Consider the following 72,089-nt stretch of genomic DNA (forward strand, 5'->3'; position numbering starts at 1 on the left):
AATATAGCTCACCTAAATGTTCGTAGTTATTAATCGAGGAAATCGTTCATCGCGTTTACATAGGTACGATGCATAATGAATGGCATTAACCGTTTCCTTCACATAGGTTTCTGCGTAGTTGCAGAGTTAGTAATGTTCGTTAATGTCCGTGAACAGAGGTTCACTATGCAATGTCTTTTTGGAACTCGTTTTGTTCAAATTTTTACATGATACATCAGTTAAAAAAAATAAGTAATTATACATACACACGTCACATATTTTCTTAGTATAAACATAATACAGTTGCACATAAACATGTTTACATCATCATTACATCGCTATAGGTTATTACATTGTGTCACATTTTATTACATGAATTGCAGATATTTACATCCTCTTTAGCGGTTTTGCTGGGATATTATCGATGTTTTTTGTGATGTCATCTGAAATTAAGATAGGTTAGACACAACATTCATTACATCAGTAGGCAAGACCAGGCGTTTTCAATACTCAATAAATATTCAAAATAGTAAGAGAGAGAAAATGTTCGATTCCTCGCGTTTTGTGCGTGTGTGTAGAGTGTCTGTGTGGCCTTGACTACTGATAGATGCTTTTCGTGTTGAGAGATGTGCGTCTAATCTATTTCTCAAAGTAAAAGATCGCTTCACAGATGACGTCTGTCAGTTCGTCAGGTGTCATACCAAGTCAGTGGTACCTACAATAACAAATGTTCCGTGAAAAATTAATATATCATTCACTGCTACGTAATCATAAATTTTACTTTAATATTCAGTCTCCTCGGTGGAGCCGCGGCGTTGAAAGAAAAGTTCTTCTGTCTTCAACTACGACTCTGGAACGCTGAAATGAAAATTTCTATACTACTTATTATCTGTGTTGTAGCAACAGAGTTTTTCGAGTTGCTTAGCAATATTTTGATGGGTATGACTTTGACATTTTTCAGCATGAAATGCTCTAAGATCTCGGTGTGCGTATAGCCCAATAATTTTGTTAGTTCTAGGATGTTGTAACAGATACGCACCAGGGTGCGGTATGTTAACAATTATATAAGGTCCTTCATATAGCAGACGCCACTTAGCGTTGCGTCGTTTGAGTGCAACAGATTTATGACGAGTACGAAGTAGTACAAGCATTCCCACCTCGAATTTTTGTTTTCTTTTTATTATGTTTCTGTGATGTTTGTTTCGTATTTGTGCGTGATGTGTCAATGTAGTCAATACTTCTTTTATTTTCTGTTCAGGTGTGATTTCCTTGTCCGACAACTTAGTTAATGGTTCTATCCACTGATCGTTCTGTTTGCAATTGAACATGATCTCGTTAGGTGTGTAATTTGTATCGTTAATATTTAAGTTATTGTGTACGTCTTCGAAAAGACTTAGGTAGGACACCCAATTAGTATGTTTTGATGAAATATAGGTCCTCATGAAACGATTTAATTCTCGGAAAAGTCTCTCAGTCGCGTTACATTGTGGACTAAGCCTCGAAATAAATATACTTTTAATGTTATTGTCCTTCAAGAAATTTCTCCATTTGTACCCAGAGTAGTATGCTGCATTATCTGATAGAATTGCTTTAGGTTTTCCCACGTGCGTCAGGTAATCACTTGAGAATCTTCGTATTATAGCACTTGCAGTGGCGGATTTTAAAGCATAAAGTTTAACATGTTTAGAAAATATATCGTAAAAAGCTAAGATATATTTGACGCCTCCAGAGCTTGCTGGATGCGGTCCACTGATGTCAGTACACAGAATTTCCAGGGGTTTACTAGGTAAAATAGAATGTAAATCTGTTTTTGTGGATAAATTCTGAGGTTTTGATTTTTGACATATGACACATGTTTTCAGTTCCCTGTAAATTTTTCTTCTCATATTGCTAAAATAACAGTATGTACTGAGCTTCGCTAAACACTTTTTTGTCCCATAATGACCCCAAACTAAGTGTGTGTGCCAAATTAAATTACGTTCAGACTCTTTGGGAATGCATACACACCAGTTAGTAGCATTTGGATGTCGGCGGTAAAATAGCACATCATTGTGTAACTTGTAATACTTAGTCAAAGGATGATTGTGTTTTTCTACCAGTAATGTTATTATTTTATACCAGTGAGGATCAGATTTTTGTAATTCAGCCATGTTTCTGCACATATCAATATAATATTGGTGATACTGCCTGTCTTGCATTAAGAGAATCCTGTAGTCATTTATATTTTCTAAGTCACTGTTGGTATCATTCATACCTTGTGGAAGTCTAGACAAAGTGTCTGCAATGGTGTTGTCCTTACCTCTTATGTACTTAATTTCAAAAGAGTAGTTCTGAAGTGTAACTGCCCATCGTGATAGTCTAGGATGTACAAGTTTACAAGTTAACAAAAATGTCAGGGCCTGGTGATCGGTGTAAATTACTGTATGTTTTCCAAATAAATAGTAATTGAATTTCTTGAATGCCCATACTATGGAAAGTGTTTCTAACTCAGTAGTGGAGTATGTACGCTCACATTCAGTTAGAGTGCGACTCGCAAACCCAATAATTCTTATCTGTTCCTCCTCTTTATTCTTTACAACTTGAAATAAGCAACAGCCCAAGCCAGTACGTGAAGCGTCACAAGTCATACAAAAATCTAAATTGAAATCTGGATGGCTCAATATGTTAGCATTCACTAAAGCATGTTTAATTGTATTAAAGTCATTCTGGCACTGTTCCGACCAGATCCAAACTTGATTCTTTCTGAGTAGATTTAGCAGATGTTTACTGTTCAAAAGTGGTTGTGGCAAAAAACGTCTGAAAAATGAACATAGCCCAAGGAATGATTTTAACTGCTTTTTAGTTCGAGGGCTAGGAAAGTTTCTGATAGCATCTAATTTACTGGGATCCGGACGTATGCCCTGTGAATTAATGATATGTCCTAAATACTTTATCTCACTGCAACCAAACTTTGATTTTCTAAGATTGGCTGTGACTCCAGCTTGTGCAAATTTTTCTAAAATTCTTTGAAGTGTGTCAACGTGTTCATTCCAGGATTGTGTAGCTATCAGTATATCATCTACATAGTGTGTGACTGTCTCAACTAAATCGTCGCCAAGCACGGTATCCAGGGCTGTAATGAATACCCCAGAGCTGACATTCAGTCCGAAGGGTAGAACACAAAACTGATAGGTTCGCCCCCCGAACATAAATGCAGTATATTTCCGAGAATCAGGAGTGATACCCACCTGCCAAAACGAATTAGCGAGATCTATTGTGGAAAAATATTTTGCATCTAGAAATTTCTGTAATTGCTCTTCTAAATTTTCAGGTTTTGTGTGAACCGGTAAAATTATTTCATTAATAGCTCGTGCGTCTAACACTAACCTAATGCTTCCATTTGATTTTTTGACAACAAGTAGAGGACTACAGTAAGGTGAGGTGGATGGTTCAATGACCTTCCAGTCTAACATTTGTTTTAATTCTTGCCACACAGCAGGTCGTTGAGATAACGGTACGTTATATGTCTTATGGTAGAAGATCTTGTGAGGCTTAACTTCAATCTTGTACACATACGTCTTGATAACACCTAATCGTTTGGTAAAAACTTGTAAATATTTGGATAACACTTCCTGTAGTTTTATACGTTCATGTACACTGAGAGCTGTAGCTTCACTTATCTTATGATCAAGCAATGTTTTCAAGTCCATTAGCTCTGCGTCAGATGAGCGTGTTTGCATGTCTTGAATGTCTTTGTCAAGTACTAACTGAACCTTGTACCCTATACAGTGTTTGTCATGCTTTAGAGTTCTCCTGTCCAAATCAATAATAATTACCCTGCTTTTATCATTTAAAATACATTTACCTTTGGAGAAGTCTATAATGCAGTCCTTCTCGCTCATAATATCTATTCCTAATATGCAATTTGTCACAAGGTTTTGTACAACCAGGAATGGCCATTGTACGGTTCCATTACCTATTTTAACGTTTACAAAAACTTACTTCGTAACCCTACATGACTTATTACCTAGTGCAGTAGTTATTTTACAGTTTTGGGCAGGAAACTCAGGCACAGGTTCCAATTCACACATCTTTTTATAAAAATTAAAAGATAAAACGCCCACAGCTGCACCTGTATCTAGGATAATAGTAGTTGGAATCCCACCTACTACACCAGTAGTGGATGCTAAAACAATTTCATTTGTGTTTAAACGACATTGTGTACTGTCTTGTAAAAGTTCATCTGATATATTGTTATTGTGGTTGTATCTTATAAATAAAACAGGTAGTTTTTGTTTAGAATTATTCGGCATATCATTATTCTGTTGTTCAAGTGTGGTGTCAAATAACTGATTAACATTGAAGCCGCCCCCCAAGGATTCTTCAGCCACGACCTGGGGCAAAGTAGTGACTGTTTCTAGTTTGTTGGATTAGCATTTGTACTAGGTACTGACACAGATTGAGGTTGTGCATCAGGTGTCATTTCTATTATATTCACATTCGGATATTGCCTATTATGATCTCCAAACTTTTGCGGTTGTTGTTGCTGTTGCGCATTATAATTTACCTGTCGGTCGTAAGGTATGCTCCAATTCTGACCTGGTGGCTGTTGTGGTAAAGCAGAGTTTGAATGAAAGTACTGATCGTTACGAGTCCAACCTTGATGCTGTCTTGGCTCGTAGTTATTATTATTTCTATTTCTGTTTGTGTTTTTGTTATTACCTTTGTATCCGTTGTTACCGTTGTTGTTATTACCGCGGTGCCTTTTGTATGGATTGCCGCATGAAATGTTATTACTGTTGTAACTATTGTTTGTATTGGAATACGCGTGTTGATTTTGATTTCCGTACTGAGACGGCATGTGAGTTTGCTGTTTTTGTTGTACCGCGTATCCAACTGTGGGCGCGCCAGAATTGTGTTGGCAAGCCTGCATGTTTTGCATACCACTAGTGTAAACATTGTGGCTGCTGTTTTGCCGCGCGAAGCGCTGATCTTCAAGTAACATGTCAACCGAATCTAAAGCTGTTAAAAAATAATCTGAATCGTCATCCGGGATATGTAGGAGTTTTTCTTTAATGTTGAAAGGCAATTTGGCCTTCAACGCACGGAGTATATCTCGCGTTGCGACTGGTTCGTCTAAAAAGTGTCCCATGTTCAAGTATTTTTCAAAATATCTGCGTAAGTTACCATTTTTACTGTTAAAAGTTTCAGGTTCTAAAATTTGTCTTCTGAGTCGCTCCTGAACGGATTGCGACCAGAATTTGTTCAGAAAAGCACGCTCAAACTCACTGTACGTGGTACATACGTCAGCTTGACTGTATGCCCAGACAGCTGCATCGCCATGGATGTAACCGACAATATATGAAATCTTTTTCCGGTCACTCCAAGTGCGTGGAAATGCGTTACTAAAAGATTTGAGAAAAATCACCGGATGAATGGTTCGTTTTTCTGGGATAAAAATCTGAAATTGCCTGTGTTTCATTAAGCTTTCGTCTTCCTTTGCATTATGATATGGATTTGTCCCACTGTAATTACTGCTATGTCCAGCTGTGGAGTAATTACGATAATGTTGCTGTGGTTTACCATGATAATAGCTTGTGTTGGTGTTTCCACATCGTGGTATGTGTTGTAGTCGTGGTGTGTTTTGTTCTTGTGTATTTGTCGTGTGCGGTATGTGTGTGTCATACTCGAATGTATATTGGTTCCTGAACTGTGCATTTTGACTGATATTTTCGTTACATTCAGAATGTGGTCGATCGGTGAATTGTCCCATGGGTGCAGTGACGGATTGTATTGCGTCACTGATCAGCTGTTTGTTATTAGTAATGTATTGCGCTACGGAGTCGTGCACAATTGTTGGTAAATTTTCACGTAAGCATCTATCAAAATGTTTGTCTTTGTTCACTACCCAATCATGAAATTCTTTATTAATATTTTGAAAATGAGCTGTGGCATCGGATTGTAAGATGTCAGTCAGGTGTTGTTCAACATTGTCAAATTTATTCTGTACGTCAGTAATTCGTTTTTCAAGGTTGTCATGTACTGAAGGATATGTTTGAATTTGTTCAGTAAGAACTTCACACGTGACATTAAGGTTTTTTACTTGTGTCTGTAAAAGTGCTACGTCAGTTGTAGTCTTTTCTTGTCTCGTATTAAGCTGGGAAAATTTAGCACTGAGTTCAGTCATTTGTTTGGTCAGTGTGGCGTCTATAAGTTCCACACGCTTACATAAAGTGTCATTACCTGTCTTGAGTGCTATGAGATCAGATTTGATTCCGTCATTTTGTGTCTTTAACTGTTCATTTTGCGTCTGTAAGGTTGCCATGTTTTCGGCGTTTTGTTTCATTAGCATTTGTAACATGTCGGCAATGTTTACCGTTTGCAAGGTCTCTGCCCCCGCCGCGTCATTAGACGTGACGTCATGCATTAACATGGGCTCTGATTGAGACTTTGAAATTTTTGTGGTGGAAGGCCTATTGTCAAAATTTTCGTCAACACTCGCGTCAATGTTTGATGAATCGTTACTACCGGTTGCTGTCGTAAAGTCATTTTCTAACATTTGTCTCTCGTCCGAGTCGGATTGCGTCTGAATAGTACGTCTTTGCTGTTCCATTTTTGCGTATTGTTTTCTAGTTATTACCATGCCACACGTGATATATGTTTCAAGAAAATATTTGACACTGATTTTAAAATAAAATGCAGTTGAGCATGAATCGGTCGTAGCAACAATGGCTGTCTGTTAATTTAAAAATATAAACTGAATTTGAGATTATTGGTAATGGCTGCTGGCCATGTTACATGATATCGTACAGAAGTCGGCCATATTATACACTCGTGTATTGGTATTGTTGCATACGTTATTGTTTAAGGAAAAATACTGAGAATGGAATTTATCACTGAAACTGTTATGCGGAAAAGAAGCACTACAGAATTTTACTGAAAAGCTAATACACTGAATTATACGTCTGGTCAAGCCTGCTAATGCAAAGATGCTGCGTCTTACCTTATTTTGCTGGAAGCTTCTTTGCGTCTTCCCGCAAAATTTTATAATTGGCAAATATCTTCTGATTTTTGTTATTTCTCATATAGTCAAGTCCAGGTCCAGAAAGTTGATTTTTCACATGAAACAAAGAGAACAATGTAACAAATGACAAAATAACAAGTCCGACAAGCAGTCGCCAATATAAAATAAATAAAATAAAATAAATAAAATATTAATTATTTTATCTCTATGATTGTCTCTCCTATGAGTCGTCAGGTTTTAATTATTCGGTATCAGACGCTTGACAATGGCTTTTTCGTAAAGGCAATGTTACTCGTAGTTGACCGTGAAATAAAACTGAAATAATCGGACTTCGTAATTAAATCGTTTCCAAAGACTGCTGCGGTAGGTGCGGACTCATAATCTAAATCTCAATATTACAATAATTTGCCAGCCATGCCAAAACGTCGTACAAAGGTGATTGTCTACTAAACAAAAAATTACACAGTTAGTTAAATCAGTTATATTCAATGAATAAGCCTACAGTTCATAATCCTACTTACTTTTATAAATATAAATTCTTTACAGTATCGAGTGCCTAGTATGGTTGCAACTCGCAGTAATTTTTTATAACATGAAATATGGCGGTGTGCCAGACAATAAACTAAAATACGTGCTTCTCGCACCACTTCATCCAGAGCTCTCCTTTCTTAATCAAACATACGAGTAACGTAATTGTGCTTTTGTTTTATCAGCGACACAGCGCTGCAGTTGTGTGCCATAGGCTTTATTTATTTGTCACTGATTATTTATTTAATTAATATCTCGCTTTTCCGAGGAAACTCACGCTCGGCATGCAAATGTGCCTTTATAGAAAGTTAGAGTGTCAGTCCTCTTGTTCTTAAGTCGGCATTGTGCCTTTTCAATTTACTTCCGATTAAATTTCTGTGCTTCATCGTCAATAAGAAGGTCCAAGGTATACAGTAATCCTGAAGTGAAGCATCGGAATCTAAAATTGGACTCACAGGAGATGTTCAAATCATAGAAAGTTAGAGTGTCAGTCCTCTTGTACTTAAGTCGGCATTGTGCCTTTTGAATTTAATTGCGATGCAATTTCTGTGTTTCATCGTCAACACGAAGGTCCTAGGTATACAGTAAACCTGATGTGAAGCATCGGAATATAAAACTGGACTCACAGGAGAGGTTCAAATCATAGAAAGTTAGAGTGTCAGTCCTCTTGTACTTAAGTCGGCATTGTGCCTTTTGTATTAAATTCGGATGCAATTTCTGTTTTCATCGTCAATAAGAAGGTCCAAGGGATACAGTAGACCTGAAGTGAAGCATCGGAATCTAAAACTGGACTCACAGGAGAGGTTCAAATCATAGAAAGTTAGAGTGTCAGTCCTCTTGTTCTTAAGTCGGCATTGTGCCTTTTCAATTCACTTCCGATTAAATTGTGTGCTTCATCGTCAATAAGAAGGTCCAAGGGATACAGTTAACCTGAAGTGAAGCATCGGAATCTAAAACTGGTCTCACACTAAAGGTTTGTAACATAGAGAGTAAGAAGAGACAGTCTTCTTGGACTGAAGTCGGCATTGTGCCTTATGTATTTAATTACGATGCAATTTGTGTGTTTCATAGTCAATTAGAAGGTGCAAGGGATACAGTAAACCTGAAGTGAAGCATCGCAATGTAAAACTGGTCTCACAGGAAAGGTTCTAAACATAGACAGTAAGATGAGTCAGTCCTCTTGTACTTAAGTCGGTATTGTGTCTTTTTTTTTAAAATTACGATGCAATTTCTGTGTTTAATCGTCAATAAGAAGGTCCAAGGGATACAGTAAACCTGAAGTGAAGCATGGGAATCTAAAACCGGTCTCACAGGAGAGGTTCAAATCATAGAATGTAAGAAGTGTCAGTCGTTTTGCACTTAAGTCGGCATTGTGCCTTTTGTATTTAATTCCGATGCAATTTCTGTGTTTCATCGTCAACACGAAGGTCCTAGGTATACAGTAAACCTGATGTGAAGCATCGGAATATAAAACTGGACTCACAGGAGAGGTTCAAATCATAGAATGTTAGAGTGTCAGTCCTCTTGTACTCAAGTCGACATTGTGCCTTTTGTATTAAATACGGATGCAATTTCTGTTTTCATCGTCAAAATGAAGGTCCAAGGGATACAGTAAACCTGAAGTGAAGCATCGGAATCTAAAACTGGACCCACAGGAGAGGTTTAAATCATAGAAAGTTAGAGTGTCAGTCCTCTTGTACTTAAGTCGGCATTGTGCCTTTTCAATTAATTTCCGATAAAATTTTTTCGCTTCATCGTCAATAAGAAGGTCCAAGGTATACAGTATTCCTGAAGTGAAGCATCGGAATCTAAAATTGGACTCACAGGAGAGGTTCAAATCATAGAAAGTCAGAGTGTCAGTCCTCTTGTACTTATGTCAGCATTGTGCCTTTTGAATTTAGTTCCAATGCAATTTCTGTGTTTCATCGTCAATAAGAAGGTCCAAGGTATACAGTAGACCTGAAGTGATGTATCAGAATCTAAAACTGGACTCACAGGAGAGGTTCAAATCATAGAAAGTTAGAGTGTCAGTCCTCTTGTACTTAAGTCGGCATTGAGCCTTTTGTATTAAATTCGGATGCAATTTCTGTGTTTCATCGTCAATAAGAAGGTCCATGGGATACAGTAAACCTAAAGTGAAGCATCGGAATCTAAAACTGGACTCACAGGAGCGGTTCAAATCATAGAATGTTAGACTGTCAGTCCTCTTGTACTTATGTCAGCATTGTGCCTTTTGAATTTAGTTCCAATGCAATTTCTGTGTTTCATCGTCAATAAGAAGGTCCAAGGTATACAGTAGACCTGAAGTGATGTATCAGAATCTAAAACTGGACTCACAGGAGAGGTTCAAATCATAGAAAGTTAGAGTGTCAGTCCTCTTGTTCTTAAGTCGGCATTGTGCTTTTTCAATTTACTTCCGATTAAATTTCTGTGCTTCATCGTCAATAAGAAGGTCCAAGGTATACAGTAATCCTGAAGTGAAGCATCGGAATCTAAAATTGGACTCACAGGAGAGGTTCAAATCATAGAAAGTCAGAGTGTCAGTCCTCTTGTACTTAAGTCGGCATTGTGCCTTTTGAATTTAATTCCGATGCAATTTCTGTGCTTCATCGTCAATAAGAAGGTCCAAGGTATACAGTAAACCTGAAGTGATGTATCAGAATCTAAAACTGGACTCACAGGAGAGGTTCAAATCATAGAAATTTAGAGTGTCAGTCCTCTTGTACTTAAGTCAGCATTGTGCCTTTTGAATTTAATTCCGATGCAATTTCTGTGCTTCATCGTCAATAAGAAGGTCCAAGGTATACAGTAAAACTGAAGTGAAGTACCGGAATCTAAAACTGGACTCTCAGGAGAGGTTCAAATCGTAGGAAGTTAGAGTGTCAGTCCTCTTGTACTTAAGTCTGCATTGAGTCTTTTGTATTAAATTCGAATGCAATTTCTATGTTTCATCGTCAATAAGAAGGTCCATGGGATACAGTAAACCTGAAGTGAAGCATCGGAATCTAAAACTGGACTCACAGGAGAGTTTCAAATCATAGAATGTTAGACTGTCAGTCCTCTTGTACTTAAGTCGGCATTGTGCCTTTTGTGTTTAATTCCGATGCAATTTCTGTGTTTCATCGCCAATAAGTAGGACCAAGGGATACAGTAAACCTGAAGTGGAGCATCGCAGTCTAAAACTGGACTAACAGGAGTGGTTCAAATCATAGGAAGTTATAGTGTCAGTCCTCTTGTTCTTAAGTCGGCATTGTGCCTTTTCAATTTACTTCCGATTAAATATCTTTGCTCCATCGTCAATAAGAAGGTCCAAGGGATACAGTTAACCTGAAGTGAAGCATCGGAATCTAAAACTGGTCTCACACTAAAAGTTCGTAACATAGATAGTAAGAAGAGACAGTCTTCTTGGACTGAATTCGGCATTGTGCCTTATGTATTTAATTACGATGCAATTTGTGTGTTTCATAGTGAATTAGAAGGTGCAAGGGATACAGTAAACCTGAAGTGAAGCATCGGAATCTAAAACTGGTCTCACAGGAAAGGTACAAAACATAGACAGTAAGACGAGTCAGTCCTCTTGTACTTAAGTCGGTATTGTGTCTTTTTTTTTTTTAAATTACGATGCAATTTCTGTGTTTAATCGTCAATAAGAAGGTCCAAGGGATACAGTAAACCCGAAGTGAAGCATCGGAATCAAAAACCGGTCTCACAGGAGAGGTTCAAATCGTAGAATGTAAGAAGTGTCAGTCCTTTTGTACTTAAGTCGGCATTGTGCCTTTTGTATTTAATTCAGATGCAATTTCTGTGTTTCATCGTCAATAAGAAGGTCCAAGAGATACAGTAAACCTGTAGTAAAGCATCGGAATCTAAATCTGGACTCACAGGAGAGGTTCAAATCATAGGAACTTAGAGTGTCAGTCCTCTTGTACTTAAGTCGGCATTGTGCCTTTTGAATTTAATTCCGATGTAATTTCTTTGTTTCATCGTCAATAAGAAGATCCAAGGTATACAGTAAAGCTGAAGTGAAGCATCGGAATTTAAAACGGGACTCACAAGAGGGGTTCAAATCATAGAAAGTTAGGGTGTTAGTCCTCTTGTACTTAAGTCGGAATTGTGCCTTTTGAATGTAATTCCGATGCAATTTCTGTGCTTTATTGTCATTAAGAGGGTCCAAGGTATATGGTAAACCTGAAGTGAAGCATCGGAATCTAAAACTGGACTCACAGGAGAGGTTCAAATCATATTAAGTTAGAGTGTCAGTCCTCTTGTACTTAAGTCGGCATTGTGCCTTTTGTATTTAATTCCGATGCAATTTCTGTGTTTCATCGACAATAAGAAGGTCCAAGGAATACAGTAAACCTGAAGTGAAGCGTGGGAACCTAAAACCGGTCTCACAGGAGAGGTTCAATTCATAGAATGTAAGAAGTGTCAGTCCTCTTGTACTTAAGTCGGCATTGTGCATTTTGTATTTAATCCCGATGCAATTTCTGTGTTTAATCGTCAATAAGAAGGTCCAAGGGATACAGTAAACCTGAAGTGAAGCATCGGAATGTAAAGCCGGTCTCACAGGAGAGGTTCAAATCGTAGAATGTAAGAAGTGTCAGTCCTTTTGTACTTATGTTGGCATTGTGCCTTTTGAATTTAATTCCGATGCAATTTCTGTGCTTCATCGTCAATAAGAAGGTCCGAGGGATACAGTAAACCTGAAGTGAAGCATCGGAATCTGAAACTGGTCTCACAGGAAAGGTTCAAAGCAAGGACAGTAAGAAGAGTCAGTCATCTTGTATTTAAGTCGGCATGGTGCCTTTAGTGTTTATTTCCGATGCAATTTCTATGTTTCATCGTCTATAAGAAGGTCCAAGGGATACAGTAAACCTGAAGTGAAGCATCGGAATCAAAAACGGGTCTCACACTAAAGGTTCATATCATAGACAGTAAGAAGAGTCAATCTTCTTGTACTAATGTCGTCATTTTGCCTTTAGTATTGAATTCCGATGCATTTTCTGTGTTTAATGAGCAATAAGAAGGATTAAGGGATACAGTAAACCTGTAGTGTAGCATCGGAATCTAAAACTGGTCTCACAGGAAAGGTTCAAATCATAAACAGTGAAAAGAGTTAGTCTTCTTGTACTTAAGTCGGCATTGTGCCTTTTGAATTTAATTCCGATGCAATTTCTGTGTTTCATCGTTAAGAAGAAGGTCCAAGGGATACAGTAAAACGGAAGTGAAACATTGGAATCTGAAACAGGTCTCACACTGAAGGTTCAAAACATAGACAGTAAGAAGAGTCAGTCTTCTTGTACTTAAGTCGGCATTGTGCCTTTTTTAATTAATTCCGATGCAATTACTGTGTTTCATCGTCAATAAGAATGTCCATGGGATACAGTTAACCTGAAGTGAAGCATGGGAATCTAAAATAGGTCTCACAGGAACGGTTCAAAACATGGCCAGTGAGAAGTGTCAGTCCTCTTGTACTTAAGTCGGCACTGTGCCTTTTGTATTAAATTCGGATGCAATTTCTGTGTTTCATCGTCAATAAGAAGGTCCATGGGATACAGTAAACCTAAAGTGAAGCATCGGAATCTAAAACTGGACTCACAGGAGCGGTTCAAATCATAGAATGTTAGACTGTCAGTCCTCTTGTACTTATGTCAGCATTGTGCCTTTTGAATTTAGTTCCAATGCAATTTCTGTGTTTCATCGTCAATAAGAAGGTACAAGGTATACAGTAGACCTGAAGTGAAGCATCGGAATCTAAAACGGGACTCACAGGAGAGGTTCAAATAATAGAAATTTAGAGTGTCAGTCCTCTTGTACTTAAGTCAGCTTTGTGCCTTTTGAATTTAATTCCGATGCAATTTCTGTGCTTCATCGTCAATAAGAAGGTCCAAGGTATACAGTTAACCTGAAGTGAAGCATGGGAATCTAAAACCGGTCTCACAGGAGAGGTTCAAATCATAGAATGTAAGAAGTGTCAGTCCTCTTGTACTTAAGTCGGCATTGTGCCATTTGCATTTAATTCCGATGCAATTTCTGTGTTTCACCGTCAATAAGAAGGTCCAAGGCATACGGTAAACCTGAAGTGAAGCATCTGAATCTATAACTGGTCTCACAGGAAAGGTTTAAAGCAAGGACAGTAAGAAGAGTCAGTCTTCTTGTATTTATGTCGGCATTGTGCCTTTAGTGTTTATTTCCGATGCAATTTCTGTGTTTCATCGTCTATAAGAAGGTCCAAGGGATACAGTAAACCTGAAGTGAAGCATCGGAATCAATTACTGGACTCACAGGAGAGGTTCAAATCTTAGAAAGTTAGAGTGTCAGTCCTCTTGTACTTAAGTCGGCATTGTGCCTTTCCAATTAATTTCCGATAAAATTTCTGCGCTTCATCGTCAATAAGAAGGTCCAAGGTATACAGTATTCCTGAAGTGAAGCATCGGAATCTAAAATTGGACTCACAGGAGAGGTTCAAATCATAGAAAGTCAGAGTGTCAGTCCTCTTGTACTTAAGTCGGCATTGTGCCTTTTGAATTTAATTCCGATGCAATTTCTGTGCTTCATCGTCAATAAGAAGGTCCAAGGAATACAGTAAACCTGAAGTGATGCATCAGAATCTAAAACTGGACTCACAGGAGAGGTTCAAATCATAGAAATTTAGAGTGTCAGTCCTCTTGTACTTAAGTCAGCATTGTGCCTTTTGAATTTAATTCCGATGCAATTTCTGTGCTTCATCGTCAACAAGAAGGTCCAAGGTATACAGTAAAACTGAAATGAAGTACCGGAATCTAAAACTTGACTCTCAGGAGAGATTTAAATCGTAGAAAGTTAGAGTGTCAGTCCTCTTGTACTTAAGTCGGCATTGAGCCTTTTGTATTAAATTCGGATGCAATTTCTGTGTTTCATCGTCAATAAGAAGGTCCATGGGATACAGTAAACCTGAAGTGAAGCGTTGGAATCTAGAACTGGACTCACAGGAGTGGTTCAAATCATAGAATGTTAGACTGTCAGTCCTCTTGTACTTATGTCGGCATTGTGCCTTTTGAATTTAGATCCGATGCAATTTCGGTGTTTCATCGTCAATAAGAAGGTCCAAAGTATACAGTAGACCTGAAGTGATGTATCAGAATCTAAAACTGGACTCACAGGAGAGGTTCAAATCATAGAAAGTTAGAGTGTCAGTCCTCTTGTTCTTAAGTCGGCATTGTGCTTTTTCAATTTACTTCCGATTAAATTTCTGTGCTTCATCGTCAATAAGAAGGTCCAAGGTATACAGTAATCCTGAAGTGAAGCATCGGAATCTAAAATTGGACTCACAGGAGAGGTTCAAATCATAGAAAGTCAGAGTGTCAGTCCTCTTGTACTTAAGTCGGCATTGTGCCTTTTGAATTTAATTCCGATGCAATTTCTGTGCTTCATCGTCAATAAGAAGGTCCAAGGTATACAGTAAACCTGAAGTGATGTATCAGAATCTAAAACTGGACTCACAGGAGAGGTTCAAATCATAGAAATTTAGAGTGTCAGTCCTCTTGTACTTAAGTCAGCATTGTGCCTTTTGAATTTAATTCCGATGCAATTTCTGTGCTTCATCGTCAATAAGAAGGTCCAAGGTATACAGTAAAACTGAAGTGAAGTACCGGAATCTAAAACTGGACTCTCAGGAGAGGTTCAAATCGTAGGAAGTTAGAGTGTCAGTCCTCTTGTACTTAAGTCTGCATTGAGTCTTTTGTATTAAATTCGAATGCAATTTCTATGTTTCATCGTCAATAAGAAGGTCCATGGGATACAGTAAACCTGAAGTGAAGCATCGGAATCTAAAACTGGACTCACAGGAGAGTTTCAAATCATAGAATGTTAGACTGTCAGTCCTCTTGTACTTAAGTCGGCATTGTGCCTTTTGTGTTTAATTCCGATGCAATTTCTGTGTTTCATCGCCAATAAGAAGGTCCAAGGGATACAGTAAACCTGAAGTGGAGCATCGCAGTCTAAAACTGGACTGACAGGAGTGGTTCAAATCATAGGAAGTTATAGTGTCAGTCCTCTTGTTCTTAAGTCGGCATTGTGCCTTTTCAATTTACTTCCGATTAAATATCTTTGCTCCATCGTCAATAAGAAGGTCCAAGGGATACAGTTAACCTGAAGTGAAGCATCGGAATCTAAAACTGGTCTCACACTAAATGTTCGTAACATAGATAGTAAGAAGAGACAGTCTTCTTGGACTGAATTCGGCATTGTGCCTTATGTATTTAATTACGATGCAATTTGTGTGTTTCATAGTGAATTAGAAGGTGCAAGGGATACAGTAAACCTGAAGTGAAGCATCGGAACGTAAAACTGGTCTCACAGGAAAGGTACAAAACATAGACAGTAAGACGAGTCAGTCCTCTTGTACTTAAGTCGGTATTGTGTCTTTTTTTTTTTTAAATTACGATGCAATTTCTGTGTTTAACCGTCAATAAGAAGGTCCAAGGGATACAGTAAACCCGAAGTGAAGCATCGGAATCAAAAACCGGTCTCACAGGAGAGGTTCAAATCGTAGAATGTAAGAAGTGTCAGTCCTTTTGTACTTAAGTCGGCATTGTGCCTTTTGTATTTAATTCAGATGCAATTTCTGTGTTTCATCGTCAATAAGAAGGTCCAAGAGATACAGTAAACCTGTAGTAAAGCATCGGAATCTAAATCTGGACTCACAGGAGAGGTTCAAATCATAGAAACTTAGAGTGTCAGTCCTCTAGTACTTAAGTCGGCATTGTGCCTTTTGAATTTAATTCCGATGCAATTTCTGTGTTTCATCGTCAATAAGAAGGTCCAAGGTATACAGTAAAGCTGAAGTGAAGCATCGGAATTTAAAACGGGACTCACAAGAGGAGTTCAAATCATAGAAAGTTAGGGTGTTAGTCCTCTTGTACTTAAGTCGGAATTGTGCCTTTTGAATGTAATTCCGATGCAATTTCTGTGCTTTATTGTCATTAAGAGGGTCCAAGGTATATGGTAAACCTGAAGTGAAGCATCGGAATCTAAAACTGGACTCACAGGAGAGGTTCAAATCATATTAAGTTAGAGTGTCAGTCCTCTTGTACTTAAGTCGGCATTGTCCCTTTTGTATTTAATTCCGATGCAATTTCTGTGTTTCATCGACAATAAGAAGGTCCAAGGAATACAGTAAACCTGAAGTGAAGCGTGGGAACCTAAAACCGGTCTCACAGGAGAGGTTCAATTCATAGAATGTAAGAAGTGTCAGTCCTCTTGTACTTAAGTCGGCATTGTGCATTTTGTATTTAATCCCGATGCAATTTCTGTGTTTAATCGTCAATAAGAAGGTCCAAGGGATACAGTAAACCTGAAGTGAAGCATCGGAATGTAAAGCCGGTCTCACAGGAGAGGTTCAAATCGTAGAATGTAAGAAGTGTCAGTCCTTTTGTACTTATGTTGGCATTGTGCCTTTTGAATTTAATTCCGATGCAATTTCTGTGCTTCATCGTCAATAAGAAGGTCCGAGGGATACAGTAAACCTGAAGTGAAGCATCGGAATCTAAAACTGGTCTCACAGGAAAGGTTCAAAGCAAGGACAGTAAGAAGAGTCAGTCATCTTGTATTTAAGTCGGCATGGTGCCTTTAGTGTTTATTTCCGATGCAATTTCTATGTTTCATCGTCTATAAGAAGGTCCAAGGGATACAGTAAACCTGAAGTGAAGCATCGGAATCTAAAACTGGTCTCACACTAAAGGTTCATATCATAGACAGTAAGAAGAGTCAATCTTCTTGTACTAATGTCGTCATTTTGCCTTTAGTATTGAATTCCGATGCAATTTCTGTGTTTAATGAGCAATAAGAAGGATTAAGGGATACAGTAAACCTGTAGTGTAGCATCGGAATCTAAAACTGGTCTCACAGGAAAGGTTCAAATCAAAAACAGTGAAAAGAGTTAGTCTTCTTGTACTTAAGTCGGCATTGTGCCTTTTGAATTTAATTCCGATGCAATTTCTGTGTTTCATCGTTAAGAAGAAGGTCCAAGGGATACAGTAAAACGGAAGTGAAACATTGGAATCTGAAACAGGTCTCACACTGAAGGTTCAAAACATAGACAGTAAGAAGAGTCAGTCTTCTTGTACTTAAGTCGGCATTGTGCCTTTTTTAATTAATTCCGATGCAATTACTGTGTTTCATCGTCAATAAGAATGTCCATGGGATACAGTTAACCTGAAGTGAAGCATGGGAATCTAAAATAGGTCTCACAGGAACGGTTCAAAACATGGCCAGTGAGAAGTGTCAGTCCTCTTGTACTTAAGTCGGCACTGTGCCTTTTGTATTAAATTCGGATGCAATTTCTGTGTTTCATCGTCAATAAGAAGGTCCAAGGGATACTATAAACTTGAAGTGAAGCATCGGAATGTAAAACCGGTTTCACAGGAGAGGTTCAAATCATAGAATGTAAGAAGTGACAGTCCTCTTGTACTTAAGTCGGCATTGTGCCTATTGTATTTAATTCCGATGCAATTTCTGTGTTTCATAGTCAATAAGAAGGTCCAAGGGATACAGTAAACCTGAAGTGAAGCATCTGAATCTATAACTGGTCTCACAGGAAAGTTTCAAAACATGGACAGTAAGAACAGTCAGTCTTCTTGTACTTAAGTCGGCATTGTGCCTTTAGTGTTTATTTCCGATGCAATTTCTGTGTTTCATCGTCTATAAGAAGGTCCAAGAGATACAGTAAACCTGAAGTGAAGCATCGGAATCTAAAACTGGTCTCACACTAAAGGTTCAAATCATAGACAGTAAGAAGAATCAGTCTTCTTGTACTTAAGTCGGCATTGTGCCTTTTGTATTGAATTCAGATGCAATTTGTGTGTTTAATCGGCAATAAGAAGGATTAAGGGATACAGTAATTCCGCAGTGAAGCATCGGAATCTAAAACTAGTCTCACAAGAAAGGTTCAAATCATAGACAGTAAAAAGAGTCAGTCTTCATGTACTTAAGTTGGCGTGGTGACTTTTGAATTTAATTCCGATGCAATTTCTGTGATTCGTCGTCAAGAAGAAGGTCCAAGGGATAGAGTAAACCTGAAGTGAAACATCGGAATCTGAAACAGGTCTCACACTGAAGGTTCAAAACATAGACAGTAAGAAAAGTCAGTCTTCTTGTACTTATGTCGGCATTGTGCCTTTTGTAATTAATTCCGATGCAATTTCTGTGTTTCATCGTAAATAGGAAGGTCCTTCGGATACAGTTAACCTGAAGTGCAGCATGGGAATCTAAACCTGGTCTCACAGGAAAGGTTCAAAACATAGAAAGTAAGAAGTGTCAGTCCTCTAGTACTGAAGTCAGCATTGTTCCTTTTGTATTAAATTCGAATGCAATTTCTGTCTTTCATCGTCAATAAGAAGGTCCAAGGGATACAGTAAACCTGAAGTGAAACATCGGAATCTGAAACAGGTCTCACACTGAAGGTTCAAAACATAGACAGTAAGAAAAGTCAGTCTTCTTGTACTTATGTCGGCATTGTGCCTTTTGTAATTAATTCCGATGCAATTTCTGTGTTTCATCGTCAATAGGAAGGTCCTTCGGATACAGTTAACCTGAAGTGCAGCATGGGAATCTAAACCTGGTCTCACAGGAAAGGTTCAAAACATAGACAGTAAGAAGAATCAGTCTTCTTGTACTTAAGTCGGCATTGTGCCTTTTGTATTGAATTCAGATGCAATTTGTGTGTTTAATCGGCAATAAGAAGGATTAAGGGATACAGTAATTCTGCAGTGAAGCATCGGAATCTAAAACTGGTCTCACAGGAAAGGTTCAAAACATAGACAATAAGAAGAGTCAGTCCTCCTGTACTTAAGTCGGCATTGTGCCTTTTGTATTAAATTCGGATGCAAGCTCTGTGCTTCATCGTCAATAACAAGGTCCAAGGTATACAGGAAACATGAAGTGAAGCATCGGAATCTAAAAGTGGTCTCACAGGAGAGGATCAAATCATAGAAAATTAGAGTGTCAGTCCTCTTTTAATTAAGTCGGCATTGTGCAATTTGAATTTAATTCCGATGCAATTTCTGTGCTTCATCGTCGATAAGAATGTCCAAGGGATACAGTAAACTTGAAGTGAAGCATCGGAATCTAAAGCTGGTCTCACACTAGAGGTTCATAACATAGTTAGTAAGAAGAGTCAGTCTTCTTGTACTGAAGTCGGAATTGTGGATTTTGTATTTAATTACGATGCAATTTCTGTGTTTCATCGTCTATAAGATGGTCCAATTGATACAGTAAACCTGAAGTGAAGCATCGATATCGAAAACTGCACTTAAGGAGAGGTTCAAATCATAGAAATTCAGAGTGTCAGTCCTCTTGTACTTAAGTCGGTATTGTGCCATTTAAATTTAATTGCGATGCAATTTCTGTGCTTCATCGTCAATAAGAAGGTCCAAGGTATACAGTAAACCTGAATTGAAGCATCGGAATCTAATACTGGACTCACAGGAGAGGTTCAAATCATAGAAAGTTAGAGTGTCCGTCCTCTTGTACTTAAGTCGGCATTGTGCCTTTTGTATAAAATTTGGATGCAATTTCCGTGTTTCATCGTCAATAAGAAGGTCCATGGGATACAGTAAACCTAAAGTGAAGCATCGGAATCTAAAAGTGGACTCACAGGAGAGGATCAAATCATAGAAAATTAGAGTGTCTGTCCTCTTGTACTTATGTCGGCATTGTGCCTTTTGAATTTAATTCCGATGCAATTTCTGTGCTTCATCGTCAATACGAAAGTCCAAGGGATACAGTAAACCTGAAGTGAAGCATCGGAATCTAAAACTGGACTCACAGGAGATGTTCTAAACATAGACAGTAAGAAGAGTCTATCCTCTTGTACTTAAGTCGGTATTGTGCCTTTTGTATTTCATTCCGATGCAATTTCTGTGTTTCATCGTTAATAAGAAGGTCCAAGGGATACAGTGAACCTGAAGTGAAGCATCGGAATCTAAAACTGGACTCACAGGAGAGGTTCAAATCATAGATAGTTAGAGTGTCAGTCCTCTTGTACTTAAGTCGGCATTGTGCTTTTTCAATTTAATTCCGGCAAAATTTCTGTGCTTCATCGTCAATAAGAAGGTCCAAGGTAAACAGAAATCCTGAAGTGAAGCATCGGAATCAAAAATTGGACTCACAGGAGAGGTTCAAATCATAGAAAGTTAGAGTGTCAGTCCTCTTGTACTTAAGTCGGCATTGTGCCTTTCGAATTTAATTCCGATGCAATATCTGTGTATCAACGTCAACAAGAATGTCCAAGGTATACAGTAAATCTGAAGTGAAACATCGGAATCTAAAAGCAGACTCACAGGAGAGGTTCAAATCATAGAAAGATAGAGTGTCAGTCTTCTAGTACCTGAGTCGGCATTGTGCCTTTTGTATTAAATTCGGAAGCAATCTCTGTGTTTCATCGTCAATAAGAAGGTCCAAGGGATACAGTAAACATGAAGTGGAGCTTCGGAATCTAAAACTCGACTCACAGGACAGGATCAAATCATAGACAGTTAGAGTGTCAGTCCTCTTGTACTTATTTTGGAATTGTGCCTTTGGAATTTAGCTCCGATGCAATTTCTGTATTTCATCGTCAATAAGAAGGTCCAAGGTATACAGTAAACCTGAAGTGAAGCATCGGAACCTTAAACTGGACTCACAGGAGAGGTCCAAATCATAGAAAATTAGAGTGTCAGTCCTCTTTTACTAAAGCCGGCATTGTGCCTTTTGAATTTAATTCCGATGCAATTTCTGTGCTTCATCGACGATAAGAAGTTCCAAGGTATACAGCAAACCTAATGTGAAGCATCGGAATCTAAAACTCGACTCACAGGAGAGGTTCAAATCATAGAAAATTAGAGTGTCAGTGCTCTTTTACTTAAGTCGGCATTGTGCCTTTTGAATTTAATTCCTATGCAATTTCTCTGCTTCATCGTCGATAAGAATGTCCAAGCTATACAGTAAACCTGAAGTGAAGCATCGGAATCTAAAACTCGACTCACAGGAGATGTTCAAATCGTAGAAAGTTAGAGTGTCCGTCCTCTTGTACTTAAGTCGGAATTGTGTCTTTTGTATTAAATTCGTATGCAATTCCTGTGTTTCATCGTCCATAACAAGGTCCAAGGGATACAGTAAACCTGAAGTGAAGCATCGGAATCTAAAACTGGACCCACAGGAGAGGTTCAAATCATAGAAAATTAGAATGTCAGTCCTCTTGTACTTAAGTCGGCACTGTGTCTTTTGTATTAAATTCGGATGCAATTTCTGTGTTTCACCGTCAATAAGAAGGTCCAAGGGAAACAGTAAACCGGAAGTGAAGCATCGGAATGTAAGACTGGGCTCACAGGTGAGTTTCAAATCACAGAATGTTAGAGTGTCAGTCCTCTTGCACTTAAGTCGGCATTGTGCCTTTTGAATTTAATTCGGATGCAATTTCTGTGTTTCATCGTCAATAAGAAGGTCCAAGGTACACAGTAAACCTGAAGTGAAGCATCGGAATCTAAAACTGGACTCACAGGAGGGGTTCAAATCATAGAAAGTTAGAGTGTCAGTCCTCTTGTACTTAAGTCGGCATTGCGCTAATTGAATATAATTCCGACGCAATTTTTGCGCTACATCGACAATAAGAAGGTCCAAGGTATACAGTAAACCTGAAGTGAAGCATCGGAATCTAAAACTGGACTAACAGGAGAGGTTCACATCACAGAAAGTTAGAGTGTCTGTCCTCTTGTATTTAAGTCGGCACTGTGCCTTTTGTAATTAATTCGGATGCAATTTCTGTGTTTCAACGCCAATAAGAAGGTCCAAGGGATACAGTAAACCTGAATTGAAGCAACATAGTGTAAAACTGGACCAGAGGAGAGGTCCAAATCATAGAATGTTAGAGTGTCAGTCCTCTTTTACTAAAGTCGGCCATGTGTCTTTTGAATTTAATTCCGATGCAATTTCTGTGCTTCATCGTCGAAAAGAAGTTCCAAGGTATACAGTAAACCTGAAGTGAAGCATCGGAATCTAAAACTCGACTCACAGGAGAGGTTCAAATCGTAGAAAGTTAGTGTTTCCGTCCTCTTGTACTTCAGTCGGCATTTTGTCTTTTGTATTAAATTCGGATGCAATTTCTGTGTTTCATCGTCAATAAGAAGGTCCAAGGGATACAGTAAACCTGAAGTGAAGCATCGGAATCTAAAACTGGACTCACAGGAGAGGTTCAAATCATAGAAAATTATAATGTCAGTCCTCTTGTACTTAAGTCGGCACTGTGCCTTTTGTATTAAATTCGGATGCAATTTCTGTGTTTCACCGTCAATAAGAAGGTCCAAGGGAAACAGTAAACCGGAAGTGAAGCATCGGAATGTAAGACTGGGCTCTCACGTGAGTTTCAAATCAAAGAATGTTAGAGTGTCAGTCCTCTTGTACTTAAGTCGGCGTTGTGCCTGTTGTATTTAATTCCGATGCAATTTCTGTGTTTCACCGTCAATAAGAAGGTCCAAGGTGTACAGTAAACCTGAAGTGAGGCATCGGAATCTAAAACTGGACTCACAGGAGAGGTCCATAACATAGATAGTTAAAAGAGTCAGTCTTCTTGTACTTAAGTCGGCATTGTGCCTTTTATATTTAATTCCGATGCAATTTCTGTGTTTCATCGTCAATAAGGAGGTCCAAGGGATACAGTAAACCTGTAGTGATGCATCGGAAACTAAAACTGGACTCACAGGAGTGGTCCAAATCATAGAAAGTTAGAGTGTCAGTCCTCTTTGACTTAAGTAGTTATTGTGCCTTTTGAATTTAATTCCGATGCAATATCTGTGCTTCATTGTCGATAAGAATTTCCAAGGTATACTGTAAACCTGAATTGAAGCATCAGAATGTAAAACTGGACCGCAGGAGATGTTCAAATCATAGAAAGTTAGAGTGTCAGCCCACTTGTACTGAAGTCGTCATTGTGCCTTTTGAATTTAATTCTGATTCAATATCTGTGGTTCATCGTCAATAAGAAGGTCCACGGTATACAGTAAACCTGAAGTGAAGAATCGGAATCCAAAACTGGACTCACAGCACAGGTTCAAATCATAAAAAGTTAGAGTGTCAGTCCTCTTGTACTTAAGTCGGCATTGTGCCTTTAGTATTAAATACGGATGCTATTTCTCTGTTTCATCGTCAATAAGAAGGTCCAAGGGATATAGTAAACCTGAAGTGAAGCATCGGAATCTAAAACTGGACTCACAGAAGAGGTTAAAATCATAGAATGTCACAGTGTCAGTCCTTTTGTACCTAAGTCGGCATTGTGCCTTTTGTATTAAATTCGGATGCAATTTCTCTGTTTCATCGTCAATAAGAAGGTCCAAGGGATGCAGTAAACTTGAAGTGAAGCAAAGGAATCTAAAACTGGACACACTGGAGAGGTTCAAATAATAGAAAGTTAGAGTGTCAGTCCTCTTGTACTTAAGTCGGCATTGTGCTTTTTGAATTTAATTCCCATGCAATTTCTGTGCTTCATCGTCAATAAGAAGGTCCAAGGTATACAGTAATCCTGAAGTGAAGCATCGGAATCTAACACTGAACTCACAGAAGAGGTTCAAATCATAGAAAGTTAGAGTATCAGTCCTCTTGTACTTAAAACGGCATTGTGACTCTTGAATTTAATTACGATGCAATTTCTGTTTTTCATCGGCAATAAGAAGGTCAAGGGATACAGTAAACATGAAGTGAAGCTTCGGAATATAAAACTGGACTCACAGGAGAGGTTCAAAACATAGAAAGTTAGAGTGTCAGTCCCCTTGTACTTAAGCCGGCATTGTGCCTTTTGAATTAAATTCGGATGCAATTTCTGTCTTTCATCGTCAATACGAAGGTCCAAGGGATACAGTAAACATGAAGTTAAGCATCGGAATCTAAAACTGGACTCACAGGAGAGGTTCAAATCATAGAAAGTTAGAGTGTCAGTCCTCTTGTACTTAAGTCGGCATTGTGCCTTTAGTATTAAATACGGATGCTATTTCTCTGTTTCATCGTCAATAAGAAGGTCCAGGGTTGTAGTAAACCTGAAGTGAAGCACGGAATCTAAAACTGGACTCACAAGAGAGGTTAAAATCATAGAATGTTACAGTGTCAGTCCTCTTGTACCTAAGTCGGCATTGTGCCTTTTGTATTGAATTCGGACGCAATTTCTCTGTTTCATCGTCAATAAGAAGGTCCAAGGGAAAAAGTAAACCTGAAGTGAACCATCGGAATCTAAATCTGGGCTCACAGGAGTGTTTCAAATCACTGAATGTTAGAGTGTCAGTCCTCTTGTACCTAAGTCGTCCTTGTGCCTTTTGAATTTAATGCCGTTGCAATTTCTATCTTTCTTGTACCTAAGTCGGCATTGTGCCTTTCGAATTGAGTCCGGTTGTAATTTCTGTGTCTCATCGTCAATAAGAAGGTCCTAGGGAAACAGTAAACCTGAAGCGAAGCATCGGAATCTATAACTGGGCTCACAGGAGAGTTTCAAATCACTGAATGTTAGTGTCAGTCCTCTTGTACTTAAGTCGGCATTGTGCCTTTTGCATTTAATTCCGATGCATTTTCTGTGTTTTTCCGTCAGTAAGAAGGTCCAAGGTATAGAGTAGACCTGAAGTGAAGCATCGGAATCTAAAACTGGACTCACAGGAGAGGTTCAAATCATAGAAAGTTAAAGGGTCAGTCCTCTTGTACTTAAGTCGGCATTGTGCCTTTTGTATTAAATTCGAATGCAATATCTGTGGTTCATCGTCAATAAGAAGGTCCAAGGGATACAGTAAACCTGAAGTGAAGCATCGGAATTTAAAACTGGAGTCACAGGAGAGGTTCAAATCCTAGGAAGTTAGAGTGTCAGTCCTCTTGTACTTAAGTCGGCTTTGTTCCTTTTGTATTAAATTCGGATGCAATTTCTGTGTTTCATCGTCAATAAGAAGGTCCAAGGGATACTGTAAACCTGAAGTGAAGCATCAGAATCGAAAACTGGACACACAGGAGAGGTTCAAATGATAGAAAGTTAGAGTGTCAGTCCTCTTGTACTTAATTCGTCATTGTGCCTTTTGTATTAAATTTGGATGCAATTTCTGTGTTTCATCGTCAATAAGACGGTCCAAGGGATACAGTTAACCTGAAATGATGCATAGGAATCTAAAACTGGACTCTAGGGAGAGGTTCAAATCATAGAAAGTTAGAGTGTCAGTCCTCTTGTATTTAAGTCAGCAGTGTGCCTTTTGTATTAAAATCGGATGCAATTTCTGTGTTTCATCGTCAATACGAAGGTCCAAGGGATACAGTAAACGTGAAGGGAAGCATGGGAATCTAAAACTGGACCCACAGGAGAGGTTCAAATCATTGAGAGTTAGAGTGTCAGCCCTCTTGTACTTATGTCGCCATTGTGCCTTTTGAATTTAATTCGATGCAATTTCTGTGTTTGTCGTCTATAAGAAGGTCCTAGGGAAACAGTAAACCTGAAGTGAAGCATCGGAATCTAAAACTGGGCTCACAGGAGAGTTTCAAATCACTGAATGTTAGTGTCAGTCCTCTTGTACTTATGTCGGCATTGTGCCTTTTGAATTTAATTCCGATGCATTTTCTGTGTTTTTCCGTCAATAAGAAGGTCCAAGGGATACAGGAAACCTGAAGTGAAGCATCGGAATCTCAAACTGGTCTCACAGGAGTGGTTCAAATCATAGAAAGTTAGAGTGTCAGTCCTCTTGTACTAAAGTCGGCATTGTGCCTTTTGTATTAATTTCGGATGCAATTTCTGTGTTTCATCGTCAATACGAAGGTCCAAGGGATACAGTAAACGTCAAGGGAAGCATGGGAATCTAGAACTGGACTCACAGGAGAGGTTCAAATCATTGAGAGTTAGAGTGTCAGTCCTCTTGTACTAAAGTCGCCATTGTGCCTTTTGAATTTAATTCGATGCAATTTCTGCGTTTCTCGTCAATACGAAGGTCCAAGGGATACAGGAAACCTGAAGTGAAGCATCGGAATCTAAAACTGGTCTCACAGGAGTGGTTCAAATCATAGAAAGTTAGAGTGTCGGTCCTCTTGTACTAAAGTCGGCATTGTGCCTTTTGTATTAATTTCGGATGCAATTTCTGTGTTTCATCGTCAATAAGAAGGTCCAAAGGATACAGTAAACCTGACGTGAAGCATCGGAATCTAAAACTGGGCTCACAGGAGAGGTTCAAATCATAGAAAGTTAGAGTGTCAGTCCTCTTGTACTTAAGTCGGCATTGTGCCTTTTGTATTAAATTCGGATGCAATTTCTGTGTTTCATCGTCAATAAGAAGGTGCAAGGGAGACAGTTAACCTGAAGTGAAGCATCGGAATCTAAAACTAGACTCACAGGAGAGGGTCAAATCATAGAAAGTTAGAGTGTCAGTTCTCTTGTACTTAAGTCGGCATTGTGCCTTTTGTATTAAATTCGGATGCAATTTCTGTCTTTCACCGTCAATAAGAAGGTCCAAGGGTTACAGTAAGCCTGAAATGAAGCAACGGAATCTAAAACTGGACTCACAGGAGAGGTTCAAATCATAGGAAGTTAGAGTGTCAGTCCTCTTTTACTTAAGTCGGCATTGTGCCATTTGATTTTGATTCGATGCAATTTCTGTGTTTCATCGTCAATAAGAACGTCCAAGGTATACAGTAAACCTGAAGTGAAGCATCGGAATCTAAAACTGGACTCACAGGAGAGGTTCATATCATAGAAGGTTAGAGTGTCAGTCCTCTTGTACTTAAGTCAGCATTGTGCCTTTTGTATTAAAATCGGATGCAATTTCTGTAATTCATCGTCAATACGAAGGTCCAAGGCATACAGTAAACGTGAAGGGAAGCATGGGAATCTAAAACTGGACTCACAGGAGAGGTTCAAATCATTGAGAGTTAGAGTGTCAGTCCTCTTGTACTTAAGTCGCCATTGTGCCTTTTGAATTTAATTCGATGCAATATCTGTGTTTCTCGTCAATAAGAAGGTCCTAGGGAAACAGTAAACCTGAAGTGAAGCATCGGAATCTAAAACTGGACTCACAGGAGAGTTTCAAATCACTGAATGTTAGTGTCAGTCCTCTTGTACTTAAGTCGGCATTGTGCCTTTTGAATTTAATTCCGATGCAATTTCTGTGCTTCATCGTCAATAAGAAGGTCCAAGACATGAAGTAAACCTGAAGTGATGCATCGGAATCTAAAACTGAACTCACAGGAGAGGTTCAAATCATAGAAAGTTAGAGTGTCAGTCCTCTTGTACTTAAGTCGGCATTGTGACTTTTGATATTTAATTCCGATGCAATTTCTGTGTTCCATCGTCAATAAGAAGGTCCAAGGGATACAGTAATCCTGAAGTGAAGCATCGGAATCTAAAACTGGACTCACAGGAGAGGTTCAAATCTAGAAAATTAGAGGGTCAGTCCTCTTGAACTTAAGTCGGCATTGTGCCGTTTGAATTCAATTCCGCCCAGGTTTTGCGCTACATCGACAATAAGAAGGTACAATATATACAGTAAACCTGAAGTGAAGCATCAGAATCTAAAACTGGACTAACAGGAGAGGTTCAAATCACAGAAAGTTAGAGTGTCTGTCCTCTTGTACTTATGCCGGCACTGTGCCTTTTGTATTAAATTCGGATGCAATTTCTGTGTTTCATCGTCAATAAGAAGGCCCAAGGGATACAGTAAACCTGAATTGAAGCATCGGAATGTAAAGCTGGACCACAGGAGATTTTCAAATCATAGAATGTTTGAGTGTCAGCCCTGTTGTACTGAAGTAGGCATTGTGCCTTTTGAATTTAATTCTGATTCAATTTCTGTGGTTCATCGTCCATAAGAAGGTCCAAGGTATACAGTAAACCTGAAGTGAAGCATCGAAATCCAAAACTGGACTCACAGCAGAGGTTCAAATCATAGAAAGTTAGAGTGTCAGTCCTCTTGTACTTAAGTCGGCAATGTGCCTTTTGTATTAAATTCGGATGCAATATCTGTGGTTCATCGTTAATAAGAAGGTCCAAGGGATACAGTAAACCTGAAGTGAAGCATCGGAATTTAAAACTGGACTCATAGGAGAGGTTCAAATCATAGGAAGTTAGAGTGTCAGTCCTCTTGTACTTGAGTCGGCTTTGTGCCTTTTGTATTAAATTCGGATGCAATTTCTGTGTTTCATCGTCAATAAGAAGGTCCAAGGGATACAGTAAACCTGAAGTGAAGCATCAAAATATAAAACTGGACACACTGGGGAGGTTCAAATGATAGAAAGTTAGAGTGTCAGTCCACTTGTACTTAATTCGTCATTGTTCCTTTTGTATTAAATTTGGATGCAATTTCTGTGTTTCATCGTCAATAAGAAGGTCCAAGGGATACAGTTAACCTGAAATGAAGCATAGGAATCTAAAACTGGACTCTAAGGAGAGGTTCAAATCATAGAAAGTTAGAGTGTCAGTCCTCTTGTACTTAAGTCGCCATTGTGCCTTTTGAATTTAATTCGATGCAATATCTGTGTTTCTCGTCAATACGAAGGTCCAAGGGATACAGTAAACCTGAAGTGAAGCATCGGAATCTAAAACTTGACTCACAGGTGTGGTTCAAATCATAGAAAGTTAGAGTGTCAGTCCTCTTGTACTTAAGTCGGCATTGTGCCTTTTGTATTAATTTCGGATGCAATTTCTGTGTTTCATCGTCAATAAGAAGGTCCAAAGGATACAGTAAACCTGTCGTGAAGCATCGGATTCTAAAACTGGGCTCACAGGAGAGGTTCAAATCATAGAAAGTTAGAGTGTCAGTCCTCTTGTACTTAAGTCGGCATTGTGCCTTTTGTATTAAATTCGGATGCAATTTCTGTGTTTCATCGTCAATAAGAAGGTGCAAGGGAGACAGTAAATCTGAGTGAAGCATCGGAATCTAAAACCAGACTCACAGGAGAGGGTCAAAACATAGAAAGTTAGTGTGTCAGTCCTCTTGTACTTAAGTCAGCATTGTGCCTTTTGTATTAAATTCGGATGCAATTTCTGTGTTTCACCGTCAATAAGAAGGTCCAAGGGATACAGTAAACCTGAAGTGAAGCATCAGAATCTAAAACTGGACTCACAGGAGAGGTTCAAATCATAGAAAGTTAGAATGTCAGTCCTCTTGTACTTAAGTCGGCATTGTGCCATTTGATTTTGATTCGATGCAATTTCTGTGTTTCATCGCCAATAAGAACGTCCAAGGTATACAGTTAACCTGAAGTGAAGCGTCGGAAACTAAAACTGGACTCACAGGAGAGGTTCAAATCATAGAAAGTTAGAGTGTTAGTCCTCTTGTACTTAAGTCGGCATTGTGCCTTTTGTATTAATTTCGGATGCAATTTCTGTGTTTCATCGTCAATAAGAAGGTCCAAAGGATACAGTAAACCTGACGTAAAGCATCGGAATATAAAACTGGGCTCACAGGAGAGTTTCAAATCATAGAAAGTTAGAGTGTCAGTCCTCTTGTACTTAAGTCGGCATTGTGCCTTTTGTATTAAATTCGGATGCAATTTCTGTATTTCATCGTCAATAGGAAGGTGCAAGGGAGACAGTAAATCTGAGTGAAGCATCGGAATCTAAAACTAGACTCACAGGAGAGGGTCAAATCATAGAAAGTTAGGGTTAAGTCCTCTTGTACATAAGTTGGCGTTGTGCCTCTTGTATTAAATTCGGATGCAATTTCTGTGTTTCACCGTCAATAAGAAGGTCGAAGGGATACAGTAAACCTGAAGTGAAGCATCGGAATCTAAAACTGGACTCACAGGAGAGGTTCAAATCATAGAAAGTTAGAGTGTCAGTCCTCTTGTACTTAAGTCGGCATTGTGCCATTTGATTTTGATTCGATGCAATTTCTGTGTTTCATCGTAAATAAGAACGTCCAAGGGATACAGTAAACCTGAAGTGAAGCATCGGAATCCAAAACTGGGCTCAGAGGAGAGGTTCAAATCATAGAAAGTTAGAGTGTCAGTCCTCTTGTACTTAAGTCGGCATTGTGCCTTTTGAATTTAATTCCGATGCAATTTCTGTGCTTCATCGTCAATAAGAAGGTCCAAGACATGCAGTAAACCCGAAGTGATGCATCGGAATCAAAAACTGAACTCGCAGGAGAGGTTCAAATCATAGAAAGTTAGAGTGTCAGTCCTCTTGTACTTAAGTCGGCATTGTGACTTTTGATATTAAATTCCGATGCAATTTCTGTGTTTCATCGTCAATAAGAAGGTCCAAGGGATATAGTAAACCTGAAGTGAAGCATCGGAATCTAAAACTGGACTCACAGGAGAGGTTCAAATATAGAAAATTAGAGGGTCAGTCCTCTTGTACTTAAGTCGGCATTGTGCCTTTTGAATTCAATTCCGACGCAGGTTTTGCGCTACATCGACAATAAGAAGGTCCAATATATACAATAAACCTGAAGTGAAGCATCAGAATCTAAAACTGGACTAACAGGAGAGGTTCAAATCACAGAAAGTTAGAGTGTCTGTCCTCTTGTACTTAAGTCGGCACTGTGCCTTTTGTATTAAATTCGGATGCAATTTCTGTGTTTCATCGTCAATAAGAAGGCCCAAGGGATACAGTAAACCTGAATTGAAGCATCGGAATGTAAAACTGGACCACAGGAGATGTTCAAATCATAGAAAGTTTGAGTGTCAGCCCTGTTGTACTGAAGTAGGCATTGTGCCTTTTGATTTTAATTCTGATTCAATTTCTGTGGTTCTTCGTCAATAAGAAGGTCTAAGGTATACTGTAAACCTGAAGTGAAGCATCGAAATCTAAAACTGGACTCACAGCAGAGGTTCAAATCATAAAAAGTTAGAGTGTCAGTCCTCTTGTACTTAAGTCGGCATTGTGCCTTTAGTATTAAATTCGGATTCTATTTCTCTGTTTCATCGTTAATAAAAAGGTCCGAGGTATACAGTAGACCTGAAGTCCAGTTTTAGATTCCGATGCTTCACTTCAGGTTTACTGTATCCATTGGACCTTCTTCTTGACGATGAAGCGCAAAAATTGCTTCGGAATTAAATTGAAAGGGCACAATGCCGACTTAAGTACAAGTGGACTGACACTCTAACTTTCTATGATTAGAACATCTCCTGTGGTCCAGTTTTACATTCCGATGCTTCACTTCAGGTTTACTGTATACCTTGGACCTTCTTATTGACGATGAAGCGCAAAAATTGCATCGGAATTAAATTTAAAAGCACAATGCCGACTTAAGTACAAGTGGACTGACACTCTAACTTTTTATGATTTGAACCTCTGCTGTAAGTCCAGTTTTAGATTCCGATTCTTCACATCAGGTTTACTGTTTACTTGGACCTTCTTATTGACGTTGAACCACAGAAATTGCATCGGAATTAAATTCAAAAGGCACAATGCGAACTTAAGTACAAGAGGACTGACACTCTAACCTTCTATGATTTGAACCTCTCCTGTGAGTCCAGTTTTAGATTCTGATTCTTCACTTCAGGTTTACTGTATCCCTGGGACCTTCTTATTGACGTTAAACCACAGAAATTGCATCGGAATTAAATTCAAAAGGCACAATGCGAACTTAAGTACAAGAGGACTGACACTCTAACCTTCTATGATTTGAACCTCTCCTGTGAGTCCAGTTTTAGATTCCGATGCTTCACTTCAGGTTTACTGTATCCATTGGACCTTCTTCTTGACGATGAAGCGCAAAAATTGCTTCGGAATTAAATTGAAAGGGCACAATGCCGACTTAAGTACAAGGGGACTGACACTCTAACTTTCTCTGATTTGTACCTTTCCTGTGAGTCAAGTTTTAGATTCCGATGCTTCACTTCAGGTTTACTGAATCCCATGGATCTTCTTCTTGACGATGAAGCGCAAAAATTGCTTCGGAATTAAATTGAAAGGGCACAATGCCGACTTAAGTACAAGTGGACTGACACTCTAACTTTCTATGATTAGAACATCTCCTGTGTTCCAGTTTTACATTCCGATGCTTCACTTCAGGTTTACTGTATACCTTGGACCTTCTTATTGACGATGAAGCGCAAAAATTGCATCGGAATTAAATTTAAAAGCACAATGCCGACTTAAGTACAAGTGGACTGACACTCTAACTTTTTATGATTTGAACCTCTGCTGTAAGTCCAGTTTTAGATTCCGATTCTTCACATCAGGTTTACTGTTTACTTGGACCTTCTTATTGACGTTGAACCACAGAAATTGCATCGGAATTAAATTCAAAGAAATCAGAGAAAGTTAGAGTGTCAGTCCTCTTGTACTTAAGTCGCCATTGTGCCTTTTGAATTTAATTCGATGCAATTTCTGTGTTTCTCGTCAATACGAAGGTCCACGGGATACAGTAAACCTGAAGTGAAGCATCGGAATCTAAAACTGGACTCACAGGTGTGGTTCAAATCATAGAAAGTTAGAGTGTCAGTCCTCTTGTACTTAAGTCGGCATTGTGCCTTTTGTATTAAATTCGGATGCAATTTCTGTGTTTCATCGTCAATAGGAAGGTGCAAGGGAGACAGTAAATCTGAGTGAAGCATCGGAATCTAAAACTAGACTCACAGGAGAGGGTCAAATCATAGAAAGTTAGGGTGTAAGTCCTCTTGTACATTAGTTGGCATTGTGCCTTTTGTATTAAATTCGGATGCAATTTCTGTGTTTCACCGTCAATAAGAAGGTCGAAGGGATACAGTAAACCTGAAGTGAAGCATCGGAATCTAAAACTGGACTCACAGGAGAGGTTCAAATCATAGAAAGTTAGAGTGTCAGTCCTCTTGTACTTAAGTCGGCATTGTGCCATTTGATTTTGATTCGATGCAATTTCTGTGTTTCATCGTCAATAATAACGTCCAAGGTATACAGTAAACCTGAAGCGAAGCATCGGAATCTAAAACTGGACTCACAGGAGAGGTTCAAATCATAGAAAGTTAGAGTGTCAGTCCTCTTGTACTTAAGTCGGCATTGTGCCTTTTGTATTTTATTCGGATGCAATTTCTCTTTTTCATCGTCAATAAGAAGGTCCAAGGGATACAGTAAACCTGAAGTGAAGCATCGGAATCTAAAACTGGGCTCAGAGGAGAGGTTCAAATCATAGAAAGTTAGAGTGTCAGTCCTCTTGTACTTAAGTCGGCATTGTGCCTTTTGAATTTAATTCCGATGCTGTTTCTGTGCTTCATCGTCAGTAAGAAGGTCCAAGACATGCAGTAAACCCGAAGTGATGCATCGGAATCAAAAACTGAACTCGCAGGAGAGGTTCAAATCATAGAAAGTTAGAGTGCAGTCCTCTTGTACTTAAGTCGGCATTGTGACTTTTGATATTTAATTCCGATGCAATTTTTGTGTTTCATCGTCAATAAGAAGGTCCAAGGGATACAGTACACCTGAAGTGAAGCATCGGAATCTAAAACTGGACTCACAGGAGAGGTTCAAATCTAGAAAATTAGAGGGTCAGTCCTCTTGTACTTAAGTCGGCATTGTGCCTTTTGAATTCAATTCCGACGCAGGTTTTGCGCTACATCGACAATAAGAAGGTCCAATATATACAATAAACCTGAAGTGAAGCATCAGAATCTAAAACTGGACTAACAGGAGAGGTTCCAATCACAAAAAGTTAGAGTGTCAGTCCTCTTGCACTTAAGTCGTCATTGTGCCTTTTGAATTTAATTCCGATGCAATTTCTGTGCTTCATCGTCAATACGAAGGTCCAAGGTATACAACAAAACCAGGAGTGAAGCATCGGAATCTAAAACTGAACTTACTGGAGGGGTTCAAATCATACAAAGGTAAAGTGTCAGTCCTCTTGTACTTAAGTCGGCATTGTGAATTTTGAATTTAATTCCAATGCAATTTCTGTCTTTCATCGTCAATAAGAAGGTCCATGGGAATCAGTAAACCTTAAGTGAAGCATCGGAATCTAAAACTGGACTCACAGGAAAGGTACAAATCAGAGAATGTTAGAGTGTCAGTCCCTTGTACTTAAGTCGGCATTGTGACTTTTGAATTAAATTCGGATGCAATTTCTGTGTTTCATCGTCAATAAGAAGGTCCAAGGTATACAGTAAACCTGAAGTGAAGCATCGGAATCTAAAACTGGACTCACAGGAGAGGTTCAAATCATAGAAAGTTAGAGTGTCAGTCCCCTTGTACTTAAGTCGGCATTGTCCCTTTTGCTTTAAATTCGGATGCAATTTTTGTGTTTCATCGTCAATAAGAAGGTCCAAGGGATACAGTAAACCTGAAGTGAAGCATCGGAATCTAAAACTGGACTCACAGGAGAGGTTCAAATCATAGAAAATTAGAGTGTCAGTCCTCCTGTACTTAAGTCGGCATTGTGCCTTTTGTATTTAATCCGGATGCAATTTCTGTGTTTCATCGTCAATAAGAAGGACCAAGGGAAACAATAAACCTGAAGTAAAGCATCAGAATGTAAAACTGGGCTAACAGGAGAGTTTCAAATCACAGAATGATAGAGTGTCAGTCCTCTTGTACTTAAGTCGGCATTGTGCCTTTTGAATTTAATTCCGATGCAATTTCTGTGTTTCATCGTCAATAAGAAGGTCCAAGGTATACAGTAAACCTGAAGTGAAGTATCGGAATCTAAAACTGGACTCACAGGAGAGGTTTAAATCATAGAAAGTTAGAGTGTCAGTCCTCTTGTACTTAAGTCGTCATTGTGTGTTTTGAATTTAATTCCGAAGCAATTTCTGTGCCTCATCGTCAATACGAAGGTCCAAGGTATACAGTAAACCAGGAGTGAAGCATCGGAATCTAAAACTGAACTTACAGGAGGGGTTATAATCATACAAAGGTAGAGTGACAGTCCTCTTGTACTTAAGTCGGCATTGTGAATTATGAATATAATTCCGATGCAATTTCTGTGTTTCATCGTCAATAAGAAGGTCCATGGGATTCAGTAAACCTGAAGTGAAGCATCGGAATCTAAAACTGGACTCAAAGGACAGGTACAAATCAGAGAAAGTTAGAGTGTCAGTCCCCTTGTACTTAAGTCGGCATTGTGCGATTTGAATTAAATTCGGATGCAATTTCTGTGTTTCATCGTCAATAAGAAGGTCCAAGGTATACAGTAAACCTGAAGTGAAGCATCGGAATGTAAAACTGGACCACAGGAGATGTTCTAATCATAGAAAGTTAGAGTGTCAGTCCACTTGTACTTAAGTCGGCATTGTGCCCTTTCAATTTAATTCCGAAGCAATTTTTGCGCTTCATCGTCAAGAAGAAGGTCCAATGGATACAGTAAACCTGAAGTGAAGCATCGGAATCTAAAACTGGACTCACAGGAAAGGTTAAAATCATAGAAAGTTAGAGTGTCAGTCCCCTTGTACTACTTAACTCAGCATTGTGACTTTTGAATTTAATTCCGATGCAATTTCTGTGTTTCATCGTCAATAAGAAGGTCCAAGGGATACAGTAAACCTGAAGTGAAGAATCAGAATCTAAAACTGGACTCACAGGAGAGGTTCAAATCATAGAAGGTTAGAGTGTCAGTCCTCTTGTACTTAAGTTCGCATTGTGCCTTTTGAATTTAATTCCGATGCAATTTCTGTGGTTCAACGTCAATAAGAAGGTCCAAGTAAACAGTAAACCTGATGTGAAGAATCGGAATCTAAAACTGGACTTACAGCAGAGGTTCAAATCATAAAAAGTTAGAGTGTCAGTCCACTTGTACTTAAGTCGGCATTGTGCTTTTAAATTTAATTCCGATGCAATTTTTGCGCTTCATCGTCAATATGAAGGTTCAAGGTATACAGTAAACCTGAAGCGAAGCATCGGAATCTAAAACTGGACTAACAGGAGAGGTTCAAATCATAGAACGTTAGAGTGTCAGTCCTCTTGTACTTAAGTCGGCATTGTGCCTTTTTTATTAAATTCGGATGCAATTTCTGTGTTTCATCGTCAATAAGAAGGTCCAAGGGATACAGTAAACCTGAAATGAAGCATTGAATGTAAAACTGGACAACAAGAGATGTTCAAATCATAGAAAGTTAGAGTGTCAGTCCTCTTGTACGTAAGTCCGCATTGTGCCTTTTGAATTTAATTCCGATGCAATTTCTGTGGTTCAACCTCAATAAGAAGTTCCAAGGGATACAGTAAACCTGAAATGAAGCATTGAATGTAAAACTGGACAACAAGAGATGTTCAAATCATAGAAAGTTAGAGTGTCAGTCCTCTTGTACTTAAGTCCGCATTGTGCCTTTTGAATTTATTTCCGATGCAATTTCTGTGGTTCATCGTCAATAAGAAGGTCCAAGGTATACAGTAATCTGAAGTGAGGCATCGGAATCTAAAACTGGACTCACAGCAGAGGTTCAAATCATAAAAAGTTAGAGTGTCAGTCCTCTTGTTCATAAGTCGGCATTGTGCCTTTTGTATTAAATTCGGATGCAATTTCTGTATTTCATCGTCAATAAGAAGGTCCAAGGGATACAGTGAACCTGAAGTGAAGCATCGGAATATAAAACTGGAATCACAGGAAAGGTTCAAATCATAGAATGTTAGAGAGTCAGTCCCCTTGTACTTAAGTCGGCATTGTAGCTTTTGAATTAAATTCGGATGCAATTATTGTCTTTCATCGTCAATAAGAAGGTCCAAGGGATACAGTAAACCTGAAGTGAAGTATCGGAATCTAAAACTGGACTCACAGGAGAGGTTCAATTCATAGAAAATTACAGTGTCAGTCCTCTTGTACTTAAGTCGGCATGGTGCCTTTTGTATTAAATTCAGATGCAATTTCTGTGTTTCATCGTCAATAAGAAGGACCAAGGGAAACAATAAACCTGAAGTGAAGCATCAGAATGTAAAACTGGGCTAACAGGAGAGTTTCAAATCACAGAATGATAGAGTGTCTGTCCTCTTGTACTTAAGTCGTCATTGTGCCTTTTGAATTTAATTCCGATTCAATTTCTGTGCTTCATCGTCAATACGAAGGTCCAAGGTATACAGTAAACCAGGAGTGAAGCATCGGAATCTAAAACTGAACTTACTGGAGGGGTTCAAATCATACAAAGGTAGAGTGACAGTCCTCTTGTACTTAAGTCGGCATTGTGAATTTTGAATTTAATTCCGATGCAATTTCTGTGTTTCATCGTCAATAAGAAGGTCCATGGGATTCAGTAAACCTGAAGTGAAGCATCGGAATCTAAAACTGGACTCACAGGAATGGTACAAATCAGAGAAAGTTAGAGTGTCAGTCCCTTTGTACTTAAGTCGGCATTGTGCCTTTTGAATTAAATTCGGATGCAATTTCTGCGTTTCATCGTCAATAAGAGGGTCCAAGGTATACAGTAAACCTGAAGTGAAGCATCGGAATCTAAAACTGGACTCAAAGGAGAGGTTCAAATCATAGAAAGTTAGAGTGTCAGTCCTCTTGTACTTAAGTCGGCATTGTGCCTTTTGTATTAAATTCGGATGCAATTTCTGTGTTTCATCGTCCATAAGAAGATCCATGGGATTCAGTAAACCTGAAGTGAAGCATCGGAATCTAAAACTTGACTCACAGGAAAGGTACAAATCAGAGAAAGTTAGAGTGTCAGTCCCCTTGTACTTAAGTCGGCATTGTGCCTTTTGAATTAAATTCGGATGCAATTTCTGTGTTTAATCGTCAATAAGAAGGTCCAAGGTATACAGTAAACCTGAAGTGAAGCATCGGAATGTAAAACTGGACCACAGGAGATGTTCTAATCATAGAAAGTTAGAGTGTCAGTCCACTTGTACTTAAGTCGGCATTGTGCCCTTTCAATTTAATTCCGAAGCAATTTTTGCGCTTCATCGTCAAGAAGAAGGTCCAATGGATACAGTAAACCTGAAGTGAAGCATCGGAATCTAAAACTGGACTCACAGGAAAGGTTAAAATCATAGAAAGTTAGAGTGTCAGTCCCCTTGTACTACTTAACTCAGCATTGTGACTTTTGAATTTAATTCCGATGCAATTTCTGTGTTTCATCGTCAATAAGAAGGTCCAAGGGATACAGTAAACCTGAAGTGAAGAATCAGAATCTAAAACTGGACTCACAGGAGAGGTTCAAATCATAGAAGGTTAGAGTGTCAGTCCTCTTGTACTTAAGTTCGCATTGTGCCTTTTGAATTTAATTCCGATGCAATTTCTGTGGTTCAACGTCAATAAGAAGGTCCAAGTAAACAGTAAACCTGATGTGAAGAATCGGAATCTAAAACTGGACTTACAGCAGAGGTTCAAATCATAAAAAGTTAGAGTGTCAGTCCACTTGTACTTAAGTCGGCATTGTGCTTTTAAATTTAATTCCGATGCAATTTTTGCGCTTCATCGTCAATATGAAGGTTCAAGGTATACAGTAAACCTGAAGCGAAGCATCGGAATCTAAAACTGGACTAACAGGAGAGGTTCAAATCATAGAACGTTAGAGTGTCAGTCCTCTTGTACTTAAGTCGGCATTGTGCCTTTTTTATTAAATTCGGATGCAATTTCTGTGTTTCATCGTCAATAAGAAGGTCCAAGGGATACAGTAAACCTGAAATGAAGCATTGAATGTAAAACTGGACAACAAGAGATGTTCAAATCATAGAAAGTTAGAGTGTCAGTCCTCTTGTACGTAAGTCCGCATTGTGCCTTTTGAATTTAATTCCGATGCAATTTCTGTGGTTCAACCTCAATAAGAAGTTCCAAGGGATACAGTAAACCTGAAATGAAGCACTGAATGTAAAACTGGACAACAAGAGATGTTCAAATCATAGAAAGTTAGAGTGTCAGTCCTCTTGTACTTAAGTCCGCATTGTGCCTTTTGAATTTATTTCCGATGCAATTTCTGTGGTTCATCGTCAATAAGAAGGTCCAAGGTATACAGTAATCTGAAGTGAGGCATCGGAATCTAAAACTGGACTCACAGCAGAGGTTCAAATCATAAAAAGTTAGAGTGTCAGTCCTCTTGTTCATAAGTCGGCATTGTGCCTTTTGTATTAAATTCGGATGCAATTTCTGTATTTCATCGTCAATAAGAAGGTCCAAGGGATACAGTGAACCTGAAGTGAAGCATCGGAATATAAAACTGGAATCACAGGAAAGGTTCAAATCATAGAATGTTAGAGAGTCAGTCCCCTTGTACTTAAGTCGGCATTGTAGCTTTTGAATTAAATTCGGATGCAATTATTGTCTTTCATCGTCAATAAGAAGGTCCAAGGGATACAGTAAACCTGAAGTGAAGCATCGGAATCTAAAACTGGACTCACAGGAGAGGTTCAATTCATAGAAAATTACAGTGTCAGTCCTCTTGTACTTAAGTCGGCATGGTGCCTTTTGTATTAAATTCAGATGCAATTTCTGTGTTTCATCGTCAATAAGAAGGACCAAGGGAAACAATAAACCTGAAGTGAAGCATCAGAATGTAAAACTGGGCTAACAGGAGAGTTTCAAATCACAGAATGATAGAGTGTCTGTCCTCTTGTACTTAAGTCGTCATTGTGCCTTTTGAATTTAATTCCGATTCAATTTCTGTGCTTCATCGTCAATACGAAGGTCCAAGGTATACAGTAAACCAGGAGTGAAGCATCGGAATCTAAAACTGAACTTACTGGAGGGGTTCAAATCATACAAAGGTAGAGTGACAGTCCTCTTGTACTTAAGTCGGCATTGTGAATTTTGAATTTAATTCCGATGCAATTTCTGTGTTTCATCGTCAATAAGAAGGTCCATGGGATTCAGTAAACCTGAAGTGAAGCATCGGAATCTAAAACTGGACTCACAGGAATGGTACAAATCAGAGAAAGTTAGAGTGTCAGTCCCTTTGTACTTAAGTCGGCATTGTGCCTTTTGAATTAAATTCGGATGCAATTTCTGCGTTTCATCGTCAATAAGAGGGTCCAAGGTATACAGTAAACCTGAAGTGAAGCATCGGAATCTAAAACTGGACTCAAAGGAGAGGTTCAAATCATAGAAAGTTAGAGTGTCAGTCCTCTTGTACTTAAGTCGGCATTGTTACTTTTGAATTTAATTCCGATGCAATTTCTGTGTTTCATCGTCAATAAGAAGGTCCAAGGGATACTGTAAACCTGAAGTGAAGCATCAGAATCTAAAACTGGACTCTCAGGAGCGGTTCAAATCATAGAAAGTTAGAGTGTCAGTCCTCTTGTACTTAAGTCGGCATTGTGCCTTTTGAATTTAATTCCGATGCAATTTCAACGCCTCATCGACAATAAGAAGGTCCAAGGTATACAGTAAATCTGAAGTGAAGCATCGGAATCTAAAACTGGACTCACAGAAGAGGTTCAAATCATAGAAAATTATAGTGTCAGTCCTCTTGTACTTAAGTCGGCATTATGCCTTTTGTATTAAATGCCGATGCAATTTCTGTGCATCATCGTCAATAAGAGGGTCGAAGGGATACAGTAAACCTGAAGTGAAGCATCGGAATCTATAACTCGACTCACAGAAGAGGTTCAAATCACAGAAAGTTAGAGTGTGAGTCCTCTTGTACTTAAGTCGGCATTGTGCCTTTTGTATTAAATGCGGGTACAATTTCTGTGCATCATCGTCAATAAGAAGGTCGAAGGGATACAGTAAACCTGAAGTGAAGCATCAGAATCTAAAACTGGATTCACAGGACAGGTTCAAATCATAGAATGTTAGAGTGTCAGTCCTCTTGTACTTAAGTCGGCATTGTTCCTTTTGAATTTAATTCCGATGCAATTTCTGTGTTTCATCGTCAATAAGAAGGTACAAGGGATACCGTAAATCTGAGGTGAAGCATCGGAATCTAAAACTGGACTCACAGGAGACGTTCAAATCATTGAAAGTTACAGTGTCAGTCCTCTTGTACTTAAGTCGGCATTGTGCCTTTGGAATTTAATTCCGACGCAAGTTTTGCGCTTCATCGTCAATAAGAAGGTCCATGGTATACAGTAAACCTGAAGTGGTGCATCGGAATCTAAAACTGGACTAACAGGAGAGGTTCAAATCATAGAAAATTAGAGTGTCAGTCCTCTTGTACTTAAGTCGGCATTGTGCCTTTTGTATTAAATGCGGATGCAATTTCTGTGTTTCATCGTCAATAAGAAGGTCCAAGGGATACAGTAAACCTGAAGTGAAGCATCGGAATCTAAATCTGGACTCACAGGAAGGTTCAAATCATAGAAAGTTAGAGTGTCAGTCCCCTTGTACTTAAGTCGGCATTGTCCCTTTTGATTTAAATTCGGATGCAATTTTTGTGTTTCATCGTCAATAAGAAGGTCCAAGGGATACAGTAAACCTGAAGTGAAGCATCGGAATCTAAAACTGGACTCACAGGAGAGGTTCAAATCATAGAAAATTAGAGTGTCAGTCCTCTTGTACTTAAGTCGGCATTGTGCCTTTTGTATTAAATGCGGATGCAATTTCTGTGTTTCATCGTCAATAAGAAGGTCCAAGGGATACAGTAAACCTGAAGTGAAGCATCGGAATCTAAATCTGGACTCACAGGAAGGTTCAAATCATAGAAAGTTAGGGTGTCAGTCCTCTTGTACTTAAGTCGGCATTGTGCTTTTTGTATTAAATTCCGATGCGATTTCTGTGTTTCATCGTCAATAAGAAGCTCCAAGGGGTACAGTAAACCTGAAGTGAAGCATCGGAATCTAAAACTGGACTCACAGGAGAGGTTCAAATCATAGAAAATTATAGTGTCAGTCCTCTTGTACTTAAGTCGGCATTGTGCCTTTTGTATTATATGCGGATGCAATTTCTGTGCATCATCGTTAATAAGAAGGTCGAAGGGATACGGTAAACCTGAAGTGAAGCATCGGAATCTAAAACTGGACTCACAGGAGAGGTTCAAATCATAGAATGTTAGAGTGTCAGTCCTCTTGTACTTAAGTCGGCATTGAGCCTTTTGAATTTAATTCCGATGCAATTTCTGTGTTTCATCGTCAATAAGAAGGTACAAGGGATACAGTAAATCTGAAGTGAAGCATCGGAATCTAAAACTGGACTCACAGAAGAGGTTCAAATCATAGAAAGTTAAAGTGTCAGTCCTCTTGTACTTAAGTCGGCATTGTGCCTTTTGTATTAAATTCGGATGCAATTTCTGTGTTTCATCGTCGATAAGAAGGTCCAAGGGATACAGTAAACCTGAAGTGAGCATCGGAATCTAAAACTGGAATCACAGGAAGGTTCAAATCACAGAAAGTTATAGTGTCAGCCCTCTTGTACTTAAGTCGGCATTGTGCCTTTTGTAGTTAATTCGGATGCAATTTCTGTATTTCATCGTCAATATGATGGTCCAAGGGATACAGTAAACCTGAAGTGAAGCATTGAAATCTAAATCTGGACTCACAGGAGCGGTTCAAATCATTGAAATTTAGAGTGTCTGTCCTCTTGTACTTAAGTCATCATTCTGCCTTTTGTTTTAAAGTCGGATGCAATTTATGTGTTCTATCGTCAATAAGAAGGTCCAAGGGATACAGTAAACCTGAAGTGAAGCATCGGAATCTAAAACTGGACTCACAGGAGAGGTCCAAATCATAGAAAGTTTGAGTGTCAGTCCTCTTGTACTTAAGTCGGCATTGTAGCTTTTGAATTAAATTCGGATGCAATTATTGTCTATCATCGTCAATAAGAAGGTCCAAGGGATACAGTAAACCTTAAGTGAAGCATCGGAATCTAAAACTGGACTCACAGGAGAGGTTCAAATCATAGAAAATTAGAGTGTCAGTCCTCTTGTACTTGAGTCGGCATGGTGCCTTTTGTATTAAATTCAGATGCAATTTCTGTGTTTCATCGTCAATAAGAAGGACCAAGGGAAACAATAAACCTGAAGTGAAGCATCAGAATGTAAAACTGGGCTAACAGGAGAGTTTCAAATCACAGAATGATAGAGTGTCTGTCCTCTTGTACTTAAGTCGGCATTGTGCCTTTTGAATTTAATTCCGATGCAATTTCTGTGTTTCATCGTCAATAAGAAGATCCAAGGTATACAGTAAACCTGAAGTGAAGTATCGGAATCTAAAACTGGACTCACAGGAGAGGTTCAAATCATAGAAAATTAGAGTGTCAGTCCTCTTGTACTTGAGTCGGCATGGTGCCTTTTGTATTAAATTCAGATGCAATTTCTGTGTTTCATCGTCAATAAGAAGGACCAAGGGAAACAATAAACCTGAAGTGAAGCATCAGAATGTAAAACTGGGCTAACAGGAGAGTTTCAAATCACAGAATGATAGAGTGTCAGTCCTCTTGTACTTAAGTCGTCATTAAGCCTTTTGAATTTAATTCCGATGCAATTTCTGTGCTTCATCGTCAATACGAAGGTCCAAGGTATACAGTAAACCAGGTGTGAAGCATCGGAATCTAAAACTGAACTTACAGGAGGGGTTCAAATCATACAAAGGTAGAGTGACCGTCCTCTTGTACTTAAGTCGGCATTGTGAATTTTGAATTTAATTCCGATGCAATTTCTGTGTTTCATCGTCAATAAGAAGGTCCATGGGATTCAGTAAACCTGAAGTGAAGCATCGGAATCTAAAACTGGACTCACAGGAATGGTACAAATCAGAGAAAGTTAGAGTGTCAGTCCCCTTGTACTTAAGTCGGCATTATGCCTTTTGAATTAAATTCGGATGCAATTTCTGCGTTTCATCGTCAATAAGAAGGTCCAAGGTATACAGTAAACCTGAAGTGAAGCATCGGAATCTAAAACTGGACTCAAAGGAGAGGTTCAAATCATAGAAAGTTAGAGTGTCAGTCCTCTTGTACTTAAGTCGGCATTGTTACTTTTGAATTTAAATCCGATGCAATTTCTGTGTTTCATCGTCAATAAGAAGGTCCAAGGGATACTGTAAACCTGAAGTGAAGCATCAGAATCTAAAACTGGACTCTCAGGAGCGGTTCAAATCATAGAAAGTTAGAGTGTCAGTCCTCTTGTGCTTAAGTCGGCATTGTGCCTTTTGAATTTAATTCCGATGCAATTTCAACGCTTCATCGTCAATAAGAAGGTCCAAGGTATACAGTAAACCTGAAGTGAAGCATCGGAATCTATAACTCGACTCACAGGAGAGGTTCAAGTCATAAAAAGTTAAGTGTCAGTCCTCTTGTACTTAAGTCGGCATTGTGCCTTTTGTATTAAATTCGGATGCAATTTCTGTGTTTCATCATCAATAAGAAGCTCCAAGGGTTACAGTAAACCTGAAGTGAAGCATCGGAATCTAAAACTGGACTCACAGGAGAGGTTCAAATCATAGAAAATTATAGTGTCAGTCCTCTTGAACTTAAGTCGGCATTATGCCTTTTGTATTAAATGCCGATGCAATTTCTGTGCATCTTCGTCAATAAGAGGGTCGAAGGGATACAGTAAACCTGAAGTGAAGCATCGGAATCTATAACTCGACTCACAGGAGAGGTTCAAGTCATAAAAAGTTAGAGTGTCAGTCCTCTTGTACTTAAGTCGGCATTGTGCCTTTTGAATTTAATTCCGATGCAATTTCTGTGTTTCATCGTCAATAAGAAGGTCCAAGGTATACAGTAAACCTGAAGTGAAGTATCGGAATCTAAAACTGGACTCACAGGAGAGGTTCAAATCATAGAAAATTAGAGTGTCAGTCCTCTTGTACTTGAGTCGGCATGGTGCCTTTTGTATTAAATTCAGATGCAATTTCTGTGTTTCATCGTCAATAAGAAGGACCAAGGGAAACAATAAACCTGAAGTGAAGCATCAGAATGTAAAACTGGGCTAACAGGAGAGTTTCAAATCACAGAATGATAGAGTGTCAGTCCTCTTGTACTTAAGTCGTCATTAAGCCTTTTGAATTTAATTCCGATGCAATTTCTGTGCTTCATCGTCAATACGAAGGTCCAAGGTATACAGTAAACCAGGTGTGAAGCATCGGAATCTAAAACTGAACTTACAGGAGGGGTTCAAATCATACAAAGGTAGAGTGACCATCCTCTTGTACTTAAGTCGGCATTGTGAATTTTGAATTTAATTCCGATGCAATTTCTGTGTTTCATCGTCAATAAGAAGGTCCATGGGATTCAGTAAACCTGAAGTGAAGCATCGGAATCTAAAACTGGACTCACAGGAATGGTACAAATCAGAGAAAGTTAGAGTGTCAGTCCCCTTGTACTTAAGTCGGCATTATGCCTTTTGAATTAAATTCGGATGCAATTTCTGCGTTTCATCGTCAATAAGAAGGTCCAAGGTATACAGTAAACCTGAAGTGAAGCATCGGAATCTAAAACTGGACTCAAAGGAGAGGTTCAAATCATAGAAAGTTAGAGTGTCAGTCCTCTTGTACTTAAGTCGGCATTGTTACTTTTGAATTTAATTCCGATGCAATTTCTGTGTTTCATCGTCAATAAGAAGGTCCAAGGGATACTGTAAACCTGAAGTGAAGCATCAGAATCTAAAACTGGACTCTCAGGAGCGGTTCAAATCATAGAAAGTTAGAGTGTCAGTCCTCTTGTACTTAAGTCGGCATTGTGCCTTTTGAATTTAATTCCGATGCAATTTCAACGCTTCATCGTCAATAAGAAGGTCCAAGGTATACAGTAAACCTGAAGTGAAGCATCGGAATCTATAACTCGACTCACAGGAGAGGTTCAAGTCATAAAAAGTTAGAGTGTCAGTCCTCTTGTACTTAAGTCGGCATCGTGCCTTTTGTATTAAATTCGGATGCAATTTCTGTGTTTCATCATCAATAAGAAGCTCCAAGGGTTACAGTAAACCTGAAGTGAAGCATCGGAATCTAAAACTGGACTCACAGGAGAGGTTCAAATCATAGAAAATTATAGTGTCAGTCCTCTTGAACTTAAGTCGGCATTATGCCTTTTGTATTAAATGCCGATGCAATTTCTGTGCATCTTCGTCAATAAGAGGGTCGAAGGGATACAGTAAACCTGAAGTGAAGCATCGGAATCTATAACTCGACTCACAGAAGAGGTTCAAATCACAGAAAGTTAGAGTGTCAGTCCTCTTGTACTTAAGTCGGCATTGTGCCTTTTGTAGTAAATGCGGATACAATTTCTGTGCGTCATCGTCAATAAGAAGGTCGAAGGGATACAGTAAACCTGAAGTGAAGCATCAGAATCTAAAACTGGATTCACAGGACAGGTTCAAATCATAGAATGTTAGAGTGTCAGTCCTCTTGTACTTGAGTCGGCATTGTTCCTTTTGAATTTAATTCCGATGCAATTTCTGTGTTTCATCGTCAATAAGAAGGTACAAGGGATACCGTAAATCTGAGGTGAAGCATCGGAATCTAAAACTGGACTCACAGGAGACGTTCAAATCATAGAAAGTTAGAGTGTCAGTCCTCTTGTACTTAAGTCGGCATTGTGCCTTTGGAATTTAATTCCGACGCAAGTTTTGCGCTTCATCGTCAATAAGAAGGTCCATGGTATACAGTAAACCTGAAGTGGTGCATCGGAATCTAAAACTGGACTAACAGGAGAGGTTCAAATCATAGAAAATTATAGTGTCAGTCCTCTTGTACATAAGTCGGCATTGTGCCTTTTGTATTAAATGCGGATCCAATTTCTGTGCATCATCGTCAATAAGAAGGTCGAAGGGATACGGTAAACCTGAAGTGAAGCATCGGAATCTAAAACTGGACTCACAGGAGAGGTTCAAATCATAGAATGTTAGAGTGTCAGTCCTCTTGTACTTAGGTCGGCATTGAGCCTTTTGAATTTAATTCCGATGCAATATCTGTGTTTCATCGTCAATAAGAAGGTACAAGGGATACAGTAAATCTGAAGTGAAGCATCGGAATCTAAAACTGGACTCACAGGAGAGGTTCAAATCATAGAAAGTTAGAGTGTCAGTCCTCTTGTACTTAAGTCGGCATTGTGCCTTTTGTATTAATTTCGGATGCAATTTCTGTGTTTCATCGTCAATAAGAAGGTCCAAAGGATACAGTAAACCTGACGTGAAGCATCGGAATATAAAACTGGGCTCACAGGAGAGTTTCAAATCATAGAAAGTTAGAGTGTCAGTCCTCTTGTACTTAAGTCGGCATTGTGCCTTTTGTATTAAATTCGGATGCAATTTCTGTGTTTCATCGTCAATAGGAAGGTGCAAGGGAGACAGTAAATCTGAGTGAAGCATCGGAATCTAAAACTAGACTCACAGGAGAGGGTCAAATCATAGATAGTTAGGGTGTAAGTCCTCTTGTACATAAGTTGGCGTTGTGCCTTTTGTATTAAATTCGGATGCAATTTCTGTGTTTCACCGTCAATAAGAAGGTCGAAGGGATACAGTAAACCTGAAGTGAAGCATCGGAATCTAAAACTGGAGTCACAGGAGAGGTTCAAATCATAGAAAGTTAGAGTGTCAGTCCTCTTGTACTTAAGTCGGCATTGTGCCTTTTGAATTTAATTCCGATGCAATTTCTGTGCTTCATCGTCAATAAGAAGGTCCAAGACATGCAGTAAACCCGAAGTGATGCATCGGAATCAAAAACTGAACTCGCAGGAGAGGTTCAAATCATAGAAAGTTAGAGTGTCAGTCCTCTTGTACTTAAGTCGGCATTGTGACTTTTGATATTTAATTCCGATGCAATTTCTGTGTTTCATCGTCAATAAGAAGGTCCAAGGGATACAGTAAACCTGAAGTGAAGCATCGGAATCTAAAACTGGACTCACAGGAGAGGTTCAAATATAGAAAATTAGAGGGTCAGTCCTCTTGTACTTAAGTCGGCATTGTGCCTTTTGAATTCAATTCCGACGCAGGTTTTGCGCTACATCGACAATAAGAAGGTCCAATATATACAATAAACCTGAAGTGAAGCATCAGAATCTAAAACTGGACTAACAGGAGAGGTTCAAATCACAGAAAGTTAGAGTGTCTGTCCTCTTGTACTTAAGTCGGCACTGTGCCTTTTGTATTAAATTCGGATGCAATTTCTGTGTTTCATCGTCAATAAGAAGGCCCAAGGGATACAGTAAACCTGAATTGAAGCATCGGAATGTAAAACTGGACCACAGGAGATGTTCAAATCATAGAAAGTTTGAGTGTCAGCCCTGTTGTACTGAAGTAGGCATTGTGCCTTTTGATTTTAATTCTGATTCAATTTCTGTGGTTCATCGTCAATAAGAAGGTCCAAGGTATACTGTAAACCTGAAGTGAAGCATCGAAATCTAAAACTGGATTCACAGCAGAGGTTCAAATCATAAAAAGTTAGAGTGTCAGTCCTCTTGTACTTAAGTCGGCATTGTGCCTTTAGTATTAAATTCGGATTCTATTTCTCTGTTTCATCGTTAATAAAAAGGTCCGAGGTATACAGTAGACCTGAAGTGAAGCATCGGAATCTAAAACTGGACTCACAGGAGAGGTTCAAATAATAGAAAGTTAGAGTGTCAGTCCTCTTGTACTTAAGTCGGCAATGTGCCTTTTGTATTAAATTCGGATGCAATATCTGTGGTTCATCGTTAATAAGAAGGTCCAAGGGATACAGTAAACCTGAAGTCAAGCATCGGAATTTAAAACTGGACTCACAGGAGACGTTCAAATCATAGGAAGTTAGAGTGTCAGTCCTCTTGTACTTGAGTCGGCTTTGTGCCTTTTGTATTAAATTCGGATGCAATTTCTGTGTTTCATCGTCAATAAGAAGGTCCAAGGGATACAGTAAACCTGAAGTGATGCATCGGAATCAAAAACTGGACACACAGGAGAGGTTCAAATGATAGAAAGTTTGAGTGTCAGTCCTCTTGTACTTAATTCGTCATTGTGCCTTTTGTATTAAATTTGGATGCAATTTCTGTGTTTCATCGTCAATAAAAAGGTCCAAGGGATACAGTTAACCTGAAATGAAGCATAGGAATCTAAAACTGGACTCTCAGGAGCGGTTCAAATCATAGAAAGTTAGAGTGTCAGTCCTCTTGTACTTAAGTCGGCATTGTGCCTTTTGAATTTAATTCCGATGCAATTTCAACGCTTCATCGACAATAAGAAGGTCCAAGGTATACAGTAAACCTGAAGTGAAGCATCGGAATCTATAACTCGACTCACAGGAGAGGTTCAAGTCATAGAAAGTTAGAGTGTCAGTCCTCTTGTACTTAAGTCGGCATTGTGCCTTTTGTATTAAATGCGGATGCAATTTCTGTGTTTCATCGTCAATAAGAAGGTCCAAGGGATACAGTAAACCTGAAGTGAAGCATCGGAATCTAAATCTGGACTCACAGGAAGGTTCAAATCATAGAAAGTTAGGGTGTCAGTCCTCTTGTACTTAAGTCGGCATTGTGCTTTTTGTATTAAATTCCGATGCGATTTCTGTGTTTCATCGTCAATAAGAAGCTCCAAGGGGTACAGTAAACCTGAAGTGAAGCATCGGAATCTAAAACTGGACTCACAGGAGAGGTTCAAATCATAGAAAATTATAGTGTCAGTCCTCTTGTACTTAAGTCGGCATTGTGCCTTTTGTATTATATGCGGATGCAATTTCTGTGCATCATCGTTAATAAGAAGGTCGAAGGGATACGGTAAACCTGAAGTGAAGCATCGGAATCTAAAACTGGACTCACAGGAGAGGTTCAAATCATAGAATGTTAGAGTGTCAGTCCTCTTGTACTTAAGTCGGCATTGAGCCTTTTGAATTTATTTCCGATGCAATTTCTGTGTTTCATCGTCAATAAGAAGGTACAAGGGATACAGTAAATCTGAAGTGAAGCATCGGAATCTAAAACTGGACTCACAGAAGAGGTTCAAATCATAGAAAGTTAAAGTGTCAGTCCTCTTGTACTTAAGTCGGCATTGTGCCTTTTGTATTAAATTCGGATGCAATTTCTGTGTTTCATCGTCAATAAGAAGGTCCAAGGGATACAGTAAACCTGAAGTGAGCATCGGAATCTAAAACTGGAATCACAGGAAGGTTCAAATCACAGAAAGTTATAGTGTCAGCCCTCTTGTACTTAAGTCGGCATTGTGCCTTTTGTAGTTAATTCGGATGCAATTTCTGTATTTCATCGTCAATATGATGGTCCAAGGGATACAGTAAACCTGAAGTGAAGCATTGAAATCTAATTCTCTACTCACAGGAGCGGTTCAAATCATTGAAATGTAGAGTGTCTGTCCTCTTGTACTAAAGTCATCATTCTGCCTTTTGTTTTAAAGTCGGATGCAATTTATGTGTTCTATCGTCAATAAGAAGGTCCAAGGGATACAGTAAACCTGAAGGGAAGAATCGGAATCTAAAACTGGACTCACAGGAGAGGTTCAAATCATAGAAAGTTAGAGTGTCAGTCCTCTTGTACTTAAGTCGGCATTGTGCCTTTTGAATCTATTTCCGATGCAATTTCTGTGTTTCGCCGTCAATAAGAAAGTCCAAGGTATACAGTAAACCTGAAGTGAAGCATCGGAATCTAAAACTGGACTCACAGGAGAGGTCCAAATCATAGAAAGTTTGAGTGTCAGTCCTCTTGTACTTAAGTCGGCATTGTGCCTTTTGAATTTAATTCCGATGCAATTTCTGTGCTTCATCGTCAATAAGAAGGTCCAAGACATGCAGTAAACCCGAAGTGATGCATCGGAATCAAAAACTGAACTCGCAGGAGAGGTTCAAATCATAGAAAGTTAGAGTGTCAGTCCTCTTGTACTTAAGTCGGCATTGTGCCTTTTGATATTTAATTCCGATGCAATTTCTGTGTTTCATCGTCAATAAGAAGGTCCAAGGGATACAGTAAACCTGAATTGAAGCATCGGAATCTAAAACTGGACTCACAGGAGAGGTTCAAATATAGAAAATTAGAGGGTCAGTCCTCTTGTACTTAAGTCGGCATTGTGCCTTTTGAATTCAATTCCGACGCAGGTTTTGCGCTACATCGACAATAAGAAGGTCCAATATATACAATAAACCTGAAGTGAAGCATCAGAATCTAAAACTGGACTAACAGGAGAGGTTCAAATCACAGAAAGTTAGAGTGTCTGTCCTCTTGTACTTAAGTCGGCACTGTGCCTTTTGTATTAAATTCGGATGCAATTTCTGTGTTTCATCGTCAATAAGAAGGCCCAAGGGATACAGTAAACCTGAATTGAAGCATCGGAATGTAAAACTGGACCACAGGAGATGTTCAAATCATAGAAAGTTTAGTGTCAGCCCTGTTGTACTGAAGTAGGCATTGTGCCTTTTGATTTTAATTCTGATTCAATTTCTGTGGTTCATCGTCAATAAGAAGGTCCAAGGTATACTGTAAACCTGAAGTGAAGCATCGAAATCTAAAACTGGACTCACAGCAGAGGTTCAAATCATAAAAAGTTAGAGTGTCAGTCCTCTTGTACTTAAGTCGGCATTGTGCCTTTAGTATTAAATTCGGATTCTATTTCTCTGTTTCATCGTTAATAAAAAGGTCCGAGGTATACAGTAGACCTGAAGTGAAGCATCGGAATCTAAAACTGGACTCACAGGAGAGGTTCAAATAATAGAAAGTCAGAGTGTCAGTCCTCTTGTACTTAAGTCGGCAATGTGCCTTTTGTATTAAATTCGGATGCAATATCTGTGGTTCATCGTTAATAAGAAGGTCCAAGGGATACAGTAAACCTGAAGTCAAGCATCGGAATTTAAAACTGGACTCACAGGAGACGTTCAAATCATAGGAAGTTAGAGTGTCAGTCCTCTTGTACTTGAGTCGGCTTTGTGCCTTTTGTATTAAATTCGGATGCAATTTCTGTGTTTCATCGTCAATAAGAAGGTCCAAGGGATACAGTAAACCTGAAGTGAAGCATCGGAATCAAAAACTGGACACACAGGAGAGGTTCAAATGATAGAAAGTTAGAGTGTCAGTCCTCTTGTACTTAATTCGTCATTGTGCCTTTTGTATTAAATTTGGATGCATTTTCTGTGTTTCATCGTCAATAAAAAGGTCCAAGGGATACAGTTAACCTGAAATGAAGCATAGGAATCTAAAACTGGACTCTCAGGAGCGGTTCAAATCATAGAAAGTTAGAGTGTCAGTCCTCTTGTACTTAAGTCGGCATTGTGCCTTTTGAATTTAATTCCGATGCAATTTCAACGCTTCATCGACAATAAGAAGGTCCAAGGTATACAGTAAACCTGAAGTGAAGCATCGGAATCTATAACTCGACTCACAGGAGAGGTTCAAGTCATAGAAAGTTAGAGTGTCAGTCCTCTTGTACTTAAGTCGGCATTGTGCCTTTTGTATTAAATTCACATGCAATTTCTGTGTTTCATCGTCAATAAGAAGCTCCAAGGGTTACAGTAAACCTGAAGTGAAGCATCGGAATCTAAAACTTGACTCACAGGAGAGATTCAAATCATAGAAAATTATAGTGTCAGTCCTCTTGTACTTAAGTCGGCATTATGCCTTTTGTATTAAATGCCGATGCAATTTCTGTGCATCATCGTCAATAAGAGGGTCGAAGGGATACAGTAAACCTGAAGTGAAGCATCGGAATCTATAACTCGACTCACAGAAGAGGTTCAAATCACAGAAAGTTAGAGTGTCAGTCCTCTTGTACTTAAGTCGGCATTGTGCCTTTTGTATTAAATGCGGGTACAATTTCTGTGCATCATCGTCAATAAGAAGGTCGAAGGGATACAGTAAACCTGAAGTGAAGCATCAGAATCTAAAACTGGATTCACAGGACAGGTTCAAATCATAGAATGTTAGAGTGTCAGTCCTCTTGTACTTAAGTCGGCATTGTTCCTTTTGAATTTAATTCCGATGCAATATCTGTGTTTTATCGTCAATAAGAAGGTACAAGGGATACCGTAAATCTGAGGTGAAGCATCGGAATCTAAAATTTGACTCACAGGAGACGTTCAAATCATTGAAAGTTTCAGTGTCAGTCCTCTTGTACTTAAGTCGGCATTGTGCCTTTGGAATTTAATTCCGACGCAAGTTTTGCGCTTCATCGTCAATAAGAAGGTCCATGGTATACAGTAAACCTGAAGTGGTGCATCGGAATCTAAAACTGGACTAACAGGAGAGGTTCAAATCATAGAAAATTAGAGTGTCAGTCCTCTTGTACTTAAGTCGGCATTGTGCCTTTTGTATTAAATGCGGATGCAATTTCTGTGTTTCATCGTCAATAAGAAGGTCCAAGGGATACAGTAAACCAGAAGTGAAGCATCGGAATCTAAATCTGGACTCACAGGAAGGTTCAAATCATAGAAAGTTAGAGTGTCAGTCCTCTTGTACTTAAGTCGGCATTGTCCCTTTTGATTTAAATTCGGATGCAATTTTTGTGTTTCATCGTCAATAAGAAGGTCCAAGGGATACAGTAAACCTGAAGTGAAGCATCGGAATCTAAAACTGGACTCACAGGAGAGGTTCAAATCATAGAAAATTAGAGTGTCAGTCCTCTTGTACTTAAGTCGGCATTGTGCCTTTTGTATTAAATGCGGATGCAATTTCTGTGTTTCATCGTCAATAAGAAGGTCCAAGGGATACAGTAAACCTGAAGTGAAGCATCGGAATCTAAATCTGGACTCACAGGAAGGTTCAAATCATAGAAAGTTAGGGTGTCAGTCCTCTTGTACTTAAGTCGGCATTGTGCTTTTTGTATTAAATTCCGATGCGATTTCTGTGTTTCATCGTCAACAAGAAGCTCCAAGGGGTACAGTAAACCTGAAGTGAAGCATCGGAATCTAAAACTGGACTCACAGGAGAGGTTCAAATCATAGAAAATTATAGTGTCAGTCCTCTTGTACTTAAGTCGGCATTGTGCCTTTTGTATTATATGCGGATGCAATTTCTGTGCATCATGGTTAATAAGAAGGTCGAAGGGATACGGTAAACCTGAAGTGAAGCATCGGAATCTAAAACTGGACTCACAGGAGAGGTTCAAATCATAGAATGTTAGAGTGTCAGTCCTCTTGTACTTAAGTCGGCATTGAGCCTTTTGAATTTATTTCCGATGCAATTTCTGTGTTTCATCGTCAATAAGAAGGTACAAGGGATACAGTAAATCTGAAGTGAAGCATCGGAATCTAAAACTGGACTCACAGAAGAGGTTCAAATCATAGAAAGTTAAAGTGTCAGTCCTCTTGTACTTAAGTCGGCATTGTGCCTTTTGTATTAAATTCGGATGCAATTTCTGTGTTTCATCGTCAATAAGAAGGTCCAAGGGATACAGTAAACCTGAAGTGAGCATCGGAATCTAAAACTGGAATCACAGGAAGGTTCAAATCACAGAAAGTTATAGTGTCAGCCCTCTTGTACTTAAGTCGGCATTGTGCCTTTTGTAGTTAATTCGGATGCAATTTCTGTATTTCATCGTCAATATGATGGTCCAAGGGATACAGTAAACCTGAAGTGAAGCATTGAAATCTAAATCTGGACTCACAGGAGCGGTTCAAATCATTGAAATTTAGAGTGTCTGTCCTCTTGTACTTAAGTCATCATTCTGCCTTTTGTTTTAAAGTCGGATGCAATTTATGTGTTCTATCGTCAATAAGAAGGTCCAAGGGATACAGTAAACCTGAAGGGAAGAATCGGAATCTAAAACTGGACTCACAGGAGAGGTTCAAATCATAGAAAGTTAGAGTGTCAGTCCTCTTGTACTTAAGTCGGCATTGTGCCTTTTGAATCTATTTCCGATGCAATTTCTGTGTTTCGCCGTCAATAAGAAAGTCCAAGGTATACAGTAAACCTGAAGTGAAGCATCGGAATCTAAAACTGGACTCACAGGAGAGGTCCAAATCATAGAAAGTTTGAGTGTCAGTCCTCTTGTACTTAAGTCGGCATTGTAGCTTTTGAATTAAATTCGGATGCAATTATTGTCTATCGTCGTCAATAAGAAGGTCCAAGGGATACAGTAAACCTTAAGTGAAGCATCGGAATCTAAAACTGGACTCACAGGAGAGGTTCAAAACATAGAAAATTAGAGTGTCAGTCCTCTTGTACTTAAGTCGGCATGGTGACTTTTGTATTACATTCAGATGCAATTTCTGTGTTTCATCGTCAAGAAGAAGGACCAAGGGAAACAATAAACCTGAAGTGAAGCATCAGAATGTAAAACTGGGCTAACAGGAGAGTTTCAAATCACAGAATGATAGAGTGTCTGTCCTCTTGTACTTAAGTCGGCATTGTGCCTTTTGAATTTAATTCCGATGCAATTTCTGTGTTTCATCGTCAATAAGAAGGTCCAAGGTATACAGTAAACCTGAAGTGAAGTATCGGAATCTAAAACTGGACTCACAGGAGAGGTTCAAATCATAGAAAATTAGAGTGCCAGTCCTCTTGTACTTAAGTCGGCATGGTGCCTTTTGTATTAAATTCAGATGCAATTTCTGTGTTTCATCGTCAATAAGAAGGACCAAGGGAAACAATAAACCTGAAGTGAAGCATCAGAATGTAAAACTGGGCTAACAGGAGAGTTTCAAATCACAGAATGATAGAGTGTCAGTCCTCTTGTACTTAAGTCGTCATTAAGCCTTTTGAATTTAATTCCGATGCAATTTCTGTGCTTCATCGTCAACACGAAGGTCCAAGGTATACAGTAAACCAGGTGTGAAGCATCGGAATCTAAAACTGAACTTACAGGAGGGGTTCAAATCATACAAAGGTAGAGTGACCGTCCTCTTGTACTTAAGTCGGCATTGTGAATTTTGAATTTAATTCCGATGCAATTTCTGTGTTTCATCGTCAATAAGAAGGTCCATGGGATTCAGTAAACCTGAAGTGAAGCATCGGAATCTAAAACTGGACTCACAGGAATGGTACAAATCATAGAAAGTTAGAGTGTCAGTCCCCTTGTACTTAAGTCGGCACTATGCCTTATGAATTAAATTCGGATGCAATTTCTGCGTTTCATCGTCAATAAGAAGGTCCAAGGTATACAGTAAACCTGAAGTGAAGCATCGGAATCTAAAACTGGACTCAAAGGAGAGGTTCAAATCATAGAAAGTTAGAGTGTCAGTCCTCTTGCACTTAAGTCGGCATTGTTACTTTTGAATTTAATTCCGATGCAATTTCTGTGTTTCATCGTCAATAAGAAGGTCCAAGGGATACTGTAAACCTGAAGTGAAGCATCAGAATCTAAAACTGGACTCTCAGGAGCGGTTCAAATCATAGAAAGTTAGAGTGTCAGTCCTCTTGTACTTAAGTCGGCATTGTGCCTTTTGAATTTAATTCCGATGCAATTTCAACGCTTCATCGTCAATAAGAAGGTCCAAGGTATACAGTAAACCTGAAGTGAAGCATCGGAATCTATAACTCGACTCACAGGAGAGGTTCAAGTCATAAAAAGTTAGAGTGTCAGTCCTCTTGTACTTAAGTCGGCATTGTGCCTTTTGTATTAAATTCGGATGCAATTTCTGTGTTTCATCATCAATAAGAAGCTCCAAGGGTTACAGTAAACCTAAAGTGAAGCATCGGAATCTAAAACTGGACTCACAGGAGACGTTCAAATCATAGAAAGTTAGAGTGTCAGTCCTCTTGTACTTAAGTCGGCATTGTGCCTTTGGAATTTAATTCCGACGCAAGTTTTGCGCTTCATCGTCAATAAGAAGGTCCATGGTATACAGTAAACCTGAAGTGGTGCATCGGAATCTAAAACTGGACTAACAGGAGAGGTTCAAATCATAGAAAATTATAGTGTCAGTCCTCTTGTACTTAAGTCGGCATTGTGCCTTTTGTATTAAATGCGGATGCAATTTCTGTGCATCATCGTCAATAAGAAGGTCGAAGGGATACGGTAAACCTGAAGTGAAGCATCGGAATCTAAAACTGGACTCACAGGAGAGGTTCAAATCATAGAATGTTAGAGTGTCAGTCCTCTTGTACTTAAGTCGGCATTGAGCCTTTTGAATTTAATTCCGATGCAATATCTGTGTTTCATCGTCAATAAGAAGGTACAAGGGATACAGTAAATCTGAAGTGAAGCATCGGAATCTAAAACTGGACTCACAGGAGAGGTTCAAATCATAGAAAGTTAGAGTGTCAGTCCTCTTGTACTTAAGTCGGCATTGTGCCTTTTGTATTAATTTCGGATGCAATTTCTGTGTTTCATCGTCAATAAGAAGGTCCAAAGGATACAGTAAACCTGACGTGAAGCATCGGAATATAAAACTGGGCTCACAGGAGAGTTTCAAATCATAGAAAGTTAGAGTGTCAGTCCTCTTGTACTTAAGTCGGCATTGTGCCTTTTGTATTAAATTCGGATGCAATTTCTGTGTTTCATCGTCAATAGGAAGGTGCAAGGGAGACAGTAAATCTGAGTGAAGCATCGGAATCTAAAACTAGACTCACAGGAGAGGGTCAAATCATAGAATGTTAGGGTGTAAGTCCTCTTGTACATAAGTTGGCGTTGTGCCTTTTGTATTAAATTCGGATGCAATTTCTGTGTCTCACCGTCAATAAGAAGGTCGAAGGGATACAGTAAACCTGAAGTGAAGCATCGGAATCTAAAACTGGAGTCACAGGAGAGGTTCAAATCATAGAAAGTTAGAGTGTCAGTCCTCTTGTACTTAAGTCGGCAATGTGCCTTTTGTATTAAATTCGGATGCAATATCTGAGGTTCATCGTTAATAAGAAGGTCCAAGGGATACAGTAAACCTGAAGTCAAGCATCGGAATTTAAAACTGGACTCACAGGAGACGTTCAAATCATAGGAAGTTAGAGTGTCAGTCCTCTTGTACTTGAGTCGGCTTTGTGCCTTTTGTATTAAATTCGGATGCAATTTCTGTGTTTCATCGTCAATAAGAAGGTCCAAGGGATACAGTAAACCTGAAGTGAAGCATCGGAATCAAAAACTGGACACACAGGAGAGGTTCAAATGATAGAAAGTTAGAGTGTCAGTCCTCTTGTACTTAATTCGTCATTGTGCCTTTTGTATTAAATTTGGATGCAATTTCTGTGTTTCATCGTCAATAAAAAGGTCCAAGGGATACAGTTAACCTGAAATGAAGCATAGGAATCTAAAACTGGACTCTAAGGAGAGGTTCAAATCATAGAAAGTTAGAGTGTCAGGCCTCTTGTACTTAAGTCGGCATTGTGCCTTTTGTATTGAAATCGGATGCAATTTCTGTGTTTCATCGTCAATACGAAGGTCCAAGGGATACAGTATACGTGAAGGGAAGCATAGGAATCTAAAACTGGACTCACAGGAGAGGTTCAAATCATTGAGAGTTAGAGTGTCAGTCCTCTTGTACTTAAGTCGCCATTGTGCCTTTTGAATTTAATTCGATGCAATTTCTGTGTTTCTCGTCAATACGAAGGTCCAAGGGATACAGTAAACCTGAAGTGAAGCATCGGAATCTAAAACTGGACTCACAGGTGTGGTTCAAATCATAGAAAGTTAGAGTGTCAGTCCTCTTGTACTTAAGTCGGCATTGTGCCTTTTGTATTAATTTCGGATGCAATTTCTGTGTTTCATCGTCAATAAGAAGGTCCAAAGGATACAGTAAACCTGACGTGAAGCATCGGAATCTAAAACTGGGCTCACAGGAGAGGTCCAAATCATAGAAAGTTAGAGTGTCAGTCCTCTTGTACTTAAGTCGGCATTGTGCCTTTTGTATTAAATTCGGATGCAATTTCTGTGTTTCATCGTCAATAAGAAGGTGCAAGGGAGACAGTAAATCTGAGTGAAGCATCGGAATCTAAAACTAGACTCACAGGAGAGGTTCAAATCATAGAAAGTTAGAGTGTCAGTCCTCTTGTACTTAAGTCGGCATTGTGCCTTTTGTATTAAATTCGGATGCAATTTCTGTGTTTCATCGTCAATACGAAGGTGCAAGGGAGACAGTAAATCTGAGTGAAGCATCGGAATCTAAAACTAGACTCACAGGAGAGGGTCAAATCATAGAAAGTTAGGGTGTAAGTCCTCTTGTACATAAGTTGGCATTGTGCCTTTTGTATTAAATTCGGATGCAATTTCTGTGTTTCACCGTCAATAAGAAGGTCGAAGGGATACAGTAAACCTGAAGTGAAGCATCGGAATCTAAAACTGGACTCACAGGAGAGGTTCAAATCATAGAAAGTTAGAGTGTCAGTCCTCTTGTACTTAAGTCGGCATTGTGCCATTTGATTTTGATTCGATGCAATTTCTGTGTTTCATCGTCAATAAGAACGTCCAAGGTATACAGTAAACCTGAAGCGAAGCATCGGAATCTAAAACTGGACTCACAGGAGAGGTTCAAATCATAGAAAGTTAGAGTGTCAGTCCTCTTGTACTTAAGTCGGCATTGTGCCATTTGTATTTTATTCGGATGCAATTTCTCTTTTTCATCGTCAATAAGAAGGTCCAAGGGATACAGTAAACCTGAAGTGAAGCATCGGAATCTAAAACTGGGCTCAGAGGAGAGGTTCAAATCATAGAAAGTTAGAGTGTCAGTCCTCTTGTACTTAAGTCGGCATTGTGCTTTTTGAATTTAATTCCGATGCTGTTTCTGTGCTTCATCGTCAATAAGAAGGCCCAAGACATGCAGTAAACCCGAAGTGATGCATCGGAATCAAAAACTGAACTCGCAGGAGAGGTTCAAATCATAGAAAGTTAGAGTGCAGTCCTCTTGTACTTAAGTCGGCATTGTGACTTTTGATATTTAATTCCGATGCAATTTTTGTGTTTCATCGTCAATAAGAAGGTCCAAGGGATACAGTAAACCTGAAGTGAAGCATCGGAATCTAAAACTGGACTCACAGGAGAGGTTCAAATCTAGAAAATTAGAGGGTCAGTCCTCTTGTACTTAAGTCGGCATTGTGCCTTTTGAATTCAATTCCGACGCAGGTTTTGCGCTACATCGACAATAAGAAGGTCCAATATATACAATAAACCTGAAGTGAAGCATCAGAATCTAAAACTGGACTAACAGGAGAGGTTCCAATCACAAAAAGTTAGAGTGTCAGTCCTCTTGTACTTAAGTCGTCATTGTGCCTTTTGAATTTAATTCCGATGCAATTTCTGTGCTTCATCGTCAATACGAAGGTCCAAGGTATACAACAAAACCAGGAGTGAAGCATCGGAATCTAAAACTGAACATACTGGAGGGGTTCAAATCATACAAAGGTAGAGTGTCAGTCCTCTTGTACTTAAGTCGGCATTGTGAATTTTGAATTTAATTCCGATGCAATTTCTGTCTTTCATCGTCAATAAGAAGGTCCAAGGGAAACAGTAAACCTGAAGGGAATCATCGGAATCTAAAACTGGACTCAATGGAAAGGTTCAAATCATAGAAAGTTAGAGTATCAGTCCCCATGTACTTAAGGCGGCATTGTGCCTTTTGAATTAAATTCGGATGCAATTATTGTGTTTCATCTTCAATAAGAAGGTCCAAGGGAAAAGTAAACCTGAAGTGAAGCATCGGAATCTACAACTGGACTCACAGGAGAGGTTCAAATCATAGAATATTAGAGTGTCAGTCCTCTTGTACTTAAGTCGGCATGGTGCCTTTTGTATTAAATTCAGATGCAATTTCTGTGTTTCATCGTCAATAAGAAGGACCAAGGGAAACAATAAACCTGAAGTGAAGCATCAGAATGTAAAACTGGGCTAACAGGAGAGTTTCAAATCACAGAATGATAGAGTGTCAGTCCTCTTGTACTTAAGTCGGCATTGTGCCTTTTGAATTTAATTCCGATGCAATTTCTGTGTTTCATCGTCAGTAAGAAGGTCCAAGGTATACAGTAAACCTGAAGTGAATTATCGGAATCTAAAACTGGACTCACAGGAGAGGTTTAAATCATAGAAAGTTAGAGTGTCAGTCCTCTTGTACTTAAGTCGTCATTGTGCGTTTTGAATTTAATTCCGAAGCAATTTCTGTGCCTCATCGTCAATACGAAGGTCCAAGGTATACAGTAAACCAGGAGTGAAGCATCGGAATCTAAAACTGAACTTACAGGTGGGGTTCAAATCATACAAAGGTAGAGTGACAGTCCTCTTGTACTTAAGTCGGCATTGTGAATTATGAATTTAATTCCGATGCAATTTCTGTGTTTCATCGTCAATAAGAAGGTCCATGGGATTCAGTAAACCTGAAGTGAAGCATCGGAATCTAAAACTGGACTAACAGGAGAGGTTCAAATTATAGAACGTTAGAGTGTCAGTCCTCTTGTACTTAAGTCGGCATTGTGTCTTTTGTATTAAATTCGGATGCAATTTCTGTGTTTCATCGTCAATAAGAAGGTCCAAGGTATACAGTAAACCTGAAGTGAAGAATCGGAATCTAAAACTGGACTAACAGCAGAGGTTCAGATCATAAAAAGTTAGAGTGTCAGTCCTCTTGTACTTAAGTCGGCATTGTGCCTTTTGTATTAAATTCGGATGCAATTTCTGTGCCTCATCGTCAATACGAAGGTCCAAGGTATACAGTAAACCAGGAGTGAAGCATCGGAATCTAAAACTGAACTTACAGGTGGGGTTCAAATCATACAAAGGTAGAGTGACAGTCCTCTTGTACTTAAGTCGGCATTGTGCCTTTTGAATTAAATTCGGATGCAATTATTGTGTTTCATCTTCAATAAGAAGGTCCAAGGTATACAGTAAACCTGAAGTGAAGCATCGGAATGTAAAACTGGACCACAGGAGATGTTCTAATCATAGAAAGTTAGAGTGTCAGTCCACTTGTACTTAAGTCGGCATTGTGCCCTTTCAATTTAATTCCGAAGCAATTCTTGCGCTTCATCGTCAAGAAGAAGGTCCAATGGATACAGTAAACCTGAAGTGAAGCATCGGAATCTAAAACTGGACTCACAGGAAAGGTTAAAATCATAGAAAGTTAGAGTGTCAGTCCCCTTGTACTACTTAACTCAGCATTGTGACTTTTGAATTTAATTCCGATGCAATTTCTGTGTTTCATCGTCAATAAGAAGGTCCAAGGGATACAGTAAACCTGAAGTGAAGAATCAGAATCTAAAACTGGACTCACAGGAGAGGTTCAAATCATAGAAGGTTAGAGTGTCAGTCCTCTTGTACTTAAGTTCGCATTGTGCCTTTTGAATTTAATTCCGATGCAATTTCTGTGGTTCAACGTCAATAAGAAGGTCCAAGGTAAACAGTAAACCTGATGTGAAGAATCGGAATCTAAAACTGGACTTACAGCAGAGGTTCAAATCATAAAAAGTTAGAGTGTCAGTCCACTTGTACTTAAGTCGGCATTGTGCTTTTAAATTTAATTCCGATGCAATTTTTGCGCTTCATCGTCAATATGAAGGTTTAAGGTATACAGTAAACCTGAAGCGAAGCATCGGAATCTAAAACTGGACTAACAGGAGAGGTTCAAATCATAGAACGTTAGAGTGTCAGTCCTCTTGTACTTAAGGCGGCATTGTGCCTTTTGTATTAAATTCGGATGCAATTTCTGTGTTTCATCGTCAATAAGAAGGTCCAAGGGATACAGTAAACCTGAAATGAAGCATTGAATGTAAAACTGGACAACAAGAGATGTTCAAATCATAGAAAGTTAGAGTGTCAGTCCTCTTGTACGTAAGTCCGCATTGTGCCTTTTGAATTTAATTCCGATGCAATTTCTCTGGTTCAACCTCAATAAGAAGTTCCAAGGTATACAGTAAACCTGAAGTGAAGAATCGGAATCTAAAACTGGACTAACACTAGAGGTTCAAATCATAAAAAGTTAAAGTGTCAGTCCTCTTGTACTTAAGTCGGCATTGTGCCTTTTGTATTAAATTCGGATGCAATTTCTGTGTTTCATTGTCAATAAGAAGGTCCAATGGATACAGTAAACCTGAAGTGATGCATCGGAATGTAAAACTGGACCACAGGAGATGTTCTAATCATAGAAAGTTTGAGTGTCAGTCCACTTGTACTTTAGTTGGCATTGTGCCTTTTGTATTAAATTCGGATGCAATTTCTGTGTTTCATCGTCAATAAGAAGGTCCAATGGATACAGTAGACCTGAAGTGAAGCATCGGAATCTCAAAATGGACTCACAGGAGAAGTTCATATCATAGAAAGTTAGAGCGTCAGTCCTCTTGTACTTAAGTCGGCATTGTGCCTTTTGTATCAGATTCATATGAAATTTCTGTGTTTGATCGTCTGTAAGAAGGTCCAAGAGATACAGTGAACCTGAAACGAAGCATCGGAATGTAAAATTGGACCACAGGATATGTACAAATCATAAAAAGTTAGAGTGTCAGTCCTCTTGTACTTAAGTCCGCATTGTGCCTTTTGAATTTATTTCCGATGCAATTTCTGTGGTTCATCGTCAATAAGAAGGTCCAAGGTATACAGTAATCTGAAGTGAGGCATCGGAATCTAAAACTGGACTCACAGCAGAGGTTCAAATCATAAAAAGTTAGAGTGTCAGTCCTCTTGTTCATAAGTCGGCATTGTGCCTTTTGTATTAAATTCGGATGCAATTTCTGTATTTCATCGTCAATAAGAAGGTCCAAGGGATACAGTGAACCTGAAGTGAAGCATCGGAATATAAAACTGGAATCACAGGAAAGGTTCAAATCATAGAATGTTAGAGAGTCAGTCCCCTTGTACTTAAGTCGGCATTGTAGCTTTTGAATTAAATTCGGATGCAATTATTGTCTTTCATCGTCAATAAGAAGGTCCAAGGGATACAGTAAACCTGAAGTGAAGCATCGGAATCTAAAACTGGACTCACAGGAGAGGTTCAATTCATAGAAAACTAGAGTGTCAGTCCTCTTGTACTTAAGTCGGCATGGTGCCTTTTGTATTAAATTCAGATGCAATTTCTGTGTTTCATCGTCAATAAGAAGGACCAAGGGAAACAATAAACCTGAAGTGAAGCATCAGAATGTAAAACTGGGCTAACAGGAGAGTTTCAAATCACAGAATGATAGAGTGTCTGTCCTCTTGTACTTAAGTCGGCATTGTGCCTTTTGAATTTAATTCCGATGCAATTTCTGTGTTTCATCGTAAATAAGAAGGTCCAAGGTATACAGTAAACCTGAAGTGAAGTATCGGAATCTAAAACTGGACTCACAGGAGAGGTTCAAATCATAGAAAATTAGAGTGTCAGTCCTCTTGTACTTAAGTCGGCATGGTGCCTTTTGTACTAAATTCAGATGCAATTTCTGTGTTTCATCGTCAATAAGAAGGACCAAGGGAAACAATAAACCTGAAGTGAAGCATCAGAATGTAAAACTGGGCTAACAGGAGAGTTTCAAATCACAGAATGATAGAGTGTCAGTCCTCTTGTACTTAAGTCGTCATTGTGCCTTTTGAATTTAATTCCGATGCAATTTCTGTGCTTCATCGTCAATACGAAGGTCCATGGGATTCAGTAAACCTGAAGTGAAGCATCGGAATCTAAAACTGGACTCACAGGAATGGTACAAATCAGAGAAAGTTAGAGTGTCAGTCCCCTTGTACTTAAGTCGGCATTGTGCCTTTTGAATTAAATTCGGATGCAATTTCTGCGTTTCATCGTCAATAAGATGGTCCAAGGTATACAGTAAACCTGAAGTGAAGCATCGGAATCTAAAACTGGACTCAAAGGAGAGGTTCAAATCATAGAAAGTTAGAGTGTCAGTCCTCTTGTACTTAAGTCGGCATTGTTACTTTTGAATTTAATTCCGATGCAATTTCTGTGTTTCACCGTCAATAAGAAGGTCCAAGGGATACTGTAAACCTGAAGTGAAGCATCAGAATCTAAAACTGGGCTCTCAGGAGCGGTTCAAATCATAGAAAGTTAGAGTGTCAGTCCTCTTGTACTTAAGTCGGCATTGTGCCTTTTGAATTTAAGTCCGATGCAATTTCAACGCTTCATCAACAATAAGAAGGTCCAAGGTATACAGTAAACCTGAAGTGAAGCATCGGAATCTATAACTCGACTCACAGGAGAGGTTCAAGTCATAGAAAGTTAGAGTGTCAGTCCTCTTGTACTTAAGTCGGCATTGTGCCTTTTGTATTAAATTCGGATGCAATTTCTGTGTTTCATCGTCAATAAGAAGCTCCAAGGGTTACAGTAAACCTGAAGTGAAGCATCGGAATCTAAAACTTGACTCACAGGAGAGGTTCAAATCATAGAAAATTATAGTGTCAGTCCTCTTGTACTTAAGTCGGCATTATGCCTTTTGTATTAAATGCCGATGCAATTTCTGTGCATCATCGTCAATAAGAAGGTCGAAGGGATACAGTAAACCTGAAGTGAAGCATCGGAATCTATAACTCGACTCACAGAAGAGGTTCAAATCACAGAAAGTTAGAGTGTCAGTCCTCTTGTACTTAAGTCGGCATTGTGCCTTTTGTATTAAATGCGGATACAATTTCTGTGCATCATCGTCAATAAGAAGGTCGAAGGGATACAGTAAACCTGAAGTGAAGCATCAGAATCTAAAACTGGATTCACAGGACAGGTTCAAATCATAGAATGTTAGAGTGTCAGTCCTCTTGTACTTAAGTCGGCATTGTTCCTTTTGAATTTAATTCCGATGCAATTTCTGTGTTTCATCGTCAATAAGAAGGTACAAGGGATACCGTAAATCTGAGGTGAAGCATCGGAATCTAAAACTGGACTCACAGGAGACGTTCAAATCATAGAAAGTTACAGTGTCAGTCCTCTTGTACTTAAGTCGGCATTGTGCCTTTGGAATTTAATTCCGACGCAAGTTTTGCGCTTCATCGTCAATAAGAAGGTCCATGGTATACAGTAAACCTGAAGTGGTGCATCGGAATCTAAAACTGGACTAACAGGAGAGGTTCAAATCATTGAAAGTTGGTGTCAGTCCCCTTGTACTTAAGTCGGCATTGTCCCTTTTGATTTAAATTCGGATGCAATTTTTGTGTTTCATCGTCAATAAGAAGGTCCAAGGGATACAGTAAACCTGAAGTGAAGCTTCGGAATCTAAAACTGGACTCACAGGAGAGGTTCAAATCATAGAAAATTATAGTGTCAGTCCTCTTGTACTTAAGTCGGCATTGTGCCTTTTGTATTATATGCGGATGCAATTTCTGTTCATCATCGTTACTAAGAAGGTCGAAGGGATACGGTAAACCTGAAGTGAAGCATCGGAATCTAAAACTGGACTCACAGGAGAGGTTCAAATCATAGAATGTTAGAGTGTCAGTCCTCTTGTACTTAAGTCGGCATTGAGCCTTTTGAATTTAATTCCGATGCAATTTCTGTGTATCATCGTCAATAAGAAGGTACAAGGGATACAGTAAATCTGAAGTGAAGCATCGGAATCTAAAACTGGACTCACAGAAGAGGTTCAAATCATAGAAAGTTAAAGTGTCAGTCCTCTTGTACTTAAGTCGGCATTGTGCCTTTTGTATTAAATTCGGATGCAATTTCTGTGTTTCATCGTCAATAAGAAGGTCCAAGGGATACAGTAAACCTGAAGTGAGCATCGGAATCTAAAACTGGACTCACAGGAAGGTTCAAATCACAGAAAGTTATAGTGTCAGCCCTCTTGTACTTAAGTCGGCATTGTGCCTTTTGTAGTAAATTCGGATGCAATTTCTGTATTTCATCGTCAATATGATGGTCCAAGGGATACAGTAAACCTGAAGTGAAGCATTGAAATCTAAATCTGGACTCACAGGAGCGGTTCAAATCATTAAAATTTAGAGTGTCTGTCCTCTTGTACTTAAGTCATCATTCTGCCTTTTGTTTTAAAGTCGGATGCAATTTATGTGTTCTATCGTCAATAAGAAGGTCCAAGGGATACAGTAAACCTGAAGGGAAGAATCGGAATCTAAAACTGGACTCACAGGAGAGGTTCAAATCATAGAAAGTTAGAGTGTCAGTCCTCTTGTACTTAAGTCGGCATTGTGCCTTTTGAATCTATTTCCGATGCAATTTCTGTGTTTCGCTGTCAATAAGAAGGTCCAAGGTATACATTAAACCTGAAGTGAAGCATCGGAATCTAAAACTGGACTCACAGGAGAGGTCCAAATCATAGAAAGTTTGAGTGTCAGTCCTCTTGTACTTAAGTCGGCATTGCAGCTTTTGAATTAAATTCGGATGCAATTATTGTCTTTCATCGTCAATAAGAAGGTCCAAGGGATACAGTAAACCTTAAGTGAAGCATCGGAATCTAAAACTGGACTCACAGGAGAGGTTCAAATCATAGAAAATTAGAGTGTCAGTCCTCTTGTACTTAAGTCGGCATGGTGACTTTTGTATTAAATTCAGATGCAATTTCTGTGTTTCATCGTCAATAAGAAGGACCAAGGGAAACAATAAACCTGAAGTGAAGCATCAGAATGTAAAACTGGGCTAACAGGAGAGTTTCAAATCACAGAATGATAGAGTGTCTGTCCTCTTGTACTTAAGTCGTCATTAAGCCTTTTGAATTTAATTCCGATGCAATTTCTGTGCTTCATCGTCAATACGAAGGTCCAAGGTATACAGTAAACCAGGAGTGAAGCATCGGAATCTAAAACTGAACTTACAGGAGGGGTTCAAATCATACAAAGGTAGAGTGACAGTCCTCTTGTACTTAAGTTGGCATTGTCAATTTTGAATTTAATTCCGATGCAATTTCTGTGTTTCATCGTCAATAAGAAGGTCCATGGGATTCAGTAAACCTGAAGTGAAGCATCGGAATCTAAAACTGGACTCACAGGAATGGTACAAATCAGAGAAAGTTAGAGTGTCAGTCCCCTTGTACTTAAGTCGGCATTATGCCTTTTGAATTAAATTCGGATGCAATTTCTGCGTTTCATCGTCAATAAGAAGGTCCAAGGTATACAGTAAACCTGAAGTGAAGCATCGGAATCTAAAACTGGACTCAAAGGAGAGGTTCAAATCATAGAAAGTTAGAGTGTCAGTCCTCTTGTACTTAAGTCGGCTTTGTTACTTTTGAATTTAATTCCGATGAAATTTCTGTGTTTCATCGTCAATAAGAAGGTCCAAGGGATACTGTAAACCTGAAGTGAAGCATCAGAATCTAAAACTGGACTCTCAGGAGCGGTTCAAATCATAGAAAGTTAGAGTGTCAGTCCTCTTGTACTTAAGTCGGCATTGTGCCTTTTGAATTTAATTCCGATGCAATTTCAACGCTTCATCGTCAATAAGAAGGTCCAAGGTATACAGTAAACCTGAAGTGAAGCATCGGAATCTATAACTCGACTCACAGGAGAGGTTCATGTCATAGAAAGTTAGAGTGTCAGTCCTCTTGTACTTAAGTCGGCATTGTGCCATTTGTATTAAATTCGGATGCAATTTCTGTGTTTCATCATCAATAAGAAGCTCCAAGGGTTACAGTAAACCTGAAGTGAAGCATCGGAATCTAAAACTGGACTCACAGGAGAGGTTCAAATCATAGAAAATTATAGTGTCAGTCCTCTTGTACTTAAGTCGGCATTATGCCTTTTGTATTAAATGCCGATGCAATTTCTGTGCATCATCGTCAATAAGAAGGTCGAAGGGATACAGTAAACCTGAAGTGAAGCATCGGAATCTATAACTCGACTCACAGAAGAGGTTCAAATCACAGAAAGTTAGAGTGTCAGTCCTCTTGTACTTAAGTCGGCATTGTGCCTTTTGTATTAAATGCGGATACAATTTCTGTGCATCATCGTCAATAAGAAGGTCGAAGGGATACAGTAAACCTGAAGTGAAGCATCAGAATCTAAAACTGGATTCACAGGACAGGTTCAAATCATAGAATGTTAGAGTGTCAGTCCTCTTGTACTTAAGTCGGCATTGTTCCTTTTGAATTTAATTCCGATGCAATTTCTGTGTTTCATCGTCAATAAGAAGGTACATGGGATACCGTAAATATGAGGTGAAGCATCGGAATCTAAAACTGGACTCACAGGAGACGTTCAAATCATAGAAAGTTAGAGTGCCAGTCCTCTTGTACTTAAGTCGGCATTGTGCCTTTGGAATTTAATTCCGACGCAACTTTTGCGCTTCATCGTCAATAAGAAGGTCCATGGTATGCAGTAAACCTGAAGTGGTGCATCGGAATCTAAAACTGGACTAACAGGAGAGGTTCAAATCATAGAAAGTTAGAGTGTCAGTCCCCTTGTACTTAAGTCGGCATTGTCCCTTTTGATTTAAATTCGGATGCAATTTTTGTGTTTCATCGTCAATAAGAAGGTCCAAGGGATACAGTAAACCTGAAGTGAAGCATCGGAATCTAAAACTGGACTCACAGGAGAGGTTCAAATCATAGAAAATTAGAGTGTCAGTCCTCTTGTACTTAAGTCGGCATTGTGCCATTTGTATTAAATGCGGATGCAATTTCTGTGTTTCATCGTCAATAAGAAGGTCCAAGGGATACAGTAAACCTGAAGTGAAGCATCGGAATCTAAATCTGGACTCACAGGAAGGTTCAAATCATAGAAAGTTAGGGTGTCAGTCCTCTTGTACTTAAGTCGGCATTGTGCCTTTGTATTAAATTCCGATGCGATTTCTGTGTTTCATCGTCAATAAGAAGCTCCAAGGGGTACAGTAAACCTGAAGTGAAGCATCGGAATCTAAAACTGGACTCACAGGAGAGGTTCAAATCATAGAAAATTATAGTGTCAGTCCTCTTGTACTTAAGTCGGCATTGTGCCTTTTGTATTAAATGCGGATGCAATTTCTGTGCATCATCGTCAATAAGAAGGTTGAAGGGATACGGTAAACCTGAAGTGAAGCATCGGAATCTAAAACTGGATTCACAGGACAGGTTCAAATCATAGAATGTTAGAGTGTCAGTCCTCTTGTACTTAAGTCGGCATTGTTCCTTTTGAATTTAATTCCGATGCAATTTCTGTGTTTCATCGTCAATAAGAAGGTACAAGGGATACCGTAAATCTGAGGTGAAGCATCGGAATCTAAAACTGGACTCACAGGAGACGTTCAAATCATAGAAAGTTACAGTGTCAGTCCTCTTGTACTTAAGTCGGCATTGTGCCTTTGGAATTTAATTCCGACGCAAGTTTTTCGCTTCATCGTCAATAAGAAGGTCCATGGTATACAGTAAACCTGAAGTGGTGCATCGGAATCTAAAACTGGACTAACAGGAGAGGTTCAAATCATTGAAAGTTAGTGTCAGTCCCCTTGTACTTAAGTCGGCATTGTCCCTTTTGGTTTAAATTCGGATGCAATTTTTGTGTTTCATCGTCAATAAGAAGGTCCAAGGGATACAGTAAACCTGAAGTGAAGCATCGGAATCTAAAACTGGACTCACAGGAGAGGTTCAAATCATAGAAAATTAGAGTGTCAGTCCTCTTGTACTTAAGTCAGCATTGTGCCTTTTGTATTAAATGCGGATGCAATTTCTGTGTTTCATCGTCAATAAGAAGATCCAAGGGATACAGTAAACCTGAAGTGAAGCATCGGAATCTAAATCTGGACTCACAGGAAGGTTCAAATCATAGAAAGTTAGGGTGTCAGTCCTCTTGTACTTAAGTCGGCATTGTGCTTTTTGTAATAAATTCTAATGCGATTTCTGTGTTTCATCGTCAATAAGAAGCTCCAAGGGGTACAGTAAACCTGAAGTGAAGCATCGGAATCTAAAACTGGACTCACAGGAGAGGTTCAAATCATAGAAAATTATAGTGTCAGTCCTCTTGTACTTAAGTCGGCATTGTGCCTTTTGTATTATATGCGGATGCAACTTCTGTGCATCATCGTTAATAAGAAGGTCGAAGGGATACGGTAAACCTGAAGTGAAGCATCGGAATCTAAAACTGGACTCACAGGAGAGGTTCAAATCATAGAATGTTAGAGTGTCAGTCCTCTTGTACTTAAGTCGGCATTGAGCCTTTTGAATTTAATTCCGATGCAATTTCTGTGTATCATCGTCAATAAGAAGGTACAAGGGATACAGTAAATCTGAAGTGAAGCATCGGAATCTAAAACTGGACTCACAGAAGAGGTTCAAATCATAGAAAGTTAAAGTGTCAGTCCTCTTGTACTTAAGTCGGCATTGTGCCTTTTGTATTAAATTCGGATGCAATTTCTGTGTTTCATCGTCAATAAGAAGGTCCAAGGGATACAGTAAACCTGAAGTGAGCATCGGAATCTAAAACTGGACTCACAGGAAGGTTCAAATCACAGAAAGTTATAGTGTCAGCCCTCTTGTACTTAAGTCGGCATTGTGCCTTTTGTAGTAAATTCGGATGCAATTTCTGTATTTCATCGTCAATATGATGGTCCAAGGGATACAGTAAACCTGAAGTGAAGCATTGAAATCTAAATCTGGACTCACAGGAGCGGTTCAAATCATTGAAATTTAGAGTGTCTGTCCTCTTGTACTTAAGTCATCATTCTGCCTTTTGTTTTAAAGTCGGATGCAATTTATGTGTTCTATCGTCAATACGAAGGTCCAAGGGATACAGTAAACCTGAAGGGAAGAATCGGAATCTAAAACTGGACTCACAGGAGAGGTACAAATCATAGAAAGTTAGAGTGTCAGTCCTCTTGTACTTAAGTCGGCATTGTGCCTTTTGAATCTATTTCCGATGCAATTTCTGTGTTTCGCTGTCAATAAGAAGGTCTAAGGTATACATTAAACCTGAAGTGAAGCATCGGAATCTAAAACTGGACTCACAGGAGAGGTCCAAATCATAGAAAGTTTGAGTGTCAGTCCTCTTGTACTTAAGTCGGCATTGTAGCTTTTGAATTAAATTCGGATGCAATTATTGTCTTTCATCGTCAATAAGAAGGTCCAAGGGATACAGTAAACCTTAAGTGAAGCATCGGAATCTAAAACTGGACTCACAGGAGAGGTTCAAATCATAGAAAATTAGAGTGTCAGTCCTCTTGTACTTAAGTCGGCATGGTGACTTTTGTATCAAATTCAGATGCAATTTCTGTGTT

The sequence above is a fragment of the Schistocerca americana genome, chromosome 6, assembly GCF_021461395.2.
Source record: "Schistocerca americana isolate TAMUIC-IGC-003095 chromosome 6, iqSchAmer2.1, whole genome shotgun sequence".
Lineage (NCBI taxonomy): Eukaryota > Metazoa > Arthropoda > Insecta > Orthoptera > Acrididae > Schistocerca > Schistocerca americana.